The 72,089-nt window shown below is 32.7% G+C and overlaps 2 protein-coding genes across 3 annotated transcripts; both read left to right on the top strand.

The window, feature by feature from the left end:
* Positions 1 to 43,435: 43,435 nt before the first annotated feature.
* LOC114193429 (transcriptional corepressor SEUSS-like) lies at positions 43,436 to 53,970 on the top strand. 2 transcript variants are annotated; one of them, XM_028083227.1, is made up of 11 exons: positions 43,436 to 43,872; positions 44,252 to 45,467; positions 45,555 to 45,674; positions 45,942 to 45,990; positions 46,150 to 46,364; positions 46,594 to 46,662; positions 46,927 to 47,024; positions 48,694 to 48,787; positions 49,133 to 49,202; positions 52,742 to 52,879; positions 52,964 to 53,970. In XM_028083227.1, the coding sequence occupies exons 2-11, from the start codon at positions 44,427 to 44,429 to the stop codon at positions 53,698 to 53,700; spliced, it is 2,631 nt and encodes an 876-aa protein (XP_027939028.1). In that variant the 5' UTR covers positions 43,436 to 43,872; positions 44,252 to 44,426; the 3' UTR covers positions 53,701 to 53,970. The 2 variants fall into 2 exon arrangements, with proteins under 2 accessions (XP_027939028.1, XP_027939027.1); XM_028083226.1 differs by having other exon boundaries at positions 43,437 to 43,872; positions 52,742 to 53,970.
* A 10,969-nt stretch (positions 53,971 to 64,939) lies between these two features.
* LOC114193077 (stearoyl-[acyl-carrier-protein] 9-desaturase 6, chloroplastic) lies at positions 64,940 to 66,698 on the top strand. Its single transcript, XM_028082772.1, has 2 exons — positions 64,940 to 65,608; positions 65,729 to 66,698. The coding sequence occupies exons 1-2, from the start codon at positions 65,003 to 65,005 to the stop codon at positions 66,293 to 66,295; spliced, it is 1,173 nt and encodes a 390-aa protein (XP_027938573.1). The 5' UTR covers positions 64,940 to 65,002; the 3' UTR covers positions 66,296 to 66,698.
* Positions 66,699 to 72,089: the final 5,391 nt, after the last annotated feature.

The following is a 72,089-nucleotide window of genomic DNA, read 5'->3' as shown; positions in this document are numbered from 1 at the left end:
AAATTTATTTTTTATATAAATGTTATATTTAAAATTTTATTTTTATTAAAATTCACATTTATTTTAAATATTTCTTTCATTATTTTTATACCAAAACTAACTATATTTTTGGAGGGAAATTATTATATATGTTTGATTTTTGATACATGTAAAAAATAGGGTTAAAGTTAGTTTAAAATTAGAGGAAAAATTCTTCATTGTTTTTAAAATTAGTAGGAAAATTCTTCATTATGTTTTAAATGATTCAGTACAACATTTATATAAAAATTAAATTTGGTCAATTTGGAGAGGAGCAAAATTGGGACTGATTTGAACAAAATTAACGTAAATTGGGACTAAATTGAACAAAATTAACATAAATTGGGACCGAATTGAATATAAGCCATGAGATACTGCCATGTGTCACAATGCTGACTTGACACGTGGACAACATTTTTAAAATTAAAAACAATTTAAAAATAATTTAAAAAACATTTATAAAATAAAAAAAAACAGTTACTGTTCACCCTCTGTTAACGAATTAAACAGTCTGCAAAAAGGACTAAATTAACCACAAATTACAAAAATGAGGACCATTTAGAACATTTTGAAAAAATGAGGACCAAACGAAACAAACTCACGAAAATTGGGATCAAAAAGATATTTAAGCCATAATTTTATTACCTCTTACCTATTTAGTAAATAATAAATTTATCATTGCCTAATGGTACATAATAGACAAATTTATTACATACAAGAAATAAATATATTGTTTCAGAAAAAAAAAAAATGAACTTACATTTAAGAAGAAATTGATCGGTGCAAAAGTGCCTTAAGTCTTCAATTTCACCATAATACAATTTAATTTTAAAAGAAGATTGAAAGATAAAAAAATGGGGTGAAAAAGAGATGGGGTACGGAAAGAGAAAAATGAAAAATAAAAATAAAAATTGTTGGAGAAATTTTTTCTAAAATTAATGTAAATAATATATTAATATATAAATAAAACTTTAAAATACAAAAATAATATTATAATATGTATAAAAAAATTAAATTAAAAAACCTTGGGGAGTTGTTGCTCTCGTGGTCACAATGAAGGTCCATAATTGATCACTATTATTTTTTTAATAAATACCATTTTATGTATTCTTAAATTAAATTTTATTTCAATGTTATTACTTAATTTTATTAATTAGTTCCATAAAAATATATAAAATAAATTATAAGTTAACTAATTATTTAATGTCATTTTTCAACTCTCTTTTATGTTTACAATTTTAAAATTGAAATTTATCCATTATTAATCACTTTAACTTTTGTAGACAAATTTATAACATTAAATTGATAATCCTTTCAAATTAATTATCAACCTTTTATTTTTAATAAATTTCTTTCATGATTTAATTATTTTATCATTATTTAAATAGTTATGAAAGTTATTTAAATTTTAATTGTAATATTTATTATATTATTATTAAACAAAATATTAAATATATGTATATTTTAAGTGTAATATTTATTATATTATTATAATTATTTCAATTATTTTTTTAATAATTATTAAATTTATTTATATTTTATATTTTAATATTTATTTTATTATTATATTTGAAAATTTTGTTTTTAAATATTTTTTATATAATTCTTAAATTTATTTATATTTTATGTTATATTCACAGGGACATAAAAAAATTCAAAATCCACCTAGAAATCAATTTCTCGGAAATGAATTTCGGCTGGTTTCAGATTCTAGAAATTGAGATTCTCGGAATTTGTATCATTTCAGATTTCATCTTTGGAAATTCATCTTGGCGCATATTAGAGACCATATACAAACACGTGCTAAAAAGTGAATTTTATTTTAAAGACTGGAAAAGAACAAGGGTGCCTCTTGGGGAAAAAGTTATCATTATCATTTTTTTTTAGTTTTTCTATAATCAAACCGTAATTAAAATATTCAATATTTTAATTCGCCAGAAAATTGATTAATTAATTTTTAAAATAATTATTACATTTTATATATTTTATTTGTAATATGTATTATATTTAAATAAAAAAATTTCAATTATTTTTGAAACAATTATTGAATTTGATTATATTTTAATTTAATATTTAATATATTTCTTATACTGTAATAAATATATTTAATTTTCTAAGTGATTATTATATATATATATATATATATATATATATATATATTATATTAATGGAAAAAAATTCAGTCTGAAATTCGACTTTTGAAAAACTAAATTTTAACTAGTTTATGGTTTTACAAAGCCACTACCAGGACCAAAACACAATGTGCTATCACTGATAATAAAAAAAAGGAAACAATGCTAGGCGTGTGAAAATTTAGTTGAATGTAAGATAATTAATTATTTTTCAATTTAAAACAAGCTATTGATATTTTTATTAATTATTAATCAATTTATTAAGATTAAACAGTGACATAAATATAAATGGAGGAAACTATTTAAATATTTATGGAATATATAAAATTGAAATGGTATTTTCTTGATAAATTTAGTATTTTGGTCTTTTAATTTAATTATCTATTATTTATTGTTTCAATCGAATTATTCCCGTTAAAGAATTAACTTTACGTAGGTTTGACAAAAGGGAAAGAAGATAAATAAATTTGAGAATACATTAAAGTTTTCTCTCTTTTGATTTAAAAATAAAATCCAAAAGAGATTGAATTTTTGTGTGCCTAAAATGGGGATTTTGAAACTTAATTTATTGCATGTGATTTGGGTATATAATGTGTATTACATGTGTTTGATTATACCTCGGTCGGTCATGATATACTTATATTCGTCAAGTATCCGTTATGTGGATACCCACATAATTTTATAATATTCACGGATATCTACGGTTACTCACTGGTATTTATAAAAAATGTAAAAATAAATATTTAACAATATATTTTAATCATAAATTCAAATAAAAAACAATAAATAATATTTATAAATTTTAAAATAAGTCCAAATAACCCATTTAAACAGTATTGAATGACAGTGTACAAAGAAATGAATTTTTTTTTAAAACTAATTGATAAAAAAAATAACTTATTCAAAATCAATATGTTAATACTTTAATCATCTTTTCTTTAATTTAAATTAGAGTATAACGGATACGAGTATCCACGTGTACGGATACTATGATACCTATACCCGCCTCATTAACATATATTAAAAATACAAGTATCCGTTACATGTGGGTATCCATTTACAATATTCATTTCCTACTCGTTGCAGGTTTTATCCATGGATACCCGCGGGTATGGATTTTTTTAACATCCCTAGTCATGTGGTCATATGGTCATATGGACTTAGATGTATTCAGCCTACATGTAGACTTGAACAATATTATATCGGCAAAGTCAATATTTAGGCGGTTAGATTATTAGCAAGAGTCAATGATAATTAATTAAAGAAAATATTTAAAGCATCATTAGCATACTACTAAGTTAATTAAGGTAAATCTGGACCAAGACCCATCCAGTTGTGAGGGTCCATAATTTTACCTTGTATTTCCTCTCTCAGTGTTTATTGGCTGAACCTGTTTTAGCTCAATTGTGATTATTTTTCTTAAAATAGATTATTGTTCTAATGTTCATTTAAGGAAAAATTGTATTTGGGTCAATTAGTTATTTGGTAACATAAGATCTCCATAATGTACAATTGTTCTTTAGGCCTCCAGTATGAAATCTGGGTTGAATAGTCAAGTCCATTTTCACTTGGCAAACCAGCTTAGCCCGGTCCATTTTAAACGGGCTAGAATCGGGTCGAGTTTAAATGGGTTGAATTGGACAATTTTGACACCCCCTACTAGTTTAGGTAAATTAATTACATTCATTATTACAACATATATTATCATTTGACGCACTTGATTGACTTAAGTGTCAAAATGTTTTCTACAGTCACAACCATTGTTTCAGACTAGAGAGGACTTATGAGAGTTTGAAGGTAGAAGCACGAGAAGATAGAGGTATACGAAGATCTATGCAAAATATAGTTAGTTCTATAAACAAGAACATAATGTATTGATGATGTAACATCCTAAATTTCAACTTAATATCCTAAAAATTTTTAAAAAGTTTAAGTTCTTAGAATATTACAAAGTGGTAAACAAAATTCATAAATTATCTATAACAAGACCTAACTATAATTGCAGTCCTTTAAAATATAATGGATACATTTCTTCAAAACTCTGATATACATCATCACCTAAGGTTCTTACTACTCTAGGCTTTCAATCACCTTCTGCAATTCCTGTGCTACTACCACCATTTGTTTCTAAGTCAACTTACATATAATTATACGATCATTAACAAAAGAAAGAAAAACAAACACAGAGAAGAAAAAGACAAGGTAAGCTAATGCATTTAAAAAAAGAAACACAATATAAAAGCAATGATAACTTATTGTAAAGATTATCAAAACATATTTCTAAAATAAAATCAGTTCTTAGCTTACACATTCTTAGTTTTCCTTTACTACCATACGTGTAGAGCGTACAATCTTTATCAAAATTAGGCTCAATGTGTTCTTATTCCAATTCAACCATCACACTATAACCCTCAAGGCTTAAACAAACTCTAAGTTATTGCATTCAATGAACATTCTCAACAAAACCAGCCAAAAAGCATAAAATAGTTCACATTCATAAAAAAAAATAAACTATCCAACATTAGCTCACATAGCTTTATCCAAAATTTCAAGTACATTCATCCCAAATGACCCAAACAAAGAAATACATCTAGAAGTTGCTTCTGAAAGTATAGTTATGGAATGAACTCGTGAAACTATGCACCTGTCATGCTTGCTCAAAATTCCTCCACTAATGATTCAAGCATAGGTTTAATGTCCCCAAACCAAGCCATGATATGATTAATCCTATTAGCTCCCTAAGTATGATCCTTTTTCCTATCATATCATTTACTATGCGGAACATCCTTCGACTCACACCACCTAGATGTCCTACTCTATGTGAGTTCGACATTAGTTGAGTTAGGATAGTCTCACCCTCCCCCTTCCCAAAGTCCTCCTCAATAAACATTGACACACACTAAAATTGGCATTTCCCTGTGGAAATAGTTAACTTAACTCTCTATTATTTCATTATTTCACACAAAAACATATTTGTCATTCCAGAGATCTTACAATTTCCCAAATTAAGTTGCTTGAATTTAAAAAAGACCACAATTTCATTTTTATCCTTAATTTTCCCTAAACAAGCAATAAAACAACCATTCCATTTCCAAACCATACAAGGTATATTCTTCTTAGAAATAACTAATCCCCAACATTTTATCACATACAACTTTCTCAAGTATATGGAACAACAACTTAACAACATGTGTACAACTATTTTGAGATTTTTAAAAATAAAATTACGGCTTCAACAAAACTTTGAAAATTATGTTTTTACATTCAAATTAGAGATAATTGAATCAAGAATGCAATTCAAAAAGAATATTTATCCTAAACTATAGGAATCTTACGCAAAAAATTCTCTACCTATAGAATTGCAATAAAAAATCCCTAGGGTCAAACTAAATATTTACATCTGGATCGACCATCAAAATTTCAGCTTGATCTAATGATTAATAAAACAAGAACCATTATTTTCTCGAGATGACGTAGTTCTTCAAATTTTAATTAACTTCTAGAGTATTATTCATGCATGTGAAAATATCACATTTACATGCTCATATAAGTGTTTCTTTTTCAATATGACAACCACATCCATTAAAGATCATGTTCTAATCTAAAGCTTAAATAACTATTCAAATAATCATTACACAACAATCCTCATGTGACATTAACACATTAATCCTCTTTCTCAAATCCACACTGTCAACTTTCTTTTTAAAATTCACCAAAACAAAAAATCATTTTTGTTCACAATTATAGGCGATCATTCCAAACATTTGCATTCCAAATCAGTATTGCATCCAAATGCATGGTTCATGGTTCAATTAACATTATTACCATTTTCGTTTATCATTAACCCCTCCTCCATATTTGAACATAATTTTGTACAGCAACTCACATTGATATATATATATACATATATATATATATATGTATGTATGTATGTGTATATATATATATATATGTATGTGTATATATATATATATATGTATATGTATATATACACACACACTGTAAAACCCTAGAAAGTTTAATTTTCGAAGTGATAGTGATTTACAAATAATGAGACTCAATTATTTTAATATTAAAAGGTTTTGGTATAAATAGTTTTGTTATAAACGAGTTTCATTATTTTAAAACACACTATCTCTCTAGAAACCACTTTTCTAGAGTTCTTTGACTTCTCTCTTGGAGTTCTCATTCTTTGCTCGCTTGATTGAAAATATGAGATGGTAGGAATTATCCTCACAACAAGCTCTTCCATTTGGACCAATCAATTTTTATGTTCGTGTAAGTTAAGCTTTTGCCATTTTTCTTGGTCATCTTCTATTTTTCGTTGCATGGGAGGCTTTCTACGCTTGCATGTGTCTTTTCAGTCTTCTATGTAAGTCTCTACTGATCAGTGATCATAACGGTATGTCATGATCATTCCTGTGATATTTCTATCTATAGATAGGGTGTCCTGTGGAGTTAGAAGTGTTTTGGTGTTAAAGAGTTGTTTGGGTCTTATGAGCTGCTTGGTCAGGTAAAGGAAGTTAGTTGTTTTTTGTGTGCACGAGTTTGATAAATTTAGGGTTTTGCATGTATGTGATTGATTGTATTTTTGTGATAAAAATGAGTTGTATGGTGAATCTAATTGATATATATGATTGTTGTATTTTGGATTGTGTTTGATCAATTATGAAATGTTGTTGTTTGATTTTCTGGTAATTAGGAGAAATTTGAATTTTGAGCCATTGATCAAATTGGTACCAACTCCAATGCTTTAAAATTGTTTTGAACTCATACCCTGAGAGAAGGGTACCAATTTGAGTAGTGATACAGGTCAAAGTCACAAAAGTTCAACTGTTGTGATCTTGTGCATTGTTGAGTGGCACTAAAGTGTCGTTGAGCGCTAGTTGTATGTGGCAAATCTTGAGCAGTTTGGCCCAGGGTGCTAAGTGATGAAAGGTATCGTTGAGCACCACTTATTGTGAATGGCTAAGTGTTAAGCAACGTCAATGTGGCGCTAAGCGCCACTTATTGCGATAGGAATGATATTGAGCACCAATTTCCTCTAGTGTTTTTGTTTCCGTCCCCTGTTATCTTTGTTGATGCTTTCTATGGATTAAGTTATTTTGTTTACTATTTCATGAATAATAATTAGTGTGAGAATGATGTTATGAGCATGTGGAATAATGATGTTTAAAGAGTTTCAAGGAAAATTCTTTATGATGGTATTGTTATTATGCCTTGATATAGGAGATGTCAGGTAGGAGGTATTATGAACTCTAATAATCATTCACACTCAAATAGAGTATAATAAGTTATGTGGTAAGAGTTGTAGGAGATCCTAGTCTTTGGACTTGTTCTTTGGTCCAAGGTGCGAAGGGATTAACCTTGTGTGTGGTTGGGTGATAACTTCTTGAGGTTAGATTGTACAGAGTCTAGGAACCACCATAGGTGCACACCTCCTATGAATTCTATATCAAAGACATGTACCCGAATAATTTATTAGTGTCAACTATTTATGTATATATATGTATTATCATATGTTAACCGTGCTTAGTAGTAGTTAATATGATTTAATTGTGTAGGATAACTTTTTTGTACACTAGCTTACCCTTTTGTGTGTTTTATGTTTTCTTGTGTGGTTTGTCTTTTTCTTTTGCGTTGATAACCTATTCAATGGGAGCACATGAAGATGTAGATTTAGAGACACCTCTAGAAGAGGAGAAGCCATCAATTAGAGTAGTGGAGGGTCTCAGGGAGCTTTAGTAGTGGTTAGTCTTCATATAATGATAGTTTTGGTTTTGGTTTGTGTGTATAATGTTATATTTTTATAGTCTTATCTTTTGTAAAATTGTATTAGTATACTTTATACATTGGATTACTTGTTTTGAATATTATGATGAAGCGTCCTATTTTATTAGTTTTAAGTTGCTAAAATGGGATGTCACATAGATATTATCAACTAAATAAAAGCACATTTTTCGTTAAAACTCTTCAAAAAAAATTATATGTACTAACAAATTTTTAACTTTTTTTACCATGCAGCACCTCAAAAATTAAGATTCTTCTACACCTAAAATTTTAACATAGTGCATCTCAAAAATACACAGCAATTTCCGTTCTCTTACATTTTCCATGATTTACTATCAACATTAGTATAATACAACTAAAATGATTTGTTTCTCTTACCTCAAAGTGGGTTCCGAAAACCACCTTTTACATAACTTTTCCTCTTTGATTTGCATTTTCTACACACACAATAGGGCCTAAACAAAACCATAGTGTGATTCTAAGATTTCAAATGGGTAGAATACAATATAAAAGGTAGAAAACATAATGTAACCAAAAGAAAGCTAAATGCAAGGTGGAAAACATATTGATTCATAGAAAAAGGGTAGAAATTAAACTTAATGTATTTTAAAATCCAATCGGTCCATAATGCTACTTAGGTCCTCAATTTCACCATGTTGCAATTTGATTTTTGGAAATAGATGAAGGTTGAAATGAATTTGAGAATATAATGAAGAAGATGAAGGGCTTAAGAAAGAAAAAGTTGAAGGAAAAAAATGAGCACAGTGCAATCTTTTGTCTCTCTCTCTTAGATTGCTTATAATATTCATTTATTAAGTTTTACTTTTGGTAACTTTGTAGAATTAAAGAATGAGAAAGTGTGTATGGTTGGAAACGAGAATTACAATTCTTCCCAACCACAAAATTTTCGTCCACGAAAAAGTGGCTTACCAAGTAAATACTAAGATATAATTCTCTTATCCTTTTTCTCCATCTCTTAGGTGAAATAACCAAATGCAATATCCCACACTTATGAATGAGGTAGCTCTCAGAAAACATGTTCACCTACAAAATGATTATAAAAGATTTCCTCTTTGATCTGTACTAGAGTTCCACATATATAAAGACGTTTTCAGCACTCCCAAATCATCTTAACTTTCTAAAAATCCATAATTATACTTTATTAACAACTATTATCATATATAAATACTAATGAAGTAAAATTTCTCTTACCGCCTTCCAATTGATCCAATGAATAAGTTATAAGCCAACCTCTCAAAACTTACATAATTTCTCTTTTATTTCCCATTAATTTATGAATGTAAGTTATATTGAGTCATATTCCTTCATCGTAGAGGCAAGTAGTGGCTAAAGTCCATGAAAATATTATCTCACTTCCAAACCGGGATGTCTAGCTATATTAACATACTTTCTGGTTGATGATATTCAGCTTTTGGTTTCTAACAAACTAAATGAACAACTATAACCTTAACTATAGCTTCCTTCATTCCATGCCACTAATTACATCTTGGTTGTACTTGAATATGTGTTGTGCTTGCTTTTTTTAACTTCACATAACATTATCCATTTTAGATATGTTTCTAAACCTTAAGGTATCATCAATTTTCTTATAGATCTTTTACTATTTTTTTTATCAACACTAATAGGCACCAAAATATTTTTCAATCTCAACTCACTAATTATAACTATGATATTTACAATCAACATGATATGAAGATACAAAACCTCCAAATTCAAAGTTTTGAAACTTTTAGTCAGTTCTAACTTTATAATCTTACTTGTTAACACCAGTATCATCTCGTGGTTTTAAACATTTATACCAACTCTTATTTTCTTAAGAGGACCCATTAACTAACTCATAATCTTTTAATACGCCATTAATCACTCTCTAAGAGATTTGCATATTCATTATCACTCGATCTACTATATATCATCTGTATTGCTTTATATGCTTTAACTAGTGGTGACAAAAAGAAAATCGCTTACATAGTATCATTACTTCCATTTTTACCTAGTTATGTCCAACTGTTATAACATTTCTTTTTCAAGTTTATGATGCTCCAATACGACCTCTTAATATGTTAGATAAACAAATTTACACTAAACATCCCCCCTTATGCTGGACTACCTAAAGAACCTTTCTACGTAGGACATACTTGATCATATTTGATACGGAAAAAGTTTTCTTATAAATTCTATACAAAACCATTTTCTCTAACTTCTTACTTTCTGATATTAAACCACACCTTAAACCCTTGAGTCTTATTTGCTTTCATCATGAAATTCTTAGTCTATTAAGTATTTGACACTCTATTAACTTAAACTCTTGACAATTCCTTCTAACACTTGGACTATATTATTACTTGAGGTCTCATTAACAACACTTTCCTTTTCTAGATATTACGAAATGCTTGAAATTACAATCCTTTAAAACTTCATAAATCTATCATGTCTTATTTCTAGCCCCTACAAATCATATAGTTACTTAGACTATTACAATATTAACCCTTAAAACTAGCCCTATTAAGATAATGTCTTTGGGTCTTCAAAACAACAATTCTACCACCATTCTTATATTGTTAGTGAGTAATCTTTCTAATGAACTTATAACCTTCTTTAAAAGAAATCTATCATCATTAGGTAATCCTCATGCACTTCCTGTGTATTGGATATATAAACCTATCATCTATATAACCATGATAAAATTTCTTGGGGGTGTGGTCCATAATGTTCCTCTTTCTACACAATATCACCACACACTTGTAGTGGTCATATCTAAAGGTTGCCTTCTATGTTTCTTCGTTACTCATAGAGCTGTCAAAACGGGTAACCCAACCCGACCTGGCTCGACCCACCATGGGTTGATGATTTAGTGGGCCAACCCAACCCGGCTCACTTTTTAGCGAGCCAAAAAAATTTGAACCCAGCCCGGCCCACCACGGGTTGGCTCACGAGTTCACCTAATTAAAAAAAATTTATTTTTTATTTTTTTTCAGTCAAAACTAAATTGTAATTCTAATTAAAATCTAAATAAACTTTAATACAATCCAAATACAAACCAAAATAAAAAAAAAATACAAATTATTTATGTGTTGGCTAAAAAAACAACCTAACATGACCCAAATATAAAGCCCAACTTAATAAAAAAAATACTTGTGTGACCCTTTTATCTACGGGTTGGTGGCCCGAACCCATAGTGAGTCGAGTTGGCTCACGGGTTCCAACTCATTTTGACAGCTCTGCTGTTACATATGAACATGCTAGGAACGAGCTAGGTTCAACTTATTTTTTGTAATATTGTTTAGTTTTATAATTAATATATTTTATACTTTTTTAATATCATATCAATTTGTGAAACAACACAAATAGTTATATTTCTCCATTTAGACTTGCTTGTTTACATTGATAAACATAGTGGAAATAAAAATGTTGATCAATAACGTTGAAAATAATATTAGTATTCATTTAAGGGATAGATCAAACATACTGCCAGGTTTATATATATATATATATATATATATATATATATATATATATATATATATATATATATATATATATATATATATATATATTCCTATATAGAGATAAATGAACAATGTAACGTCCCAATTAAATAGATAAAATCAATTTAAATAAAACGCAACATATATATAAATATTCAGAGAGTGCAGAAATTTGGAATATGACGTACACAGTACCCCAACATATCCATAACAAAAGGAAGAGGCTTCATATGGCCTAAACGAAGTACAAAATCTCGCCAAGAGCGAGAGAAACTACTACTACTAAACTCCAAAAGTTGTGGCCCCCAAAGTGAGCCCGATAGTCGTCCAAGATTCATTAAACTGCAGCATCTCTATTATTATTACCACTGCCAGAGGTTCTCACATCTGCTCACATCAATTGGGTTGATGATCATCGCAAACAAGCAAAGGGTAAGCTAGTGAAAAATTCCTCATATCATACACTCAACATACAATCACATATTCAAGCATAAATATTGGGAAGCCACACATGATATACCAAACCATTTAAAACTCCAATACTAGACTATCTAGATATGCTTAATGAGGCACCACCACGAGATAGTGGAATTATGTCCTAGCAGTGAGGCGTCACCACGAGGCCTTCGCAGAATTACACCCTTACAAGAGGCACCACCACGTGGCCTTCGTGGAATTACGTCCTGGCCTTGAGGCACCACCATGTTACCCTCGTGGAATTACGTCCTGATCTTGAGGCACCACCGTGAACTCTCACCTCGAGGTTCATGGAATTACGTCCAATAGTTGAGGCACCACCGTGAACTCCCCCTAGAAGGGCCCACGGAATTATGTCCATATGATGAGGCACCACCACAAGCCCCGCTACAAGGGTCATGGGATTACGTCCTACACAAACCTTACTCATACATTATCAACCAATCATGAAGTTCCTATGCATACCAATAACATGTCATTTAGTATACATGACCAACCATCAATCATATCTCATACCAAGCTCATTATCAATTCATTAGTTCCCACCCATAACATACGTAGTACATGCATATACATCCCCCTTATATAATAAATCAATGAACCAGCCAATCAAACAACCAACAACATTCAGGAAACGAAGCATAGCAAAAACCCAAGCTAAGTCTCGCTCAAGCTGGGAGTCCTCGCTCAAGCGAGAGGAGTACTCTCGCTTAAGCTGCAGACTCTTGCTTAGGCGAGACTGCGATAGTGACTCTAGGAAAAATTCGTGGATTCTCGCTTAGGCGAGGCTGTCTCGCCTGAGCGAGATAGTCCGTCGTTCAAAATGCAGCCCCTCGCCTGGGTGAAGGTTCGAGTAGAAAAGTCTGGGCGAGCTTCTGCTATTCTCGCCTAGGCGAGACGAGCTCGCTTGGGCGAAAATATCAACTCTCGCCCTTGTTCACGCATACATTATAGCACACCCAACCAAAATACATCGTTCAAGCCATTTCCATGCGCACCCAAGCAACATACAAACATATACTCATGAAACAGTAGCAAACCAAGCAACAAAGTACTAAAAGAATAGAAAATGCTAGCTTCCCTTACCACGAGTGGGGTTAAAATTCTAGCATAGAGGTCCGCTGAGAAAAGGGAGGGTACGGCGACTCAAACTAGTGCAGTAAAGCTGGAAAAACAAACATACAACATTAAGCATAAGGTTTTAGATTCGATCCAAGACGGGGACCAAGGCAATGGAATGGAAAGAGAAGGGCAAAGTCTAAGTTCAACTTACCCGGAGGAGATTTAGAGTGAAACAGTGGTTGCTTCGATGATGCCCTAGCAGAGCTCTACGTTTTCAGCTGCAAGGGGGTAGGGGAACAGTTCTCTGAAAATTAGTAGAATTAGGGTGTTAGGGTTGGTTTAGGTGGTTTTGGGCACCTCCTGGGCTGGTCTTAGGCCCAACAGATTGGGGCAGTCCCTTAGTTATGAGGACAGAAAAATAAATGGGCTTTACAAACAACAAAACAAATAAAAAGTACAAGTAATTGAGATATGATCCTGTAGTAAATAAAAGGTTAAATTATACCTTTGGTCCCAATAGGAAAATATCAATTTGGTGCCTCGATTTTTTGTATCTCAATTTGGTCCCTATTTTCGAAAATTTGATGCAATCAAGTCCTTTCCGTTAGTGGTGTAGTAACGGCGTTAAATGGGGTGCCACGTGTCAGTTCCTGAATTTTTTGAATTTTTTTAACTTTTTTTTGAATTTTTTTTTAAAAATATTTTAAAAAATTAAAAATTTGTCACGTGACAAGCTGACATCGTGCCACGTGGCAGTAATAGTGCCACGTGTCACTATTATGCCAGGTGTCATTATTCTCAATTTGGTTCCAGTATTTTAATTTTTGTCTCAATTTAGTCTCATTTTTTGTAAAAGTTATGGATTTTTGTCCCTCTCCAAATTGAAACCAAATTTAATTTCTATACAAATGTGCACAAATATTTCTATCAAAATTGATATTTCAAGTAAATATTTTTAACAAGATTAAGTTTATTTTAATTTATATTTCACATTAAACTTTATTTAAAATTGTTTTAAAGTTGTTAATAGAAAATAATGCTAATAACAAAAAGAATTCATAAATTATATTGATATTTTATTACATCATACTTTAATATTGTTTTTTCTTTGAATTTATATTTTAAATAATTGCATATTTTTAAAATGTGTAAAATTCAATAATTTCTATACAAATATTTTAGTTGGTGTATAAATAAAAATTATATAATTTAAGAAAAATTAACTAGTTTATGTAACAATAAAAAACAAATAAATTAAAATTTGAAAACAATTTTAAGTAAAGTTGAATGTGAAACAAATTTAAATAAACTTAATTTTATTGAAAATATATAATAAAAATATCAATTTGAATAAAAAATCAAATTTAATAAAAATATTTGTATAACATTTATATAAAAATTAATTTTTGTTACAATTTGGAGGGGGACGAAATTGCACATTTTTTACAAAATTGATACTAAATTGAGACAAAAATTAAAATACATGGATCAAATTGAGAATGAGAAAATGACACATGGCATTATCATTGCCATGTGGCACGATGTCACCTTGATAGTGGCAAATTTTTAATTTTTTTAAAATTTAAAAAAGGTAAAAAAAATTCAAAAAATCCAAAAACTGACATGTGGCACTCCATTTAACATCGTTACTACACCACTAATGGAAAGGACTTGATTGCATCAAATTTTCCAAAATAGGTACCAAATTGAGATAAAAAAAATAGAGGGACCAAATTGATATTTTGCTACGAAAATAGAGACCAAAGGTATAATTTAACCTAAATAAAATTAAGATGAGTGTCTAACTATAATAATAATAATAATAATAATAATAATAATAATAATAATAATAATAATAATAATAATAATAATAATAATAATAATAATAACACTCTAATAATATAGAGTAGTAATAAAAATAAAAGTAATTATAATTATAATAATTGTAAAACAACTACATATATATAAAGAGATAATTTGGTGTCCTTTTTTGTTTTTTCAATTTTATCCTCTTAATTATTAATTTAAATAATTATCTATAATAAAAAAACATTTTTCAGTTTTATTATTTTACTAATTTTAGTAACTATTTTTTTGAATTGAAATAATTGTTTAAATATAAAGATAAATAAACAACAAAACAAATAAAAAGGACAAGTAATTGAAACATGATCCCTACATAGTAAGTAGGGATGGCAACGGGGCGAGCATAGGTATCATGATCTCATCCCCATAATAAAAATTCATCCACATCCTCATCCTCAAATCCAGCAGGTATACAACTTTTGACTCATCCTCATCCCCACATAGGGTAATGGGTATATTCTTATACCCACACCCATACCCATTTTTTTACTGTTCCAAATATCAATTGAATAATTTTTATAAAAAATTTTAAAAATCACACCAAAGGAATCATGATACTATCAAAATATTCAATATTAAAATAACATACTCTTTTTTCTTTTCATGATGTCAAATATTAAGAAAAATATTATAATAGTATAAATCTCAAATTAAAGTATCAAATATAAAAATTAAACAATTACTCATTACTAAACTTTTATAATAACCAAAATATTTATTAATTTTACAAACGATAAGTGGTTTCATTTGCATTTGATCCACCTACACATAGAAAAAAATGAAAAGTTAGATATGGTATAATAATTAAAATTGAAAATTTTAATTACTAGAATATAATGTACCTTCTTCATCGGATTCATTTTCACTCATGAGAACATTTTTTTCTTTTATTTTTTAACAACTACAAACACCAAATGTAGAATATTATACGAGAATTCATAAAAAAAAATACTAACAATAAATATTAATAAATTTGAGTACCTTACCTAGATGATTTAAGTTTCATATCCAACTTCTTGTACACATCAAAGCCTCTATAGTAATATGAAGTCGACTACGATGAGAAGTTAATATCTGACTACTAGTACTAAAAGCAGATTCAGACGCTACACTTGTTATTGGTAGCTAAAACATCCCTTGCAATTGCTTGAAGGGTTGGAAACTTTAACCCATTTATTTTTCGACATGATAGGATATCAAATACTTGTGTAACTAGCAAATTATCTTCTTCCAAGTAATTATCCAACTCTGTTTTCATAACTGTAGCTCTAGATTTTTTTTGCCATAAACTCTAAAAATTCATTCGCATCATTATCAATAACCATTTCCAACTCCAACGGTGTAGTTTTATAAGAAGAAGTTTCATTCATTTTATATTGATATTCCAAAACAAATCAAATATTTGACAAATCCTATTAAGTTTTAGATCAAAATCAATACCATAAAATTTACAAAAATAATATTCTAACATGTCCATTTTGTATCTTGGATCTAAAACTAAAGCAATTACCTCTCTCTCTCCCTCTCTCTCTGTGTGTATATATATATATATATATATATATATATATATATATATATATATATATATATATATATATATATATATATATATATATATATATATATATATATATATATATATATATGTGTGTGTGTGTGTGTGTGTGTGTGTGTGTGTATTAGATTATCTAATAATTTATAGATATTTTAGTAATTTAAACGGGAAAGGGTATTTTGGCGGGGATATGTATATCCCCATTTCCATCTCCATCCCCAATTGAAAACTTTGGGTATTACCCATACTCAATCAATGCGGGGATTCTCCGTCAAAACGGGGACGAGTTCGAGTGATACCCACAGGTACAAGTTTATTTACCATCTCTAATAGTAAGTAAAAGTAGAGTGTGTATCTAACCACAATAATAAAAACAATAATAACTATTATAATAATTATAGTTCTTATTAATAATATTAATAATAGTAATAATAATAATAGTAATAATAATAATATAATAATAATAGAAACAATTATAGTTAATAATAAGGATAATAATACTTATAGTTGATAGCTATGATGCACAGATACGATATGTGTATCAGATACGACACATATCCGATACATCGATACATTTATTTTAAAAATAATAGGACATGATACGTGATAGATACGTGATATATAAATATTAAAATTTTGATAAGTGCATAATAATTCTTAAAAACATAATAAATATATGATTGTTATTGTGTGAATCCAAATTAAAACTATATGTACTAAACTAATCAACATAAATTATTGTGATCATAAAAGTATCATTACAAGAAAACTCTTAAATAGTGACAATTTTTAGTAACCAAAAACATGTTAGATATGTTAGTGACCAATTTAAAGACCAATTTTCTAATTAAAAAATAGTTTAGAGACCAATTATTTTGGTAGCAACCTTGGTAGTTAATGTTAGTGACCAATTTAGAAACCAATTATTTTGGTAGTCAAAACCTGGGTAGTTAATGTTAGTGACCAATTTAAATATCAATTCATAATATAAACTATTTTAATTATCAATTTAGAGACATATTATAATTTTTTGGAACTATTTTAGTTTCCAATAATTTTTAGTTTTTAAATTGGTAACTTAATTGGTCATTATATAGTCACTAATTATTTTTTGTCACTAAAATTGATCATTATTCAAAGTTTTTTTTGTTGTGTACTATGACTTTATAAATTAAATATTTTATTCATAAGTATCGATAAAGTATTCTAAAGTATCAAACACGGATACGTGTCGGACACGGATACATGATTCAAGTTGAAGTGTCGGTGCATCACAGGTTGATAATATGATAATAATTATAGTTGATAATAATAATAATAATTATTATTATTATTATTATAATTATAGTTGGAGTTGATAATAATAATAACAATTATAGTTATAATTGATAATAATAATAATAATAAAATAATAATAACTATCATGAAAATTAGGTTATATTGTTGTAAAAATGTTATTATTAAAGTAATGAAGTAGTAAATTCAGTTTTAAATATAATAAACAAATAAAATTAATATCACAATATGGTGTAGTTAATTGATTTTACGAAATAATTATAATAACCTATGACTCGTGCGTGGTAAGAAGTGAACTTTAAGCCTAACTCAACCCCACAAAACTGGTTTTTAAGGCGAGGTTTGCACCCACATATATACTATGAATTGCCAAATTGCCTTATTCTAGTTGATTTGAGACTTCTAACACACCCCTCACATCGAGGTATATAGATGTCGTGCGTGGGTCTAGAAATAGGTGGCCATTTAACGGCTCGATAGCGGATGAAACAGAATGTCCAAAAAATATCGTTAGGATAGACTTTTTTAAACAAGGACTCTGATACCATGTAAGAAGTGAACTTTAAACCTCACCCAACCCATAAAACTAGTTTAAGGTGAGGTTTGACACACATTTTCTTTTTGTTTTATTTCAAATATTTTTAGAATAATAATATAATCGTTATTATATTTATTTAACCATTAAAAATACTAAAAATAATATTAATATAAATTAGAAATTGTAAAAGTGCAAGTAACTATTTTTAGTATCTATCTTTGTAATTCAAATAATTACACATATGTAGAGATAAAATGAACAACAACACAAATAAAAATGTAAGTAATTGAGATATGATCATGTAGTAAATAAAAGTAAAATGTGTGTCTTATAATAATAATAATAATAATAATAATAATAATAATAATAATAATAATAATAATAATAATAATAATATCACGTAGTGATAAAAATAATAATAATACAACTACATCTATAAAGAGATAAACATCTTTGTTGTCCTTTTTATTTTTTCAATTTTATCTTCTTAATTATTATATTTTAAAATTCAACAATTATTTATAATAAAAAATTATTTTTTAGTTTTATTATTTTACTAATTTTAGTAACTATTTTTTTTAATTAAAATAATTGTTCAAATATAAAGATAAATGAACAACAAAACAAACAAAAAGAATAAGTAATTGAAACATGATATGTACATAGTAAATAAAAGTAAAAAAGTGTATCAAACCATAATAATAAAACAATAAGCATAATAACTATTATAATAATATAGTTCTTATTATTATTATTATTATTAGCATACACACAGACATTGTCGCGCCTGTGTGTACGCATTTTTTAAATATACATGATATTATATTAGTAGGTGATGATAATGTAATGTTATTAAGTTAATATATAAAATAAAATTATATTTATTAAAAATAAAGTGGAATATATTAGAAAAGATGAGAGAGAATAATTATTTATAAATAGAGAAAAAGAGAAGAGATAGGCGATTTTATAAAAATGTTTGTAAAAGTAATGGTCAATTTTTAAAAATGTAATAAATAATCATATTTTAAAGGCTAAAATTGATATTATGAAATGTGGACACAAAAGAGGGAATCTTCTTTATATATTGTTATAGATTAATAATAATAATAATAATAATAATAATAATAATAATAATAATAATAGTAACAAAATAATAATAATAATAATAGTAATATAATAATAGAAATAATTATAATTGATAATAATAATGATAATAATAATTATAGTTAATAATAATAATTATTATTATTATAATTATAGTTAAAGTTGATAATAATAATAATAATTATTATAGTTATAATTGGTAATAATAATATAAAAGTAAAATAATTATAGTTTATACTAATGATAATAATAGTAACAATTATATTTATAATAATAATAACAACAACAATTATGGATAATAAAATAAAATTAATAGTAATTATAATTATGGTGGTTAATAATATAATATTTTTGGAATGCCAAATTTTTAAATTAGATAATAAATAATTATAATAATTATAATAATTATAATTAATTATAATTTTTAATAATGATAATAATAAAAATAATTACTATAAATAATACTGATAATAATAATAATAATATTTTGTCGCATCATTTTAAAATAGCGAAAAAATTAATTTTTATGACACGTGTAAATAAAAGATAATGGGTAATGTAGTAATTTTGATAATATCTTATTTTTTCAACATATAATAAAAGTTAAAAAATGTAATTTTAATGGATAAAAATTGTCATAAATAAAATATTTTGTGATTAAAATAATTATCAAAATTTGTGACAATAAAAGTGTAAACACCGACATTGTAGTTAGAAAATAAAATAATTTATTAACGATTAAAAACCGTTTTGAAATTTATTTTTATTGTATAAAGTTATTTTTATTTTATAATGTTTATTATTTTTATAATTAAAAACTGTAACAAAATTATATCATATATCAGTACTATTTAACACCTACTAAAAATTTTAAACTGTCGAAAATTGTTTAATATATACTAGCATACACACATGTTATCGCACATGTTATTGCGTCTGTGTATACAATTTTGTAAATATACGTGATATTATATTAGTAAGTAATGATACTGTATTGTTATTAAGTTAATATATAAAATAAAATTATATTTATCGAAAATAAAGTGAAATATATCAAAAAAATAAAAAAATAGCTGTTGATAAACAGAGAAAAAGAGAAAACCAGTGATAGACGATTTTATAACAAAATTTGTAAGAATAACAGTTAATTTTCAAAAATTTAATAAATAATTATATTTTAAAGGGTAAAATTGGTATTTTGAAATATGGACACAAAGGAAATCCTCTTTATATATTGTTATAGATACTCTTTCAATTTTCAAAATAAAAAAATATTTATTAATAATTTTTCATTAATTTTATAAACAATAATTTAATTATCTACTTTACTTAAAACTGTTTTAAAATATTATAATAATAATAATACTAATGATTTTATTATATTCAAAAAAATTAATAATCTAATCGCATTTATTTTAAAATAATCACTCTCATCCATCAAATATAATAATAATATAATAATTATAAATTATTTATTTGACTTCTTTTAAGTGATTAAATTAAATTATTTAGTCGAATATATTGTAAATCATTATTCACTATTCTCGATAAAATATCTCGAACAATAAAATTAGATTAATTTACTAAATCAAGAAATATTATAAAATATATATTAAATTAATTTACTAATTTCAAAAATATCATAAAATAATGTGAATTCAATTTACTAAATTTAAAAATATAACAATATATATATATATATATATATATATATATATATATATATATATATATATCAAATTAGTTAAATTAAGTCTTAAAAAATCACAACATATTTATTAAACTCCATAAAAATTATCTCATGATATACTAAGACTTTAGGCTCTCTTCATCCTATAAAATTAAAATGATATCATATTAATAATAACACACAAATAGATTATAGAAAAATAATGCCTATATATAATTACTTGAAGCAAAGAACCCTTAGGATTAACTACACCTTCCCTTCAAAGCAAACCATTTTAGAAAATAAAAACTTAAACTTTTGACACTCTTTTACATTAAAAAGGTGGCTTGATCAAAGGTTCAATGAATGTTGGACTGCAATTGATTTATGGACAGTGAAAATTTACTTTAAAGTATTATTTTTGGTAAATAGTCTATGGTAAAATTAATATATTTTATTTTTAGTATAATGAAAAAAATTACGGTACAATAATAATTTAATTTTTATTAGTTTTATTTAAATTTCAATGATTAATATAATTGAGTATATCTTTGATTTATGGTAATTATTATTATGTTTATTAAAGGAGAAATTGATATTAATAGTTAATTTATTTTAAAATAACATTACATATTTTAAATTTATAAAATAAAAAAAATAAGTAAAAGACTTCATTTAAAAATAATTGTATATTAATATTAATTTTTTATTTATTAACATATATTTAGTTATCTTGAACATTAAAAGAATTCAAACAAAATTAACAAAATTAGAATTTATACTGTAATTTAGTTAGTGTTCAAAATTTAAAAATTACATAATAATGATATTAGAATAAATGAAATGCATTTCTTAAAAAATATATTTTGTGTGTATAAAATTCTTTTATAGGTGTACACATATTTTAAAAATGCTAAATATATGAAATATATTAAAATTAAAAAAAAAATACTTATGTGTGTGTAGAAGGGTGAAGAAGACCCTCACATATCACGTTAACTTGATCATTTTTGTCGCATTATTTGTGAAAGAAAAAATGTTCAAGAGTTTCGAAATATATAGTCTTTACGCTCATGTTTTGATGATCAACCATGTATTAAGATGAATAATATTGTTTTCATGTTTGATTCTTCATGTTTCATGTATTAGATTAAATCTTATAAGAAGATTGTTTGAACTTAGTCGATGATTTTATTTTATTTTTCTTGAAAAAAAAATAGAGAGACATAACTATATAGCATGTAATCTCTATTATTATTATTTGTAGAATAGCATATAAGATAAAAATAAAATATAAGATAAAAGTGGGGCTAGAGCAATACCCACTTGATCTAAAAACAAGCTATATAATTAGGTAGGTACCACTTGTTCCTACAACAAAATCATATACAATAAATTTTGCTATATATTCCTATCATCATTATATTCATATCAAATATGGACGGTTATAATTTGTATTTATGTCATATTCAACTATCTAATTCTAAGTTTTCAAGTAACAAAGCTTTCATCAAATAAAACTTTGAAACACAATATAAAGCCACTCTTGATCAAGAACTTTCTCCAAGTGTCTTAAAAAGCAAATTCATAGCATATATATAGCACTTAACAACTCAACATGAAGATGTGAATGTAAAGTAAAAAATATTGAACAAGCTACTAAACATATTAACACCAAAAAATATGATTTCTAAGTTTGATGTATGAAATTCTAGTGTGGTTAAAGCAAATAGAATTGCAATTTAACCAAATGGCTATTAAATGGTTATCACATAACAAACAACTCCTTTCAAAAGATTTCCTCAAAGACATGCTGATTTTAAAATGGGAAGATTTTAAAAAATGGATAAATTGACTCTACATTCTTTTGCCTAAAATAGTGATGAATCTAGTCAAATTCAGAGTAAGAACACCATATTTAGAACTTTCTTAGCATTGCTCTTCCTTAGTAGAATTAATAGGAAAAATTATATGAAAAATTATATCTTTTATATTAATGTTATCCATTCTTAATAACATTGAGGTGGCACCACTTTCCATCCTTTATATTCTACAATTGTAGAAGTTAATTGACTATGCAAACTACAAGGAATATTCAAAATGTTCATAAGAGGTTTATCCAACCAAGCATCATTAGAAAAATGAACTAATTTGTTCTCACCAATCTCTTATCTCACATTAGCTAATGCATAAGGAAAACTAATTTTAATACTAGACCAAATGAAAGATCATAGTGATGTGATCTTGGAGGGAATCATTCATTTCAAGAAGATCCTTGAATAAAATTAATAATAAACGAAGATAAAGTTTAAGAGGAAGGCATTCTCAAAAGTTTAAGAGTTTAGAAATGATAGAAAATAATATATTTTTTTCAGGTAATAAACTCATATTTTGATATTTAAATAACTTAAGTACCTTATTGATAGTTTTTTTTTTCTATCTTGTTTCGATATAAAGGAGGGTAGAAGAGTATTTGACACTCTTTCACATACCTAAGTCTTTCTATATGTGGAAGACTTATGTACACATTGTAGATATCCTAGATTGAACGAAAAACAAGAGTTTTGCAAAGAGTGTGGTTCCTCTTCTTTTTTGAAGAGCCATTAATAAAAGACTTATTTGGTGAACCTACTTTCTTTGGCTTAAATTCATTTTTAGTGACTGATTGGTCGGCTTATCTCATTATGAAAGGCATTTTCCTCATTAATAAGCCATTATATTGTGTTTTCATTCTTTGAGTCTACTTGTTTCTCAAAAATAAATTTCTTTCCTTAGTCTTTTTCCCAATTTTTTTGGCCAGTCTACCTTGGTTTTTCCTTTATTCTTGAAACCTTACAAGATTTAAACTTTTTCAACCATTACATATAAAATAAAAAAGAAAAATCATACCTAGTCATGAATCATACCTCTGGGCTTAACACCATTTTCCAACCTCTCTAAAATTCAAACCAAGACATTACCAAGAACCCAAGCCAAATTTAGCAAAAAAAAGAAGTAATAATATAGCTCTCGACCTTTGGAACTTTCCACCCCTAAAAAATTTCTTTAATTCAAACCAAGAACACAATTAGGAGATAATAAAATGAAGTACACCCCCAACAATAAATAAGAACCTATTTTCAAAATAACCTATATTTGAGAAACTAAGCTTTTAGCATAGGCACATTGCTTGAAGTGAAATTAGTGCAAAATGTTAGGCAATTCAGCAAGGTGGCTTTCATGAGACAACTTGGAATTGAAACAGGACGTGAAATTGTGAACTTGGTGAAACTAGAAGCTGTAGAACTTGATTTGACTGCATAACCAAAAAACATTTGAGTATAATTAAGGTTAGTGGTGAATCTAAGACCTAAGTTTGTAAGGGAAATTTTATTCAAGTTAAGTGATGTATTTGTACATTCTCAACTACACAGAAGTCTATTACAGAGTAGCAGATGCCCACCATTGATTGAAGCTTCACCTATATTGTTCTGGAGTGCTATTTTTGATGACAATGAAATGTGTTTGTTGAGCGTTTTTTTTTTGTTGTCTTGCCTCTGTTCAAGCGTGGTTTCTTGGGCTGGACAATGTAATTTTGAGGGATATAACAACAAGGGTTAAGTTGTTGTTTATGCTACTTTGGTGTTGTTGTTGTTTGGATGATGTTTTACTATTGTTTTGGGGTTGTTATCTTAGTTGTTGTTAGTGCAGATTATGGAGTTTTAGTCACTTTTCTAGTTCATTTTCTGCAGTAGTTTTGTAGTTTTGGTTTTCCTCTATTCTTACCACTTGGAGTCATTTTTTTTCTTCCTAGCCTTGTTCGAGTCTTTTGTTTGTCATATTCCTTTGAGTTTGATTTCCTTGAATTCTTGTTTTGTGAGATATTGTATTGTGACCTGAATTTTTGGAAATATTGCTTATGGGAGATTGAATTTGTCATCACAATTTAGCTTAAGTACTTTATTTCATATTTTTAATAGTGATTCTAAATACATTGTTTAGATTACTCTTGTCTTTTTAAAGTGTTTTTCTTTTTGTCATATTCTTAGTTTTGTCACATTTTTACTCTCTTTGGTTTAGCCTATTTCTTGATTTTGGGCATTTTATCGACCTCCTGAATTGAGCTTGTATTCATTACATCTTTCACTTTGATATTAAATTATAGATGGGTTGATTGAGAGATCTTTTGAAGAATTGAAGAGGAATATGAGGGATATTGCACACCATTTGAAAGTGAAACATAAGTGATTTGAATGTAAATACTTATTGAATGGTGAGGTCCATCTCCTTTTTTTGGTTTATATTACTTGTGCTAACCATTTACTTTTTTTTGTGTCAATTCATTTTTTATAACTTTCACTGTAGGTATGAGTTTGGCTTGGGTGAAATATGTTAATGCAATGGTGGAAAGAATTATCAAGTTGAATGGCAAAATTTATGACCTTAGAAAGGATCACGAGCATGGAAAAAGATCATGTTCAAAGTACAAACCATGTAGTCTTAGATTCTCCGAATGTGAAGCTATGGGCATGACACTTATAGTGTCCTAATGGGAATTCAGGCGCCTGACTAAAGAAGACCTCAAGAGTTACATTGTATACTTGAAAGAGGTAGAAAGAAGGCATTGCAAAAACTAGAGGTGTTGGAAAAAGTAAGACAAGAGAAAACGTTCAAGAGAGAACAAGAGAAAAAATATTGAAGAGAGAACAAGAGAAGAAAACATTGAAGAGAGAACAAGAGCAGAAAACGTTGAAGAGAGAACAAGAGAGGAAAACATTGAAGAGAGAACTGTTAGTTCAAAAATGGTTGAAATGCCAAGAAGGCGGGGGGGGGGGGGTGAATTGGCTAGTTAAAAATTTAGGCTATCTCTAAAAGCTAAAAACCCTCTTTAATTGAATCAATTCGATCACCAAGTTAGGATGTAAAAACTACTAGACAATATACTTTCAATCGGTCAAAAACAGAGTTAGTCAATTGATTTTACTAAACAGATTTTGTACCGGTATAATCAACGATTGAAATAAAAAAGTAGTCGACTAAAATACTAGGAAAAATGCAGAAATACAGATTTGAGATTTTAAGCAGAAATAATGCACAAGAACAATCAAGACATGTTCTAATTGATTATGCAAACATGCTTAATGCTGCATATGCCATCAAAACACTCAAGAATATGAAAAAGATGATTTAAACTCAAGTTCTTTAAACTTTAAATGATTATGCAAGAGAGAAGGGTTAGAGAAAAGATTGGAGCACAAGACTTTTATACTGGTTCACTCAAACCTGAGCTACATCCAGTTTGTCAAGGCAACCTGAGCCTGATTTTGCACTATTTCAAAAGATTTACAAAGTTTACACTCTTACACTTTCAAAATAAGCAAAACAAACACCAAAGACTCTTGAATCACACAAGAATCACAACAACACAGCAAGAACCCTCTTGTAGACCTGGAAAACCACTAGGCACACACACAAAGCTTGAGAAAGATCAAACCTTAGTGGTAGCACAACCCTGCCTACCACAAACCACCTTCTCCAAGCTTCAAACACAAGCTAAAAGCTCCAAGAATTGATCCAAGATCAATCTTCAACAACTGCAGTCTGAATGATCATGAAAGAGAGAGATTTCCAAGGTTTCCATAATAGTTTCGTGATAAAAAGTGATCAAGTTACCTCTTTGTCGAAAATCACAACACTTATAGTCAAACTATTACGAAATTCAACAGGTTGATTTCCAAATCAACTGGTTGATTTCACTTAACTTAAGTAAAATCAGTCGATTAAAAAATAAATCAATTGATTGAATAAGTCACAGTTTAAGACTATTGCAACTAACCTTTTAACTTGTTGAAAAACTATTCAACGAATTAAAAGACACATTTTAACTTGTTGAAAAACATTTCAACATATTAAAAAACACAACAAAGACCAATTACATCAAATTAATGCTACAAGGTCTACAATGTGAATTACAAATATCAAATACACTTTCCTAAGGATTTATCCATGTGGAGAGCACACGTTCCAGACTTGATCAACATGAATCCCATCAAATCTCCTTATCTTCATCAATGTAGGCATTATTCCAAGGTAATGGCTCCAAGTAGTTGAACAAGGCTTCATCAAATCTTCATGAGACACACCACTCTGGCTTCACATGTCAACAAGAACAAGAGAAGAAACCGCTAACAGAAAAAGAGGAGAAGGAATTGAGAGAAAGAAAGGAGAAATACATGAGAGAAAGAGGAAAAAAAAGAGAAAAAGAGGAGAAAGAAAAGAAGAAAAAGAATAAAGAGAAAAATAGGAGAAGAAAGAAAGTTCAAAGAAGAAAAAGAAATGTTAGAAACTTCCAAACAATAGGATGAGTGCTAACACCCCCTTACATACATGGTTGAGACAGAACCCTTAGAGGGGGATTGCAATATTTTGAATTGTTGTTCCCATTTACCTCATGAATTTCACTAGTCATTGGAAAAACTTACTAACTCGTCTCATCTTGTTTTGTTACCTAAAGAACACTTGTTTATCAAGGAGCAATGACATAAACAATGGGGAGAATAATAGATGATAGAAAAATAAGAAACAAGATTGGACAACATGAACATGTTTATAATAATATGCTTGCTTTTTTTGTCATTTAATGAAAGTCCTATCGACATTCAAAGTCTATCTTTTCCTTTTGTGGTTTGTATGAGTGTTCTTCTTTTTGATTCCATTGTAAACAAAACATTTATGTTGAAACTCTTTGATATGTTTTACAGGTTGGTTTTTTATTCTAGAGGACGATCTCCACGCACTTTGATAATAAGATATTGGTCTCTCTTAGGATAAAAATCTTAATTTAGATGGCATTTTGTTTTTGGACTATTTTAGTTTTGTATGCTTTCAAAACTTATGTTTGTGTGCTTGTTTATAGGTAATAAAGTGCTAAAATTCAAGGTCGAATTTTCCCCAAGTCAAAGGCAATGATGGAAGCATGACTAGGACCTTCACCAGGATCATGAAGAAACTTTGGATGGTAGAATATAAATTTTTTTATTTTTGTGCTTTGGGCTTTATTGGGCCTTAGCCGTGTTTGACTTACGAGTGCAGAGGCTCATAGTATATAAACCATTTTGATAAACTCTTGTAAACAAATTTGGATAATATAAAATTAAGGTTTTCTATGAAAGTGAGAGTTCTCTCTTGGTTCTTCTTTAGAACTTTGATCCTTATATTTGAATTTTTCAATTCAAACTGGCAGATCTTCGTCACTTATCTTGGAACTTCCTCAAGTAGTGCGACTTCCATTCCCAAAATTCATCGAATCACATAAATCTTCATTCTACTTCAAATGTATTTTTCAAGCCCTGACACCTAAATCTGAAACGGATTCTCATCAGAGATCCAAACAGATTTACCTTTTAGAAAAGCATCAATAATCTTATCATTTAGAAAATGTAGTTGTAAAATATTATTTACATAGGTTTTTGAAACACCCTTTCTATATGAAATATTTGAATATGTGTTGCATATTTATACTGATTCACCCCAAACCTTGGGTCAGTTCTCCCTTAAACACACAACTTTCAAGATTCCACGAATCAAATAAAAAAGATTACAACGAGTACATAAATCTTTACAGGTTACACGAGTACACAAACTTCTCCAAGCTATACAAGTACACAAACATCTCTAGGTTATACGACACAGAAACCTCTCTAGGTTATACCTTATTAATCTTCCCTTGAGATTAAGAACTCTCGAGAAATAAAGGAAGTACTCTCATAAGGAACTCATTTTAAGCTCACACAACAAAAACTTCACAAAGTGAAAAGTTATATGATTTTCTCTCAATCCCTTTGTTTGAATCTCAATCCCATTGTTTGAATAAGTTAGACGATTGATCTCAACACATCAGACGACTAACATAAGACGTTATAACCATAAAATTTTGTATGTCTTTCTTTTTTATTTTATTCGTTGTTTTGTGTATCTCTCTTTTACTGTTGAATCTTCAACTTGAACTCTTTTTATATCTTTAGAAAAGATTACCTTTAAGGCTTTTAAAATGGAAACATTTGATTTTGCATAACTTTGTAGCAACATCTTCATATTGAACACTCAAAAGAGAAGATTTTGATAAGATCTTCAATGTAATATGTTTGATACTTAAAATAACATGATTGATCATGAATATATTTTTGTTCCTTATCTTTCAACTTTATATAAGAGAACATTTTACTTTAGAATAACATGATATTATTTTCTCTCACGTTTAAGAGTATCTATGGTAAAGGAAACAAATTATGCATAGGTGTGCAAATATAACAATTTAAATAAGAACAAATAAAATCGTATAAGATGATTTTGTTTCGTATATTAAATTAAAAGGCGTTCAATGATTTAATTCAAGGATAAACTTATTAAGATTAATTTTTACTTGGTCTTTCATTAGATTATCAATATGGCTTCAACTATTTTTATTTAGGTTAAAATACTTTTTTGTCCCAAGTTTTGTCAATTTTGCTAAATTAGTCCTAATTTTATTTTTGTGTTCAAATAGATCCCCATTTTTGTCAATTTTATTCAATTTGATCCTTTTTTGCTAATACGATTTAAATCATTAATGGTAATGAACTATGATTGCCACATGTTAAAAATATTTAATAAAAATGTGAATTAAATTGCTCAATTTCAAGATGGAGAAAATTGCTCAATTTTAAACAAAAATTGGAACTAAATTGAACAAAAATAACAAATATAAGGTCTAAATTGAATATAAAACATTGACTATGACACATGCAGTGGCAAATCTTGACCAACATTGTTAGGGGAGCCAAAATAATACATTCAAAATTTATACATTTAATTATTGTCATTAATACCATAAAAATAATGCATAACTTAGTTTAACGATAACCAAAAAAGAAATCACACATATATAAAAGATTGCCTTCCATTCCTTCATATCCCTGAACTCATCAATAATTGAATCATAAGTAAAATTTTCAGCTATTTCTTTTTCAATGTAAATAATCATATTGTCGGTAAGAAATTCATCTTCCATTTTATTCCACAATCTTGTTTTGATAATCTTCATTGCAGAAAATGATCTTTCGGTTGTAGTTGTAGAGACATGAAGAGTTAAAATAGATGAATTAAATGATCAATCAAGTTGAATTTGTTCTGTTTTCATCTTCACAGGTAGCTTCCCTTTTATCACTTTTAAAAAATGAATATATTCTTTTATTCTTCATCAATATACCTATTTAAAAAAAATAAGACTAAAAAATAATTTATCATAATCTTATAAAAAATTGAGAGACATAAATACCAAAAGAAAATTCGATGATAATCAAACCACACTTGAAATCCAATTATAAAAAACACATAGTACAATCCTTTTTCTTTTATGTTCATAAAATGAAAAGTTAATATACAAGAGACTCATTAAATAAATTATTAAACTAATATTTCACTATCAAGTGAGACAAAAGAGAATTACCTTCTTCTTTATTTCTCTGAGAATGGAAGAGAACGAGAGATGAGAGCAAAAATAATAGATCTTTTTCTCTTCAAACACAAAAAGAAAATAGGTGAGAATGGGAGATGAGAACAATTTGTGAGAAACTCAAGACATATACATATAATGGAACCATAATTAAAATTTGATTATAAAAACACATAGTACAATACTCTTTCTTCTATGTTCATAAAATAAAATAATAATATAAAAGATGCTCATTAAATAAATTATTAAACTAATATTTCACCATTAAGTGAGACGAAAGAATTACCTTCTTCTTTTCTTCCTCGAGAATGAAAGAGAACAAAGGAGAAATAAGAGAAAAAATAATAGATCTTTTTCTTTTTAGATAAAAAAAACATGTGAGAATGAAAGATGAAAACAATTTGTGAGAAACTCAAATTATAATGAAAAAAAAATAATAAAAAATATCTTGATAAATCTTTTTATTCTTTATTCTTTATTATGTTTGATTTTATATTTTATTATTTATTAGCATTAATTATTATGTTTATAAAAGAAATAAAATATTTGATTTAATATCTATAATAAAAAAATCAAAATACCTAATATCTATAATAACAAAAATTAAAATACCTATTATAAAAAAATTCAAAGTTTTTGGAGGGGCCATGGCCCCCCTACCACCATTATCCTCTGCCACTGACACATGACACGTTGTTGGGTTGACATGTGGACATTTTTAAAAAAGAAATAAAAATTTAAAAAATTTAAAAAATGAAAAAAACAACGAAGTAACACAAGGCAGTCATTGTTTATTACCGTTAATAATTTAAATGGTGTTAGCAAAAAAGGACCAAATTGAACAAAATTGATGAAAATTAGAACCTATTTGAACACAAAAATAAAATTATGAATAATGTGACAAAACTTGATGAAAATTGGGACTAAAAAAGAATTTTAACCTTTTATTTAACATAGAAAAGCACACATTAGACAATAGACGATGGACGAGGCCTTGTAGTCATCTAGTCCTTCAATACAACTTGATAAGAACATTTTCATCTCTAGGTCCCCCCTCTACACAACTACATATGTTAGATAAATAGTAACATTGAATTTAATCACTTAATTATGTTTGTTATCATCAAAATTACATAAAGGTCCTATTCAAATTGTCTAATGGGAGTATAATGTATCGCATAGTCCTAACAATCTCCACCTTTTTTATGATGACAAAAACTATAAAATACAAATATCGTTAGAATAAAATATAAAGAATGTCTATTAAACTAGAAAGTATATCACAATTGAGTAATTAAGAAAAAGATGTAGTGCATTATCAAGTTATCAAATATACAACGTATGAGAGCAAATACAATGAAATGAAATAGTAAACACATAGAGTATCAAATACAAGTAAATAGAAAATACACAAAAATGTTGAAATAAAACAAAAAAAATAATATATAGTTCTCCCTTGTTTTGTTAGCAACAAAAAGGTGGAAGGAAGATAAGAAAACATCATTACTGTGGTGGTTTCTTTATAGGATTTGAGGAAAGTTCTTTATAGTGGATAATAAGTGGAGAGTTGAGAGGGTGAGATTCTTCTAAAAGCAAATCATTTAAAGATTTTTCCATTAGGATGTCTCTAATGGGTAAGGAGGTAGGTTAGTCTCCTAATGGTTGTTTAAATGTTTATTGTTGATGGAGTCAGAAGAAAGAATGATGGTGGTGTTTGAGTAGTTGGTTGAGGAATCTGTGAGGTAGATGATGTGTCTACTAGTGTAGGACTATTTGTGTTGGTGGAGAGGAGGTCAATTAATAGTTTGTATATGACAAGGATGTGAAAGTTTAGGCATTACCAAATCTAAGGGAGGCACATAAAGAGGATTGTCTTACATATTCTCAGTAGTTGATTAACGCCTTCTTTTCTTCAAGGTAGAAAACACCATATCATTTGAAGCAGTTGAAGCTTCTTTAGCAAAGATGGTTGTCGTTCTTATTAGATGGTGATTTTCTATGGTGACTTGGTTGGGTATTTTTTAGGTGGGGGTTGAAGTTGGATCATTTTGATCCACAAGTTTGAGTTGTCCTCTTCCTCTTTGCAACTAGTTCCAAAGGTTTCTCGGTAACAATAGGAACTTCATCGTTTAAAATAGTACTAACATAATGCTTTGGTGAAGGAGAAAAGATATCAAATCTCTCATTTTTTTGGCATTTTTTGCTTATCTTTTGTTTTGAGCATCCGCTAGAATTCAAACTATCCTCCATAAAAGAAAAGCACTCAATAACTCCAACATAAGGTGTGGTGGATGTCCTTGATGGAGAAGTGGAAGGAAATCCATGGAAGACACCAAGAAGTAGATGAAGTGCAGTGGAAATGAAGATATGAACAAGAAGAGCTCTCAGTAATGGAGGTTTTTGGTGAAGATAAAGAGTAGAAGTGGTGCTATGGTGTGAAAGGTGGCTAGAGGAGATGAAGGAGAAGGACAACCATGTATGCTCTCAAATTAATAGAAGTGTGGAGTGATCTCAACACTAATATCTATTAGCAACTCAAGAGTAACCATTACAATAGTTGAATGGCTCTATTTATAGGCACATGGCCGACCAAATGAGAAGGAAATGCAACAAAGATGAAATGTAAATGTAGCTTGGAGGAGAAGCTTGATTGGAGACCATGTAATGTAGAAGATGAGCCTTGATGATGCCAAGTGGCATGTCACACTCTCCTTGCCCAAGTCACACGCTTCATGTTACCATCACATTCTGCTTGCTTTGCTTATGCTTTGCTTGCATCCAAATGTAGAGAAGCTAATGATCCTCAGCCAAGATAGCAAATTGGGCTCGACCCAATTGATCCAAAAGTGTTCTAGCTTTTTATTGAAAGCAAAGCCTAAACAATGGCCCAATTTAAATTTAATCTACGACCTTCCATGCATCAACTCATATTTTGTAGATTTATTTGGCCCATGTGAATAAAGTGAAAAGCCCATGATTGACTTGATCATCTTGTGAGATGCCCATATGGATCTTTTTCATCATGCTTCTAGTGATTGGGCCTCGAGGTGGGCTTGGGCTTGTTGATGCATTTGAGCTTAGGCTTATTGGGATCACATCAAGGTGGCTCTAAATTGTTTAAACGATGTTGTTTCAATTTGTTTAGGTTGAGCAATTGGACTACACCTTTCTCCAAGGATAATCCAAGTGCATGATCCTTAGATTATTCATGGTGAACATATGTTACTTCATAAGACATATAGCTTTATTGATCAACTCATCTCCAACATTCTTCTTAGTCTTAAAGAACTTTTGATACATCTCTGATACCATAGTAGGTGATTGACTAGTATAATGTATGGTACACTAATAATCTCATTACCCAACTTCTTTAGAGTCTTGATTAGGTTCATAAACAACAGATGAGGTAGATTGAAAGTATACTTGCCAACAAATGGTAACATATCTTCTATATTCAATGATGTGATCCTTTGAACCATCTTCTATATTTATGGCATGTCTCGTTATACTCCACTTTTTAGCCAACTAACTCTTTAGGGAAATTTTCTCTATAAAATAGCATCTCAATCACCCAAGTATTAGTGTATGCAAACTCTCATTTTGGGTAGAAATAACTTTTGACCTTGTTGCAACCAATAGCTTCAACGATCATAACTTGGTTCAACACGGCTTCGCAAGGCTCTATTCAACCACTCTTCTAGAGCCATTTTGCACCAATAAATACCTTCATGTTGAGAGTAACCTTTGCCTAATAATCTAGCCTTATTTCTCACAACTTTACCTTGCTCATCAAGCTTATTTATGTATACCCATTTTGCTCTAATGATGCTTTTACTTTGGGGAGGACTCACCAGTTTCTAGAAATCATTCTTTTCAAATTGGTCTAGCTCCTCCTTCATAGCTTGTATCCAATTTTCATCTTCTAAAGCTTCATCCACATTTCTAAGCTCAATTTGAGATATCATTGCTTCATAATTTTTTAGCTTTGATCTTATTGTGACTCCTTTCTTGGGATCACCTAGGATGTCACTAGTGGGATGGTATTTGATTATATGTGAAGAGGGTTCTTGCCTCAATTTGGTACCGCTCTCACGACCCGCACCAAAATAGTGTTTCACCCCTAGATGTCCACTCAACTATTGTGCTTCAACGCATTTCGATGCTTGATAATTGTCTAGTTTACTTAAATACATATCATTTAGACACTTATCCTGTTCAATTTTGATATAAACCCTAGCAAAACAACCCCTTTTAACTTAAAATACATAATAAGGAGTAAAAAAGTTATAAAATCTGGAAATTGATATGTTTGTGTTGTTTTTGAATGTAGAGTGAAGGAAATTAAGAAGTTGGCGTAAAGTCCCAAAGTTGATGCTAAGCCTTGTAAGGCGGTTTATGAACATTCAAATGCAAGTCCTACGATTGAGAAACGAAATTGGCGCTAAGCCACACATGAAGAAACATTCACTGCAAGGAAACCTCAAGCTCTAGATTGATAGCGGATCCTCAAAAGAAAACCCACTAGGAAGGAAAGCTCCATTGTTGTAACACTAAGTTAGAAGCCCAAACATGGAGGAAACCACTGAGGGAGGAAACCTCATGGCTAACCAACATTATGGGAGCTGAAGCAACACTTGAATTTTCTATAAAAATAGAGCATGCCTTTGTTATTAATATGTTGATTTTGTACATTGGTTTATAGAGAGACTTAGTATAGTTATTAGGCACATATTATAATATCTTTATAGATAGCCATACGAGGACGAAAACAACTCCATTTATTTGCATTAGAGATCATTATGAGTATCTAACTTCTTCCTAGTTGGGATTGGATGTAACTTCTCTAACTCTTTGTACTACACTTTATTCAATATATATTATGTTCTTACTTTATGTGTTGGTTATTTGATTTGCTTTTATTTATTTGATGACTTGATCAATCATCATACTTCATCAGCTTAAATGTAGTGGGAACTAATTTAGAGCTTAGATCCAATCAAATTTCCCAAAGCTTGGTAGATGTTAGGAATGAACCTATGATTTTAGTTGGTTAAAAGAGTCTTGTTCAATAATGCAAGGAGTTATTCAACTAGGGGAGAGGGATCACACTGGGTTTGATAACCTTAGGTTCTAATACTTCGGGAATTGGTTTAGAATTACATTGAAGAGTCTTCAAGGAACATTAATGTAAATAACATAATTTATAGAGAATCAAGGGTAATGCAATTAAGTGAAAGAAGCCAAGTTCAATCACAACATCTTAAGTAACACAATTATCTTTATTTTTATTCAAAATTATTTTCAAAATTGTCAAACCTTTATCATTGTTTATTACAAGTTTAAATAGATCATAGATTACTATTTTATCAAACCAAATCTTTGTGGATACAACCTTATTGTACTACAAACGAACCAGTGCACTTGCTGAATAAATGTTCCAATGAAAATTGAAGATTCCCTTCCATCATCCACTCTCACTGCTCCCCCTATCCTACCCTAAATCAATTTTAAGAACAATTAAAAAATTTTGCTCAAATTCAACTCCAAAACTAACTAGCAATATGTGTTACATGTTCTAACAAGAGGTTCAATTAAAACTTAAAGGAAGAGTGTTTATAAGCTCTTGGCCTGCACCTATAAACTAAAAAAAATTGTTTTGTACTTTTGCTAAAGTTCTAAATAGAAAAAGAAGAATTCAAACTAAGAAGAACAAGCAACATCACTATAAGAAAACCATTAAATAACAACCAATTTAAAGACAAAAGATAATTAGTCATTATATTAACTGAGTTAGAGAGATTGTTTTATAAACTAAAAATTATTGGCATCTAAATAGTCTCTAGATGCCAATAATTTTTAATTTGTAAAATGGTCTTTCTAACTTAGTCAATATAATGACTAATTATTAGTTTTCTCTAAATTAGTTGTTATCTTATGTTTTTCTTGTAGTTCATGCTCACGATTTTCATGCTCTCAACTTAAAAAAATATGCAAAATTTTTAAGATTACTTCTAATGAAATTATGGACATGTAAATGAACTAAACAAGACTCTAAAAAACAAGGCTAAGAGATCCCCTTAAATAGGTGAGCATGAGGAGTCTCTTTGCAAGGAAATGTTACAAAGGGCATCACTACAAATACTAAAGTCTAACTTATAGAAACTAGGTCAAAAATTAGGTTAAAATGAGACATATTTTGGTATAGAAATGAAAGTCTCTATGTTGATTTCGCCTCCCACATGCTTAGAGGGCCAAAGGTACATGTACCATGGTGGTATATGTTGCTTTATGCTTTTCTCTCTCCTCCACATCATATGTGCCACCTTGACCTTGTCATGTAGACATGCTCTAATTTACTTTAGTTAGTGTTCATCCTCTTCTAATTAAGCTCAATCTACAAAACAAACAAAGAACACAAGTCAACATGTCAATTGAAGTCAAGTCAAGTCTAGTCAACAAGTCAACCAAATCAACTTAGGTAAACTCAACATAATGAAATGGTAAACAAAGAAATAGTAGAAGGATTAGAAGTAGGGGCGAATGTTCTTGAGGGCAGGAACGCGCCATGCCCCCCTCCCTCAAATTTTGAATTTTTTTTAACTATATATATATATATATATATTATAAATATATTGAAAATTTATTAAATTTTTAAAACTGTAGGTAGTATATTTTAAAATTTGATGAAAACTAAATTGTGTATTTTTTTTATAAAGCACAACATTTAATGTTAATAATAATAAAGAATAAAAATATTTAGGTTTAATTTCTCTTTTGGTCTTTGTTTTTGTCAAAAAATTGACACTAGGATTATATTAATTATATTAACAAAGCAAACCATCCATATTATGAGTTTTAATTTTAATGAAATAATCATTGATCCGTTTCAAGAAATTTAAAAAAAAATATCGTAAAAGACCAAATTGCATTAGTTTTTAAAAAAAACAGGATCAAATTGAGACTAAAAAACTAGATCAACTTAACATTTTTAAAGGAAAACATGAATCAAAAGAGTAATTAAACCAAATATTTATTAAGATAACTTTATTTTCCTTCTTATTGTTTTTTTAGTTTTTTCACAAATTGTAATCATCTCGTACTCTCATTTATCCTCTTCCTTTCCTGTCTTTTGTCTCACTTGATAACGAAAACATTATTTTTTATCTCATTAGCTTTTTGTCTATTCATTTTTTTATGAATATAGAAAAAAAATATATCATGTGTTTTTTCATAACCGATTTTTAGTTGTGACTTAACTATAATATATTTTTCTTTTAATAATTACGTACCTCAATTTTTATTAAATTATGATAAATTATTTTTTAATATTATTTACAAAAAAGTATATTAATAAAGAATAAATTCATTGTTTAAAAGTGATAAAAAAAGAAACTATTGATGAAAACAATATATATTCTATTTCTTCACATATTTTGAAGTATTATACTAATGATCAAATTGTTTAGTAGAGAAACTATTTTTGAATCATTATACTAATGATCAAATCTAATGATCTCAAATTTATATTACTTTGGCCCCTCCAACATTTTTAGTCAAGATCCGCCATTGATTAGAAGTCTCCCCTCTTGTCATGCTTCTTGTAACTCTTCTAGGGAGGACCTCTATATCATCATGTGTGATGAAGGATCCATTAGAAGGTGATGAGGCTCCTCCGTCGCGGTACTCGTCGAAAAGCCTCTTCAATCGGCATTCTACCGATTGAAACTCGCAGAGTGCGAGGTGTAAGACCCGGGAAAATTAATTAAATAATTAATTAATTAATAAATGCGGGTAGAAGCCGCCTTTATGGCATTAATTGTTGTTTAATGTGATGTGGAAAAGTGCTAGCTTATGTGGTTGAGAGTACTTTGATTGTGTGAGAAGACTTAGGTTTGAGTCCTATGTATGCCAGTTATGTGTGATTGTTTTTGTTATTGATTTTTAAGGATATGTATGAGTATGTGATTAGTATTATAAGATATTGTTGATTTGTGAGTATCACCAAATGGGATTTGGCATAGTGGTTGTGTTATGGCCTTATGAGTGGGAGATCACGGGTTCAAACCTTGGTGGGCAAAGAAAAAGATTTATTTTTGCTAACTATTAGTTGTGATATGAATGTGAAAGGACAAAGAAAACCTAGCAGAAGGGTAATCATTGGGTGTTGAAAAAATATTAAGGGGCTTGAATAGCCATTAAGCCCACACTTAAGCAAAACTCGTTTTATTTTAATACCCACCTTAAAGGCACCTATAAAAGCCAAAAATTAGGTAAAGGGAAGGGGTTCTGTCTTCACAATTGTTGAGCACTCAATCCAGGTTAGGGGAGTTGTACTTTGCGTATGTCAATAATTTGTTTTGTGGTATGACTTTGAGTTTCCAATTGGGTCATGTTTGATTGGGAAAAATTCGTACCTGATGTATTGTGGTTGGGAATTGGGGTATTTGAGTTTGGATGCATGATCATGTGTGGGTAATGTGTTGCGGGAGAAGGGTTTTGACCTTTCAGGTTGTTGGTGATTGTATGTTCGAATGTGGTTGCCAATTTTGTGTGGAAAGTATGGTTTTGGGTGCTAATTGCCATTACAATAACATTGGTATCGATTGCATGTTTTGTGGTATGTTTTTGGGTATGGTTTGACACTGTTTTGGGTAAAATCCGTGTGTGACAGTGAGGGAACTCTGCAAGTCTCGCCCAAGCGAGTCTATCTCGTCTAGGCGAGAGTTGCAGAACCTCACGTCTGATGTGGGGTCGCGCTGCTCGCCCAGGCGACCTTGGTTTGATGTTGAGCGACTCAGTCTTGCTCAGGCGAGGAACAGCCCGCCTAAGCGAGGTCGCGAGGAAACTTGAGTGCTTTTGAGCGCGATATCTCGCCCAGGCGAGAAGTATTGGTGTTTTGAGCGACTCTGTCTCGCTCAGGCGAGAGACATTCGCTTGAGCGAGGTCGCGATGTGAAATGACATGGTTAAGTGGTTCCTCGTCTAGGCGAGGGGAGGGTGTTGCTTTGAGCGATGGTACAACTCGCCCAAGCGAGGAAATCTCGCCTAAGCGAGATAACGTGAAATTGTGGTTGATCAGAGCTCGCCCAGGCGAGGCGAACTAACCTAAGCGAAGCAGTGGGCTTAGCTTGGGCGAGAGGTCCCCAGCCTAAGCGAGTTTATGTGAATTATTGTGTTTTCATGTGCTTGTGAGTGGGTTTTGGATGTTTATACCAAGGTAGGTATGTATATGCATGTGTGTGGTGTGTTGGCTTGAAGGATTAAGTCCATTAGGGGTTTGGGACGTGCTCGGTGGTTGGACACATGATGGGCATGGAACTGGTTGAGTTCCCGTCGGCTACTAATGGGCGAGGTGTCCTTAGTATGGTGATTGCATGTGTCGGGCGCACGATGGGCAAGGAACTGTGATGTTCCCGTCGGCTACTATTGGGCGAGGAGTCCATAGTATGGTGATTGCGTGCGTGCCAGGGTCCAAGTGTGAGACTTGGATGTTTTTACTACAGACGAGGAGTTTGTAGGGCAGGACTATGAGCGAGGTATGCTCATAGGGTTGGACCACGAATGAGTCAGTTTCGTGGGAGCACAGGGAAGTCCCAAGACCTAGTTCATGCATATGACTCATGACGGACTATGAGGTCATGGTTGGGTGATTATGAAATATGAAATTAGTTATGTTATTTTGGGTTGGGAAACATATTTATACTCATGTTTCTTTATATATATATGTTGTGCATAGCTCACCCTTTCTCTGTGTGTGTGGCGATGATCGGGTAACTTGTTATCCGGAGCAGATGATGTGACAGGTGGGCCAGGAGATGCTTAGACTCAGAGCGAGGGCTAGCATGGGATATTATGTAGATACATATGTATTTTGTTTATTATTTTATCCTTGTGAAGATTATGTAAACTTGGCAGGAGCCATTAACTTCTATTTCAGGTTTATGAATTTTGGACTCCTGGTTTTATATAACTCGTATATTTAAAGTTTTAAATTTCTCATGTTTTTTTTTGGGAAATACTTCATATTCAATGTGGAATTTAATGAAATTTCGAATATTATTTATTTTATATCAGTAATATTCTTTAGGGATGTTACACGAGGGAAACGCAACAGAAGACTTGGATTTGGAGTTTAACACTCATATTGCTCTCGTATCTCACCGGTCTAGTAACCCTGGGAGGAGAAATCCTCATCTAAAGGGAAATGGGAGCTAAGATCAACGGTGGGAGTGATCTCAACCGAATTTAACATTCATTAAAGTTGGGTGTTTACAAATAATGGCTTGCCCTTTATAGAAGAGAGGCAACCGGAGAATGGAAAGAAAGAAGAAAACGCTATCTAACATCCTAACAGCGCACCAGAGGGAAAACAGTTCGGTCATCAATCCCTAAAATCTAAGGAACGACGTGTTTGACGGAAGAAGAACACGCTGGCAAAGGATTGATGGTTCATGCGATGCTGGTGACTGAAACCCTAACAAGGAGGCGCGTTTCAGGGGAAGAGAGGGCTTTCTCTCATGAACCCTAGCGGAGTGTTTGGAGAGAGAATGGGCTGCACGTGTTTCCCTTTTGTGTTATTGGTCATGCAGAGGCTTTGAAGAATTGGGCTCGGCCTAATAAAAGCAGGATGTTGGCTGCAACAAAATTGGGGTTACACATGAAGAGGTGCAGACTGTCACTTGCAGGAGTGTGAAGGTGGAGCGTGAAGATGTTGCCACACAAAAGTGAATTTGGGTTGGCAGAGGCTGAAGGAAAATTGGGCCGTGACAGTTCCAACATTCTGGCCTAACAAAGCAGGCTTATCACACACCAATATCCATGATGCGCTGATGCAGAAATTTGGACTGCACTTGAAATTAACCAAATTAGACAAACATTTATTTAATAAAAGAAATAAAGAATTTAAAACAAATGGCCTAGACATTGGCCAAATGCTATAAGCCTTATTGGGGTCACATCAGAAGGTCACACCATCTTTAGTGTGAAATGAAAGAATAACCTCTATAAGATTGATCTGTTAAGTCTTTGTAGGCAGAAGCTCACTTACTTGCTTTTCCAAAGAGGATGAAAAATATTCATGACATAAAAATATGAGACATTTAAATTTAAAATATATTTGGAAGCTTTCAAAACCAAATAAACTATTGATGTTTTTACCAAAAAATAAATATCTTTTGAAAGTTATTAATGATCCTTTAAGCATTATAAAATGAGTTTTGCATGTTAATAAGAAAATAACTTTACACTAACTATGAACACAAACTAAATAATATTGGGTTAAATGTGCTTTTAGTCTCTAAACTTTGACATGAAATTGTAATTCTTTTCTGTCCCAAACTTTGATATTGTTTGATCCCCAAACTTTAAAAATTAATGAATATAGTTCTTTTAACCTATTAATGTTAATTTTTTTGGACTTAAATAGTGTTCCAAGATGACATTGGAGTTGGAACGTGTCAAACATATAAACATCTCAAACGTCATCCTGAAATTATTTGACACGTCAAAAAATTTAATGCAATTGGATCAAAATGACTATATATATTTATTTTTAAAGTTTGAGAACTAAACTATATCAAAATTTAAAACATGGATCTCATTAAAATTTAGGGACTAAAAATATATTTAACCCATTAATATTCTATCTCCAAATGACATTATAGTACTTTGATTATTAAAAATAGGTTAAAATACCCTTTTGGTCCCAATTTTTGTCAATTTTGTTCAATTGGGTCCTTTCTTGCTAACACCGTTTAAATCATTAACGGCCATGAACAGTGACTGTCACGTGTCACTTTATATTTTTTTTTTGATTTTTTTTTAATTTTTTTTAAATGCCCACCTGTCAATCCAATAGCGTGTCATGTGTCAAAGTCAATGTTTTATATTCAATTTGGTCCCTATATTTTTTATTTTTGTTCAATTTAGTCCCAATTTTGTTTAAAATTTGACCAATTTTGTCCCTATCGAAGATGTGACCAAATTTAATTTTTATATCAGAGTTATAATGATGTGAATTTTAATATATTATATAAAAATATTTAATAAAAAATGTGAATTTTAATATAAAAATTAAATTTGGTTTCAATTTGGAGAGAGACCAAATTGGTTCATGTTAACAAAAATTTGGACTAAATTAAAGAAAAATAACAAATATAGGGACCAAATTGAATATAGAACATTGACTTTGACACGTGACACGCTGCTGGATTGACACGTGGACATTTAAAAAAATAAAAAAATTCAAAAAAATTCAAAAAAACCACAAAGTGACACGTGATAGTTACTGTTCATGGTTGTTAATAATTTAAATAGTGTTAGCAAAAAAGGACTTAATTGAACAAAATTGACAAAAATTGGGACCTATTTGAACAAGAAATCAAAATTAGGACTTATTTTACAAAAATTAACAAAAATTGAAAAAAAAAAAGTATTTTAACCTTAAAAATATAAAAAGATAATAAGTATATAAGTATAATAAACAAATGTATAACATGAAGCATTAAATGCAGCGAAGATTAGTCCATTAAAGGGTTAATATATAAGCTTTTAAAACTTCCCTTTTAAAATTATGGTGAGAGTGTTAATATATATAGGTTTTTAGATCTTTTACATTTAGAGTTAAACATACGAATATGAATAATATATTAAAGATATAAATGATTCTTTAGTTTAACATCTATTTATGTAAATGCTTTTGAAAATCTGTATTCAATTAGATTCTAAAAACAAACTATTTTAAACTATGAGATAAAAGATGACTTTTAAATTTATGGTAAAATAAAACTTAAGCTAACTTTGAAGAGATAATAAAAGGATGTTCACTCAAACTTTTATTTTTCATAATATTTTTTATCTATATAATATTTTTATAGTATAATATATAAAGCGAAAAATATATGGTGATGAAGAGCGAGATGATGGTTGGGATGGACGGCAAAGCATGGTTCATGTAGAAAACAGAGAAAGAGAGAGGGCAAATGGAAGAATAAGATTTGACTTGAGTGTGCTCGAACTAAATATTATAAAGAAGAAAGAAACAGAAAACGAAAGAAAGGAAGAAAAAGGAAAGAGAGAGAAGAAAAATTCAATCAGATCGAATACACTCTTGACGTCCGCAGCAACACACCAATCTCTCTCTACTTTCTCTCTCTAGAAAGGACCTAAGCGTGAGAACACAGTAGGGCCCTTCACTGAGCAACAACGAGAAGAGGAAGGAGAAACCCTAGAAACAAAGGACCAACTCAACTCAACTCAGCTCTACTCGGCTATACTCAGCTTAACTCAACTCAACTCTCCATATTTATCGGCACAATTCAAATTCTTTTTCCATTCCGTTCTCATTTTTTTCCTCTCAGAACTGTTTTCTCTTCGGTTTCAACTCGGTAGGTTCTTCTGAGTTCAACTCGCCTCCTTTCTTCTGAGTTGTGGATCGTTGATTCGCTCCACCTAGGGCTCGACCGACCCCTTTTTATTTCGTTGCTGTTTTCTTTTCTTTTATTTTTTTTTTCTTTTAAATTCAACCGCGCATTTTAGTTTGATTAAATTAAGTGAAGTTTCTTTTTATGTGTTGATATAATTCTTTTTCAATTACGACTTGGTTGAGGGAGAAGCTCTAATTTGTTATTTTGTTTGAAGATTTCGGTATTTAGTGTGATTTACTGTATTACTTTGTTTGTTTATTTATTTATGCTAATTGTTACCGGGTGGTGTTTTGTTGACTGTTGTTTATGATTTGGATCTGAAAATTGGTGTGTTGTGCAGACTCATGCGGAAGGTGTTTGGAGAGTGCACATTTCAATGTTTGAGTTTGTTTCGGAAGCGCAGCAAGGGCTTGGACTTTGGGTTGAAATGAAACGTTGTGTGGTTTGAGTGTGAGAGGGTTTTATTGTGGTAATTATTGGGCTTAGGTTTTGAAAGGGCAGTGACAGTGAAGAGAATGGTTCCTCCTGGGCCCCCTACGCCTCTTGGTGCCCAGTCTGTGCCGTCACTTTTGAGATCGAATTCCGGAATGTTGGGGGGTCAAGGCGGCCCTGTGCCTTCACAAACTTCGTTCCCTTCGCTGGTTGCGCAGCGAAACCAGTTTAACAACATGAACATGATAGGTAATATGTCTAATGTAACTTCCTTACTGAATCAGTCTTTTCCGAATGGAATTCCGAATTCTGGACTAGCTGGCCATGGGAGTAGCCAGCGCGGTGGAGGTGTTGATGCTGGGGCGGAATCAGATCCGCTGTCTGGTGTTGGCAGTGGAATCAATTTTGGTAATACTTTGCAATCGAATTTGGGTAACCCGGGTTCATCCGGTCAGGGTCAGGGTCAACAATTTTCAAATGCTTCTGGTAACCAGATGATGTCAGATCAACAGCATTCCCAGCAACTCGAACTTCAGAGTTTTCAGCATAGTCAACAATCAATGCAACAGTTCTCTGCTCCTCTGAACGCTCAGCAGCAACAGCATTTTCAGTCAATTCGTGGTGGAATGGGTGGTGTTGGCTCGGTTAAGTTGGAGCCACAGGTAAACAACGATCAGTTTGGGCAGCAGCAGCAGCAATTGCCCTCAAGGAATCTTGCTCAGGTGAAGTTGGAACCACAGCAGCTTCAAACAATGAGAAACATGGCAGCAGTAAAAATGGAGCCTCAACATACTGATCAGCAGTTTTTGCATCAGCAGCAACAACAACAGCAGCAACAGCAGCAGCAACAACAACTTCTCCACATGTCAAGGCAATCCTCTCAGGCTGCTGCTGCTCAGATGAATCATCTTTTGCAACAGCAGAGACTTTTGCAATATCAACAACATCAGCAGCAGCAACAGCAACAACAGCAACTCTTGAAGGCAATGCCTCAACAACGACCCCATCTACCGCAGCAGTTTCAACAGCAGAATTTGCGGTCTCCTGTGAAGCCACCTTATGAACCTGGAATGTGTGCTAGGCGGCTGACCCATTACATGTATCAGCAACAGCATAGACCTGAAGTGAGAATTATTCTTGATATTGTGTTTTCTCTAAATATCTATATCTTCTGTCTCATTAATGATGCATCTGCACTTAATTTTATGCAGGATAATAACATTGAATTCTGGAGGAAGTTTGTTGCTGAGTATTTTGCTCCGAATGCCAAAAAGAAGTGGTGTGTTTCCATGTATGGAAGTGGCAGACAAACTACTGGAGTTTTCCCTCAGGTCTGCTGCAAGAGAAAACCTTATAAACTATTTCTGATGCCTGGATAACTTCATCTAAGTTAGTCTCTTGATTATTCAATAATGTCTGTAGTCCATTCTCCATTCTACTATTTTCCTTTATTTGCATCTTGATTTTATAGTTATGATTGCCATATTATTATGTGTCAAGCTACTATTGTCTTGAACACGAGAATCAAGGTGCAGCCATGTTAAGTTCATGAAGCTAAGCGTTAGTTTTAGCTAACATTGATTTTTAAATTTTTTCAGGATGTATGGCACTGTGAAATATGTAATCGCAAACCTGGCCGTGGATTTGGTAAGTTTTTATTTTAATTTTTCAGTTTAACTCAGTCCTATTATGTTTTGGTCGGCTACTATCTTACCGTTAGTGATTTTGAATTTTTGAGCATTTCAAATGTTTACAAATATGATTATGCTGCATTATCCCCTTTCTGAAGTTTTTATGTGTTTTCAGAAGCAACTGCCGAGGTTCTTCCCAGGCTTTTCAAAATAAAGTATGAAAGTGGTACTCTGGAAGAGCTCCTTTATGTTGACATGCCTCGAGAATACCATAATTCCTCTGGACAGATTGTCTTAGATTATGCAAAGGCAATACAAGAAAGTGTTTTTGAGCAACTTCGTGTTGTTCGTGATGGTCAGCTTCGAATAGTTTTTTCTCCAGACCTGAAGGTTGTGAATAAGAAGAATTGCCTTTAGATTTTAACTACTAGTCATTACACATTATTATTGATATTTTCTTAGAATTACCTTTAGCTTTGAACTAAAAGTAAGTAAACATTATTATTGATATTTTCTTAGAATTACCTTTAGCTTTTAACTAAAATTCAGCATACATTATTACTGATATTTTCTGTATTTCCAAAAATAGTTGACATTTTGTTTGTTATTTCCTTTTCAGATATGCTCTTGGGAATTTTGTGCTCGGCGACATGAAGAGCTCATTCCTAGACGACTGTTAATACCTCAGGTTTGTGATAAAAAATTAATTGTAGAGAGACTTTATTTCCTGATGATGTATCAATATATGAATACAAGACGTTTGTTATGATGGTCAACTGATATTTTAGGCTTAGAATTTAGAGACTTTTTATGTTTGTGATATGTATTGTTCAGATTAAGGAGAATTCAGTTAAGCAGACTTATATATTTTGATTATTGGTTTCGAAGACAGTGACAAAGTGTTGTACACGATGGTTATTTATTCTTATATGTATTCTATTTTTGTATGCAGATTAGTCAGCTTGGAGCAGTTGCTCAAAAATACCAGGCAATTACTCAAAATGCGACACCCAATTTATCGGTTCCAGAGTTACAAAGTAATTGCAATATGTGAGTCCGCTTTTCCTTTTTGTTCTTTCTGCTTAGGTCTGAGCTGCAGTCTTTTATTAATGATCTAATCGTGAAGTTGTTATATATACTTGCTAAATTGTTCCTGCTCTTAAAACTTGTAATAATTTGTTTCTTAAGTGGTAAGTTTCTGCATCTTGATTTCCTGAATTGTTACTAGATCTTTTATGTGAATCTCATACTGAATGTGTTCATAGTGGCTTCTAATAAAGTCTTACTTTTTATTTTATGGTATAATAAGAGAACAAATGTCCTGGCTTATTTACCTATCCTTGATTCATACATATATTTAATGGAAGAAGGGGCAAACATTTGTGTTTTCAATGTCCATAGCAAATATCTCTCCTTAAAGTTTTTCATATGTTGTTCCTGCCAGTGCATTTGTCTTAGACTACAAGAACTTAGGCATTGCTACACCAATGTTACTGAAATTGTGTTTTACATCGTGAAGTCATCCAATTCTACAGTCTTGTATAGTACTTTTGATTCAAATTGCATCTGATCTAGTACAGTAAAATCACGGGGATTGTTGAGCAAATCGTGGAATTGTTCAGATCTGAGCTTTTTCGGTGTCTCTTATGCCATACTTCAAGCTTGTTCAACTTTTCAGGTCAATGAGTTTTCGATTAAAACTCAAACCCAATTGAAATATAAGGACACAATGTTTTTCTACATAAAGTTTCTTAAGAAATTCAGAAACCACTCACACTCATGGACTCATTACAGTGGTATGGTTTTTCTTCCACATCTCCTTGTTCGCTCACTTCCAAAAGCATGTTCAACTTCTTGGGTCAATGAGTTTCCGATTAAAACCCAAACCCAATTGAAATATAAGGACACAATGTTTTTCTACAGAAGTTTCTTCTCCTTAAGAAATTCAGAAACCGCTCACACTCGTGGACTCATGCCACCAGTATGGTTTTTCTTCCACATCTCCTTTTTTGTTGGAAAGCAACTGTAGTTACAAGTCATGCCACTGGCACGATTTTGATTTTGCATCTTATTGGTCACCAAAAAGCAATCACAGTTAACGACAAATGGCACTCACGGTTTTTCTGGTTTTTCTTCACAAAGGAGATAGAACTAATGAAGATCCCTTGATTTTGTTTTAATTTGAGTCATTTATATAAGATGAAGTTAAGCTTGCAGAAGTAATGACAGAGTGATCACTTTTGTTTTAATTATTTGTGTTATTTGCATATGTGTGTGTGTGTGTGTATATATATATGTATGTATGTATATGTATATGTGTGTGTGTGTGTGTCAAATTTTTGTAGAATGTAAAATCTACTATTCTTGTTATGATCCCACAATTTAGGATTTTGAGTCCTTCACAATCTTTACCGTAATCTCGATTTTAACTATCTACCTTGTGCTACACAAACATTTTTTTTTTTTCATTTTGAAAGAAAATTTTGTTCCTAGGTTTTTGTGACTTCTAAACTCTGGTGTTGGTATTAAGAAATTTGCATGTGTAAGTAAGCTCTCATCATATTTAGGCTTTTAGGGATGTGTCGGATATGCCTACTTCTTATATTTGCTTATACAACTTTTCCTTGATCCACTTGTGGTCTAACAAAAGCAAGTTCACTTGATTTGATAATCTCTTTTCGTTTTCCTTAATTTATGAACTGCTCGAATGCTTTACCAGGTTTGTTGCATCAGCCCGTCAGTTGGCAAAAGCTTTGGAAGTTCCATTGGTCAATGATTTAGGATATACTAAGAGATATGTGCGGTGCCTTCAGGTAATGTTCTACTTGTTGAGATGTGTCCTTTAATATTGAAAGTTGAATCCTATTGTGATTTAAACTGCTGTATATGAAAAGATTGATAACTGTAGATTTTTATTTCTTATGTCTAATATTTTCTTGGCAATTCTCAGGAGTGGTTATGAAATTGTCTCTTTAATTACTTAAATTTTACCTAAAGACAGTTTTATTTTTAGACTTTCCATGGATAAGTAAATAAAAAAGTTATTGGGAAAATTATTGAATCTTGAGCTTATGGAAATATGTTCTCAAGTGATTTGTTTTGAGTAATTAGGGTCTCCCGAGTTAACTTGACAAACCTTCCTTTCTATCATGTTGCAGATATCAGAAGTGGTAAATAGTATGAAAGACTTGATAGATTATAGCAGAGAAACGCGAACTGGACCCATGGGTAAGTTAATGATCTTTTTACTGGTTTGAAATACATTTGTGAGCATGGATGTTAGTATGATTATGAAATAGTGTCATGTTTTATAAAAAGCCCCAGCTGTCTTATCCACATATTTGTTGCAACGTTCCATTTTCAAATTGAAAAATGGGCTTCATATAGATGCGGAAATCCTCATTGCTTACACCTTTATAGTTTATGTTGGGCTAAATTATTTATTTAGTTCCTATTGTCTCTGGCTAAAGAAATTCAGGTTAGTCTCAACTTACAAAAGTACAGGTTTCTACAATTATCCAGACTATGCAAAATGATCCTAACTGTCAGATGTCATCATGTCTCTATGATAACCGCGTTAATCCAAATTAAAAATACAAAGTATACTGGCAAACTGTTAGGATCCAATTCAAAGGTACGGGCTCATATTGGACAAGGCTTTGGGCCTCCAACTAGATAACCTAGTTTTTTTGGTGTGACTCTCCCAAGGTTCTTATCCCTTGGTATAAAACCTTCTTGCATGTGTCTTAGCGGCAAAAGAGAGGAGCCAGTGGTGACTCCAGCATTGCAGTGTTCACCCCCAAAAGGCTAGTGCATAGCCAACCTGTGCTGAGATGGGAGACTGCTAAGAGTGTTGGGATATCAAGTCCAAATTGTTGGATGAGACATGAAATCCACATTGGTAGTATGTGATTGTAATGTGGGGTTTGCAAGGTTTGGGGCTCTCTATCTGCAACCACTAGCTTTTCTGGTGTGGCTCTCCTAAGGTTCTTATCGTTTTTTAGGTCTCTGTTAGTAATAGTTATCTAGTAATTTTAATGAGTTAGTCAATTAGACCTGTGAGCTAGTTGGTTGAAGAAATAAAGGGAGGGAAAAGAGAGACCATCTTGTAATTTGCAAGAGAATTGAAGCCTTTGGCATTGGGGAGATTAAAAACCTTCAAATTTCTGCAAATTATGCACTGTTATGGACCATGCCTCTAGCACTGAAGTTTATTATCACCAAACACCCAGATGTGTTTTACTCATGTGTCAAAACCAACAAAGTGAGTCAAAGGAATGGACCTTAGTGATGAAGGAAGAAAAAACAGAAGGTTCTTTTTCTAAGTTCACGGACCAAGAAGAAGGATGACTCTGAAAAGGGATGGAAGTGATTTTCTATGATTTGTGTGTTTGACCCATATTTGTATTCATCGTAGGAACATTTGAAAAAGAATTTTTGGCAACAATTTTGATGACTTGTTGATTATGCTTTAACCAACCTGAATACTGATATGGACTTTTAGCAGCAGCTGACATCGCTCTGTCTGTTAGTGTTATTATGTCTTAGCATTTTTTTAGTTTTTGTTAATGAGTTTTTAGTTATGGTAGCTGGTAAAAGAAATAAGGCATGTTAGAGAAGGGGGGGGGGGGGGGGGGGAGTGATCACCTTGTCAAAAGGCTCCAAATCTCGCAAATGACAGGCATGACATACATTTTCTGAAAACACAGAAGTGTTGCTTGCCAGTCCATGTGAGCCAATTATGATCATTATTTGGATTTTTTGTTTGTTTATTCATGTCAGTGTGAATTATTGATGTTGACTTTATTTGATGTCATCGTGTTATAGTATGATTTGATTAAGAATATAAAGCACTAACCTTATTTATACCAATAGTCAATAAGGAAACAAATAATGAAATATACGGAATATAGAATCAAATAATATAATATGTATTGTGTAAGCCAGTCATCTCATCTGTGCTATCGTACTATTGGACCCTCAACAATTGTCAATTACTGTTGTACAGTTTGCAGAAGAACTAATATACAAACTGGCCTGTTCTCAGATCGCAACAAGAATCGTTATCAATTGCAAAAAATATGTTCAGATTCTATCAATGCGGTCTCTCTTTTAAACTTCCAAATTCTTTTAGTCATTGAGTCAAATGGAAGGTTTGTAGTATAAATCCTAGCCAATTTATCTCTATACAAAGCATTGTGAACAAAATGGAAGGATTGATGCTGCTAAAGAACATCCTGACAAACATGTTTGGATGGAGATGAGGCTAGTGTCTAAGGTTAATCACATTTATTAGGGTAGATTGCGTTTGTGAAAAAATTGGGGTCAAATTGCATTTTGGAACAAAAACCTTGCAGGTGCCAGGCTGCACCTGGGATTGAGCTTGATGCAAGCCAGTGTCTAAGGTCAGTCATGTTTGGAAGGGCAGGTTGCATTTGTGAAAAATTGGGGCCAAAGTGCATTTTGTAACTAAAACTGGCAAGTGACCAGGCTGCACCTGGGATTGAGTTTGTTGCTAGATCATATTTATCAATTCTGTATATTATAAATTGCTGTAGTAGGTTGAGCTATTGTGAAATTTTATATGCGAGTTAAACAATTCATAATTTCAATGTGCACGTATACACAAGCTCATAAATAAAACCCTGGAAATTATAGACATTCATATGTTAGTTACGGAGAACAGAGAAATCATGAAAGGTCTGTGAGAATGAGCATGTACTGTAACATAATGACAAGGTGGAACAATAAGTAAAAGAAAATATGAGAAGTTAGACAGTGAACTGAATAGAACCAACACAGCAAAGCATTTCAGAGAACAGAGCAAGATCAGAAAGTACTGGAAAACGATAGAAATTTACCCTACATGGCATCTGAGAGTAGAGGCTCATGTTTCAGAATGACAAGGGATAACATAATATCCGAGATGGTGGCAGAGAACGGTGTCAGATTAATTAGATGTATTATGCATGAGCAAGGTCGAATCACATAACAGAGACTAGGGCTCAAAGAAGTGACGAGACGAGGTTAGGAATGAACAAAGCAGGTCAGTCTATAAGGGTTGGAAAGTACAAATTCCCCCCACCTACCCACACCAGAACCAATGAAGTGACACTGAATTTCAGGGGTGTCTTTGACCTGAGAAAGATGTGTCGTTGACTTGTGAATATAGTAGCACACTGACAATGGACACAATTTTCGCCATGGAAAGCACTCCACTTTGGTTATGTTGGTCCAACACAACACAACATGGGAATAGTGCTGCTATCACGAGCTATTATGTATTATGGGCCAGATCACATGGGACAACTGTGGTCCAATCACATCTGACTAAGAGCATCAGGCTTAGACAATGTAGATTTATTTATAAAAGATGAGTGGTTTTAAGAAACTGAGCTGCAGAGTATTCTAGGTCTCTGAAGATGATACTGCAATTATACCATATTGAAGAACCAAACCACTGGCCCTTATTTGTGTACTAGATCATCATGCTAAATAAAGAAACAAGTAATTTTATAGTAGGAAATATGAAAACAATCTGACAAGATAGTCTAAGATACTCTAAATTATTCTAAAGATATAATGAAGATACTATTGTAATTTTCCATATATCCTAACATCATATGGCGTAATTCTTTTTTCTCATTCTGGGAATATGCTTGGGTATTTAATTGAAATTGTCGGGAAGTTTTTTTAATGCATAATTGCCAGTTGTTTGACTGTAATAATACTGATTTTAGAATCGTATTTTTGTTGCATTTTATCAGACAGCTTAGCAAAATTCCCTCGGAGAACAAGTGGTTCATCTGGACTTCATAGTCAGGCACAACAGTCTGAAGATCATATGCAGCAGCAGTCACAGCCTCAGCAGCCACTCCCGCATATGGTTCCCCATACTTCAAATGGTGATCAAAATTCTGTGCAAACTGCTGCGATGCAGATTACTTCTACCAATGGTGTGACAAATGTAAATAATTCTGTGAATGCAGCATCTGCATCAACCACCACAAGCACCATTGTTGGACTTCTCCACCAGAATTCTGTGAATTCTAGACAAAATTCAATGAACAATGCAAGCAGCCCTTATGGGGGTAGTTCTGTTCAAATTCCATCCCCAGGTTCGTCTGGTAATGTTCCACAAGCGCAGCCAAATGCATCCCCTTTTCAATCACCCACACCATCCTCATCTAACAATCCACAAACATCTCATCAAGCATTAACTTCTGCAAACCACATGGGTACGGCAAATTCACCAGCCAATATTCCCTTGCAACAACAACAGACTTCTCTCCCTGCTGAAGCTGACACAACGGATGCCCAGAGCTCAGTCCAGAAAATCATTCATGAGATGATGATGTCCTCCCAGATGAACGGCCCAGGTGGAATGGCCGGTGCTGGTTCTCTTGGAAACGACATGAAAAATGTAAATGGGATTCTACCAGGGAGTAACAATAACGGTGGGCTTGTGGGTAATGGGGCTGTGAACAGTAATTCAGGTGTTGGGGTTGGTGGTTATGGCACAATGGGTCTTGGTCCATCTGGTATGAGCAATGGAATGAGACCTGTAATGGGACATAATTCCATGATGAATGGAAGGGGAGGACTGGCATCTCTTGCACGGGAGCAAGTTATGAATCAGCAGGACTTATCAACCCAACTACTTAGTGGGCTAGGAGCAGTAAATGGCTTTAATAATCTTCAATTTGATTGGAAACCATCTCCATGAGAGCCTTTGTAATCTTGTGGATGTTGCGATTCTTGGGCGGCTGCTTGTGCAGCATCACAAATGCTAGAATTGCCTTCGCCCCCCTCGCCCTCCAGATGGCACAACACAATGGGGTCGTCATAGGGTCCTTGTACTAATCTGTTGTTTTTATATATATAAAAGTGAAAATTTGTTGCCTGGTTGTTTGGCTCATGGGGCTCATTTTTCTTTTGAATTCAATTGTAACTTTTTTTCTTTTGTATTTTTTAAATATCTTGATGGCATTCACAACTTTTCCATTGCATACGCAAGAAAGTTGATGCTTCGGGCCGCAAACTGTAAGTGATTAGGAGCATGTAATTATGTTCGCCGGCAGTGGACAAGTCCGGCACCATGCGACGGAGGTACTGCTCAGCTCGAAAAGCCATGAAGATTGGAGTTTTCCTTTTACTCCTAAACTTGGAGTAATTGTGCCAAATTAAAGCATGGCGTGAGAAATCATTTGTTCGGTGATCGAATTTGGGACTAAAGATTCTCCTCCGTCCAGAAATTATACAATGTAATCTTTACAAAATGTTGAAACGGATATGGATACTAAGTACTTTTGGTGTGATGAAAACCATGAAATGAAAATGAATGATGGTCCATAATTTATGGTGGATTTCCTTATTATAAAATTTGTTTGGCAAAGTCTTCCTACACCTATACATTCTCATTTATTCTATTCGAATTGAGTAATTCAAAAGTAACCAATCAATACTTTTTAGATTATACATTTAAAAATATTTTCAGATTATATAATCTGAAATTTAAATGACTTCAAAATATTTTAAGATATTTTTGAATTATATAATTCAAAAGTTATTTATTTTAAAAAAGTGTTTTTAAATTATATAATTCAAAAGAAAATTCCATTCCTCCTAACCCTCGAGGGAAGTTTACTTGTTGGCTTCTGTGTAAACTTTTCCTTATCATTCTTGTTAAGATTATATATAATTCTGTTATGGTTAGTTACTGTAGTTTGTTATACATCTTCTGTTGCGCTAGTATAGTTAGTTCTAGGCTTGCCTATATTAAGACTTTCTCTCTCTGTATCAACACAATTCAATATCATGCAACGTTTTGTTTCTTTCTCTCTCTCATAATCATAACATGGTATCCAGAGCTTATTTTTTTTTCACCATGACTTCCGCAAACACTACCCAATCTGATATTGCCTTTGTGCCTTCTTCTTCGTCCTCCCTCCATTTTTTTTCCCTCCACCCTTAGCATCAAGTTAGATGATGAAAATTTTCTGGTCTGGGAGCATCAAATCCTGGCAACCATTTACGGTTTGCATTTCTTCCATTTTCTTGATGGCACTCCAGCTCCACCCAAGTTCTTGACGCAAAGTGCAGCAGAATCCTCCATCATCAATCCTGCATATGTTCACCATCAACAGCAAGATAACCTCATTGTAGCGTGGCTATTGGGCTCAATGTCTTCTCCTATGTTAACAAAAATGGTAGGTCTTCGTACGTCGGCCGCTATTTGGAAAAAATTAACAATATACTTCGCAAGTCAATCCAGAGCGCGTGTGAAAAAGCTGAAGCTTCAACTAAAAGTGTCCAAGAAAGATCGTTCCATATCTACGTACATTCTTGATATCAAGAAGACCGTAGATTCATTAGCCGCCATCGGATCTCCTCTTTCTGACGCTGATCATATTGAAGCCATCCTTGATGGATTGCCGGATGATTACGATGGGTTCGTTACATCCATCCTCTCCCGCACAGAACCATACACTGTTGAAGAAATAGAAGCATTGCTTCTTGCGCATGAAGAACGCTTAGAGAAACACAAACAAGCTGATAATGTCTTTCAGGTCCATGCCACCACATCTTCTTGGCATTCTTCCACTCGTGGCAGGTTTCAAGATCGTGCTGGTCGACAACGATCACGTCCACCATCTTCTGTACGTGGAGGCCGAAGCTTCAAGAACAACTCCTCCCAATCCACACCTTCTTCATCACATCAAAATTCAAATACGCGTCTGCAATGTCAACTCTGCATGAAATATGGGCACACCGTAGCTTCGTGTTGGCATCGCTTTGATCAAGATTTTCAACCGCCAATTCAATTACATAACTCTCAGGTTTCTCCTTCCAATATTGATAACTGTGATCAATTGTCTTCTATCTCTACTATGCCTGAAACTCTTTGGTACCCCGATAGTGGGGCTTCACATCACATAACAAGTGACTCTTCAAACTTCACATCTAAAACCAACTACAATGGATCTGAACATGTTAAACTTGGCAATGGATCAGGTTTGGCTATTACTCATGTTGGATCTGCAAATCTTTCTTCTCTGTCAAATTCATCTAGTTTTGCCTTGCATAATCTTTTATGTGTTCCAAACATCACAAGAAATCTTTTGAGTGTTTCTCAATTTGCCAAAGATAATTGTGTTTATTTTGAATTTTTTCCTTCTCATTGTAATGTAAAACACCAGGTCACAAAACAGATTCTACTTCAAGGACAACTTAAAGATGGCATATATGTTTTTCCTACGCTGAAATGCTCACACAAGCCTCAAGTTCATCAAGTCTCGACTGCTTCTTCATCGGTTTTGGACCTATGGCATGCACGCATGGGCCATGCTACTCTTCAAACTGTAAAGAGAATTCTACAAAGTTGTAACATTTCTTTTAACACTGACTCTGTTTTCTGCAACTCTTGTGCTATATCCAAGATACATTAGCTACCTTTTACTACATCTCACACAGTCTACACACACCCACTAGAATTAATCTTTGTTGACATTTGGGGTCCAGCACAAGTTTGCTCTGTTAACGGTGATATGTATTACATTTCCTTTGTTGATGCTTTTTCCAGATTCACGTGGGTTTACATGCTTCATTCAAAATCTCAATCTTTTGACATCTTTATTAATTTCAAAACAATGATTGAAAAACAATTAGGTCTTTCTAAAAAGCCATTCAAACCGATAATGCTCGTGAATTTATACATTTTGATAAGTTCTTAGCTAAGTTTGGCATCATTCATCGTTATACTTGTCCTTACTCTCATCCTCAAAATGGGACTGTTGAGAGGAAGCACATACACATTGTTGAAACTGGTTTGAGTTTCCTTGCACATGCATCTATGCCCTTAAAATACTGGGATTTTGCCTTCAAAGCTGCAACTTTGGTTATAAATAATTTACCCACATCTGTTCTTCAATATAAAACTCCTCATGAAATCCTTTATCATCATCCACCAAAATATGAATTGTTTCGTGTTTTTGGTTGCACTTGCTTTCCTCTTTTACGTCCATACAATAAACATAAATTTAATTTTAAATCCCATGCATGTTTGTTTCTTGGATATTCCGTAAACAAAAAAGGCTACTTATGTCTTCATCCAAATTGTAAGTTGTATACATCCAGGGATGTTATTTTTAACGAAAATGAATTTCCTTATAAATGTGTTCCAAATATGTTTGCACCTCAATCTTTCGCTCCTGTGTTGGGTGGTGATGCTCCTTCATCAACATTGCTTCTTCTTCCCACAACCCCACATCAACCACATACACCTGTTGCTCCATCAGACTCCTTTGTACCATGCATGCCCTCTCCTTCATCTTCTTCGGAACATCCTTCAGTCTCAGAAGATGCAGTATCTCAGACTCAAGACTCTCCTCACTCTATTGCATCCTTGAATTCTGGCGCATCCCAGGCTCCAACATCGACTGATTCTGTGGCTTCCTCCTCAGCAGACACTCTTGTTAACGTGCATCCAATGCAAACTAGAGCTAAGTCTGGTATCTTTAAACCAAAAGCTTGGGTTTCTACTACCACTGTTCCTCTATGTGCACAGGATGCGCTTATTGACCCTGCATGGAAACAAGCCATGCAAGTTGAATTTGATGCACTCCTAAAAAACAAGACTTGGACATTGGTTCAACCTCCCCGCGGTGCTCACATCATCACGTCAAAATGGATTTTCAAAAACAAATATAACCCCGATGGTACCTTGAACGACGCAAAGCACGCTTAGTTGCACGTGGATTCAATCAAATTGAGGGTCTTGACTATTTCGAGACTTTCAGCCTTGTTGTGAAACCAACCACGATTCGTTTAGTGTTATCTCTTGCTCTCTCGGCTGGTTGGACTGTTCGTCAACTTGACATTAACAACGCTTTTCTCAACGGTGATCTTGACGAACTTGTGTACATGGAACAACCACACGGTTTTTGTTCTCAACCCGGATACGTTTGCAAATTAAACAAACCTATCTATGGTTTAAAGCAGGCTCCAAGAGCCTGGTATCAAAAGCTAAGTACAACTCTTATTCACCTTGGCTTTATATCTAATATTTCTGATCCTTCGTTATTTGTCCAACAATCATCTTCTTCCACCATACTTATACTTATTTATGTTGATGACATCCTTGTTACAGGAACGTCTTCTTCTGCCATTCAAAAGCTCATTACCACTCTCAACAACACCTTTTCACTCAAAGACCTTGGCAAACTTCATTTCTTCCTTGGTATTGAAGCTCATTGGCAACCAAGTGGCTCTCTTCTCCTTACTCAAACAAAATATGCAAATCAGATTCTCCGTAAGGCAAACATGACTTCCGCAAAACCTCAACCAACACCAATGGCAACCTCTCTTAAGCTCACACCTGATGGCTCTGAAGCTTTTTCGGATCCCACGTTATATCGACAAACTGTTGGGGCTCTTCAGTACCTTACTTTCACACGTCCGGATCTCACGTATGCAGTTAACAAGGTTTCTCAGTTTATGCACCAACCACAACTTCATCATTGACAAGTGGTCAAACGAATTTTAAGATATGTTGCTGGCACTACTCATTTTGGCATCCGTTTCATATCAAACACGGATTTTACTCTTTGTTGTTTTGCAGATGCTGACTGGGGTTCAAATCCAAGTGATCGAAAGTCGACTTCGGGTTTCTGTATATATCTTGGATCGAATCTTGTCACTTGGTCGTCGAAAAAGCAAGAAGTTGTTTCTCGCAGCACCACTGAAGCAGAATTTCACAGCATTGCTTCTGCAACAACTGAACTCTCTTGGATAGCTTCTCTTCTCAAAGAGCTTTCCCTTTCTCCTCCTGCACCCACTATATATTCTGATAATCTTGGTGAAGTTTTACTCACAGCCTATCCCATCTTTCATTCCAAAACCAAGCACTTCGCCCTTGATGTTCACTATGTCCGTGATCATGTTCGAAAACAGCATCTTTGTGTTCAACATATTCCAGCCTAGCTTCAAGTTGCAGATGCTCTTACGAAACCTGTCTCGAGGGATAGTTTTCAAAACTTTCGTGATAAACTTAGGGTTCATAGCTTACAACCTCCACCCTAAGTTTATGGGGGGCGTGTTAAGAGTATATATAATTCTGTTATGGTTAGTTACTGTAGTTTGTTATACATCTTTTGTTACGCTAGTATAGTTAGTTCTAGGCTTGCCTATATTAAGACTTTCTCTCTCTGTATCAACATAATTCCATATCATGCAACGTTCTATTTCTTTCTCTCTCTCATAATCATAACAATTCTGCATTTTGATTTTCATCTGCTAGCAAACCTTCACTACACATTCCAAACTGTGGAATCTCAATGATGGGCATAGTCTCAAATGGCAACATCCTTAACGCCACTCTCTGAACGCAGTTTTTTTCTTTTAAATTGATTGAATAGTTTAGTGTTTGAAAACTCTGAATAATTTAACAGTAAAGTGATTGTGAGAGAGAGATTTTGGAAGGAATATTGTGTCTCATTGAATGAAAGCATCAGGCTATTAAATAGCCATACACAAGCAAAGCAAAACAGGAAAATACGATCAACAAGGACTTACTGCTACTAGACTTCTAACTAAAATGACTTCTTCAGGAAAGTCCCTAATAAAAACGGGACTTTATTAGACTAATTCCTAAAAGTTGTTGTTTAGTGCAAAGCTGCAGTTTTTTTAAGGCTATTTCCTCCTGCACCCCATAATTACTTCCCGTTATATCTTTATAATCCCAAATATACAATAAGAACATGTGATGAATAATTAGGGTTTTGAATAGATGCTATTTATTGTCGTGAGTCCATTTGTGGTGGTAGTTCCATGTGGTTACTAATTTTGGATAGGTTTAATTACTTGTAAGGTACCCAGTTTGGGTCAAGGGTGTCAAATTGGTACCCCGCGAAAAAAAAAGGTGCCAATTTGATACCCAAATAAGTTTAAGTGCATCAATCAGGTGCATCCCGTTAAATTGTCAAAAACGACGTTAAATTTATGGTGATGTGGCAATGCATAATGGATATGTGTCATTGAAAGAAGATGTGTAAAAAAACAATTGTACAGTGTTACATGCACAAATTATTTAATGAATGGTGAAGTTTGAATTTTTCCTAAGTCATTTGTGGTCATTATCTTCTTCTTCCTCTCCATTTGCTTGCTGGTTCAAACCTAATGAGGTGGTTTCGTGGTGTGTGGTTCGTAGTTGTAGAGGTGCTTTCCGATCAATTTTGCAATAGGGTTATGCGTGTTCTTCGTGGACATAAAAAAAATAGTGTATCCTCTAAACTTAACCCTCTTCCTAGTTCCAAATATACCTTCTTGATTTTCCCAATAAAAACAATGCTTCCAAGAAAACCCTAATCCCGAGTTCCTTTCCCCCTCCTCCCAATCAATATCCCCCAGCGTAGAAACTTCAGAACCTTAAAATCCCAAACCTAAAAAGAAACATAAAAAATTCAGAATATTTAGAAATTGGCATTGGAATTGAAATTACCCTATTGTAGCAACAAATGTCGTTGTGCAGTTCAAAGAATAAAAGCAACAGAAAAATGAAAGAGGAAAAAACTAGAAGCTTGGTCTAACGTAACTGTGTCATGAATCGGAAAGGAGAGGAAATGGGAATTTAGGACTCAGATTCGACGTCGATGGTGAAAACCAGAAGATGAAAATCGGTGGAAATGGGAGCTCAATCACACCTTCTCAAAACGATTTCACATGCGCTTTGCAGAAACCCCTAAATCGCATGAACCTCGATCATCTTCTCACTTCTCACTATGCTTTTATGCTTTTCTTGATCTAGGGCCACTTTGAACATTACAATTTTTTTTAATTCATTTCAAAAATTCCTATTTTTTATTTAAATTACCACGTCACAAATAATTGGTATTCAACGTGTCAAATTTTTGTGTCAACGAACTCTTTTAATTGGTCAACGTTAATCACTTTAACGACGTTAATGAAAATGGACTTGATTGATGCACTTAAACTTATTTGGATACCAAATTGACACCTTTTTTTTCACGGGGTACCAATTTGACACCCTTGACCCAAACTGGATACCTTACGAGTAATTAAACCTTTTGGATAATATTTGGTAGTCATTGGGATGCGTCGTGGTGGCTGGCATGCGAAAATTCACTGTTGTCATACATTTTTTGAGTTACATTTCATTTACATTATAATACTGGATTGTGTAATTTGTGAATGTTACGGATTACACAATTCGCAAGAAATAAATCATAATTTTGCACATGCCAAATTACATATTTCGAAAAGTGAACTTGTATTATGAATTATAAAATCTGCAATATATTTTCACTTATCGGATTGAACAATTCGTGGTGTATATTTACATGGCGAATTTACATGTGTATTATGCCTGTTTGTGATGTTGAGTGAAATTTATTGGATTATTTGAACAAACTTTACACAAATATTATTGGAGTAATATATCGGATGAGGTAGATCAATTGTCTGAGATGGAAGAGTCCAATATAATAGGGTATTGGGAAAATAAAGATGAATTGGTTGTAAGGGATTGCTTGTCGTTTACAATTAATGAGGCTAGTTGAAATGACGCTTGGTCTACTCCTTGTGCACATATCGTTTCAATTGGCCAGTCCTGATAAGCTCTTCTATCTTATCGCATAAAGTGTGGCATTGCTCGGTAGTGTGGCCAATATTGCGGTGGTACAGGCAATGCTTGCTTCCATCGAAGTTAGGCGATGGAGGCATCTTTCTTGGGGGAGGTAAGGAATCGACACTGAATGCCTCCTTTAAGATCTTCACCCTCAAGACATTGAGGGGAGTGTAACTGCTAAACTTAGGGCCCTTGGGCTGCTCGAGTGCGTTCCCAGTCGGGTGTTTGCTAGCCGATTTAGGGTTATTCTTCTCAACTACCGATGGTTCGGGTTGTGCTTGCTTTTGGAAGTTTCACATACCTTTTTCCATTTGCATAAACTATGTCGCTCGCTTTTGCATCCCCATGGTTTTGGGAGGCTTCCTACTGATCTTGTCAGCAAGCACCACTAGCTACAGGCTAGTAAAGAAGTGATGTCTGACTATTTCATCACTAAGATCCTTAATTTTGACCAACATCCTATTGAAGCGATCAATGAAGCTCCTCACAGATTGATCCTTCCCCAGCTAAACATTGACGAGTGTCACAAGTGTCAAGGCCACCGGTCAGAGGGGATCAAACTTGGTACTGAACCACGCCTTTAAAGTGGCAAAGCAGTCAATGTTGTTGGGAGGTTGTTCGGATAACCACTCCAAGGCTTCTCCTGTTAATGAGGATGAAAAGACTCTACACTAGATGGGGTCATTAACTGCATGGAACATCATCTGGTTCAAAAATGTTGGCAAATGATTATCAGGATTGATGGTTCCATCTTACTTCTCGAAGGTCGTCATCTTACATCGTTCGGGCAAAGGGGTTTCTAGGGGTGAAGGGAAACTTTACCTCCGTATTGACTGTCATCCTAGATGGGTGACCTCCTTGGTAGCCCCTAAACTTTCCACTATAGTGTGAGTGGGTTTGTCTTTCGTCTGTTTAGTCCTTCCTGCGCACGACGGATGAGTTTGTTCCTCTTACCCGACCGGCTCCATTCAGTTCTGTCATGGGGGATTGGGGATAGTTAGGGTAGAATGCACAAGATTTGCCTTCTCCCTCACTTATTATCTCATGGACGAATTCTCTTCCCTTAGAATTCAAATTTGCACCTTGTAGTTCTGTTGAATCTCATCCATGCGTTGCTACATCATCCTCAATATTTCCCTTGTGTCAACTTGGTCTTCAGAAGGGTCTTGTACTTCAACTTTGCTCGTCATGTTTCTCATGGTCATCATAAGGATTTATGTTCAATCAATGCTCGACCCTATGATGGGCGCCAAAGTGTTTCGGGTGTAGGGGCCTAACGTTCATTTAACACTTTTGTCTTATCTTCAACTCCTCACGTCGTTTGTCTGTTTGTCTCCTTCGCTACTCGTCTGGTGAAATACATCGATCAATCTACTTGTTAAAGAGGCTCTGATGCTTAAGTCAGTAATGGTTCAATCGATAATAATAATTAATGCTGTAAAAATGCGAGAGAAAATTCCCAACATCCTGACATTTGACTTCTATTTATAGTTTTCTACGTGGGCCTTTGATTAGGGTTGGCCTAATCAAGGCCCAATTGCTTTTAAAACATGATTATTGACTTGTTTAATCTTAACCACTAGAGGTTCCTATTTATCCTTACTGTCGTTCGGCGTTACTTGCCAAACGTCGTTGTCTGACGCATATCTTCATATGATCAACAATTGGACCCTGAATGATCAGTGAAACGCTCCTACGGCTTTACCTGTCGAACATCATTGTTTGACACATATGTTCATATGATCAACAATTGGACCCTGAACGACTGGCGAATGATTCGTGCAGCGCCACTAAGGCGACTAGCCACTCGTTGACACATAAATCTTCATGATCCCCACAATGATTGCCACGTCCAGGGGAGATTGGTTTTTATGTAAAGAACATGATCTGTTATGTAGGTTTGTACCTCTATTGCTTAATTGTGTGATAGGGTGGTTGCTGATCGACACCACTTGTTTGTGTGCTTGGATGTAGACGTGAGCTAATTATGCAAATTACTTTGGGTACCCCTCGATGTTTAGTTTGCCAACGGGCCCATACGGTACAATTGTATTTCATAGTAGATAAAAAAAAATTATTTATTAAGAAAGTGAAATTATTTTAATAAGTGACATACATTACTAGAAATTTTAATATTTTATGGGATTTTTCTTGCAAATTTGTTAAAAATGTTTGCAAGAAAATATTTTTTTTGTCATTTTTCTAAGAATTTTAATTAGTAGATACTTTCTCCGTGAGTAATTATTTCTTATAAAATTATAAAATTCGCAAAAATTTCCTACAAAATTTTATATAAAAGTGTTTTATACAAATATTTTTGCAAAAAAAAAAAGGTAGTAATTTCTTGTTAATTTTCTTTAGTAATGATATTTATTGTGCAAATAGAGTTAACATGTAAAATATTAAATTGTACAAGATATTTTCCATACTATAAATTATAGTTTTTAACTTAATAATAACTAAAATTAGTAATATTAAGTAAATGATTTATTTTCATATTTTGTTTTCATCCTGATAAAATAGAAGTTATTATCCTGTTTTTTTTCCTTGTAAGATCCAAAATCTTCTTCATATATTTATTATTGTTTTAAAACTATTATAATAAATAACAATAACATAAATATAGAAAATTATACCCCAAATAAATACTGTATAGATTGTTTTGTTTATATATTTATCTGCTTTATGTTTTAATTTGCAATTTAAAAGCTTGTCTAAATTTAAAAATCCTTATATCATTATAAACGTACTAAAAAAAGACATTAAAATTTGTAATTAATATACATACAACAAGTCATTACAAACAAAAGATACTAATGAAATAGTTCATTCTGTCATACTTTTTGTGTAATAAATACTTGAATAAAAAAAAAATTCATTTGTTAATTAATCTCTACTGGTTTTATTTGTTAACTAACTGTTAACCATTAAATAAAAAAAATATTAAGAAAAAAAATGAGCTGGCGTATTTAAAGACGCCCACAAAGATGTAAAAGATCCACAGAAATCATGATTGACCAGTCTCTGTTATTCCACCAAAACCACAGCACCCCCAGTTTTACACAAATCCATATTTATTTAATATGCACACCCTGGAACTTTTGTATTTCATGCCCCGGTAACATTTCACAAATGACTATCCTACCCTTAACAAATGATCATTATTTTCTTACCCAAAACAACAACTTCTCAATGTAGAGAGTCAAATTTCCACAAAAGAATTTCATAAATTTCAAAACAACTTATATGGCACTTTTGAAATTATCAAGAAAAACAAGGACTTATCACAAATCACACCGTTTACAAATATCTCACTCCCCAAAGCAGCACACACAGTTTCACTCAAACAACGATAGTCTAAGCCCAACAACACATAACCAACACCATGCAGATACGACCCTGCAACTCCATCACCACTCAAACACTTGTTCCACGCGCATATACAACAAGCTCATGCCACCGCCACCTCTTGCCACCGCCCAAAGTCGCCGTCTCCGCCGTCTCCGCCGTCTCCACGGCGCCGCTGAAGGCTCGGAGGACCCACTCAATGCCTCCGGAGAAAATGGAGGTTTTCAAGTCGTTGGAGGGGTGGGCGTCGGAGTGGGTCCTACCACTGCTGAAGCCCGTGGAACGATGCTGGCAGCCGCAGAACTTGGTCCCTGACTCGTCACTGCCGTTCGAAGAGTTCAGCGAGGAGGTGAAAGCCCTTCGCGAACGCACCAAGGAGCTTCCCGACGAGTACTTCGTGGTGTTGGTGGGTGACATGGTCACCGAAGACGCGCTTCCCACTTACCAGACCATGATCAACAACCTCGACGGCGTGAAAGACGACTGCGGAACCAGTCCAAGCCCGTGGGCCGTGTGGACCCGGGCCTGGACCGCAGAAGAAAACCGCCACGGAGATCTGCTCAGAACTTATTTATACCTCTCCGGTCGCGTCGACATGGCTAAGGTTGAGAAAACTGTGCATTACCTCATCGGAGCCGGCATGGTAAGAAATGTTTGTTTTTTATTCGAATTCCTTAAAAAAAAAAATTAGGGATCTGTTTGGCATTGCAAGGAATCAGTGAAAAATTCATTATTTTTTATGGTTTGTTTTTGATTAATGTAGGACCCTGGAACAGAGAACAATCCTTATTTAGGGTTTGTGTACACTTCCTTCCAAGAGCGAGCAACTTTCGTGGCGCATGGGAACACTGCTCGGCTTGCGAAGGAAGGGGGTGATCCAGTGCTTGCGCGCATATGTGGAACCATTGCTGCGGATGAGAAGCGGCATGAGAATGCATATTCTAGAATCGTGGAGAAGCTTCTAGAAGTGGACCCCACTGGGGCGATGGTTGCAATAGGAAACATGATGGAGAAGAAGATCACAATGCCGGCGCATCTTATGTACGATGGGCACGACCCTAAGCTATTCGAGCATTTCTCTGCAGTGGCCCAGCGAATGGGCGTGTACACGGCCAATGATTATGCAGATATCTTGGAGTTTCTGGTTGGACGGTGGAGATTGGAGAAGCTTGAAGGTTTGTCGGGGGAAGGAAAGCGGGCACAGGATTACGTGTGTGGGTTAGCGCCTAGGATTAGGAGGTTGCAAGAACGCGCTGATGAGCGAGCGCGTAAGATGAAGCCGCAGAGTGTGAAGTTCAGTTGGGTGTTCAATAGGGAACTGCTTTTGTGAAATTTGAGTTGAGAGTTGGGTAATGGTTAATTAAATTAATTAAATATAAGAAACCCGTTTTGCACGTGGAAGATGTGTTGTCTAGTGGGGGTGATTAAGTGATTAAGTGATGTTAGTACAAGTTTAGGGTAGTAATTATTATTAATATTATAGAGTTTTTTTGTTTTGGGTTGTGCTTATAATTAATAAGTTGGAAGGAACTATATTAAGATGGATTTGCGTGTAGTGGATCCATTGGTGGTTGTTTTGGTGGATACAAGACTAGTAGGACTTTTGGTATGTAACGTTTGGTTAAAAATCTTATAGTTCTAATAGGATTTTATCATGATTCATATAAGAAAGTCGAAAACAAAGAATTGTATTTTTACTTTCGAATATAATATTAAAAACAATCAGATCTCAATTGATGTCCATGTATACTAAAATTAAAAAAATGCAGAACTAAAATGGTATTGATAGGAATAAGAATTTTGTTGAGTTCTACTTTTAGGTATATTGTTTTGCATGTGAACTTGTAGACTTGTCACCCATTGTTTCACCAATATGCACATTCATTTGTTGGAATATGTATGCATTTACCTGTTTTGTAATGTTATTTGACCGTTACATTTTCACTTTGAGGTGTTTATTTGCATTTTAACCGCATATATACAACACCGAAAGAATCATATTTCTTAATAATCCTATTTGCTACCTTCTCATAATACGAATGAACAAGTTTTTCTTTCTTGCGTTACTTTAGTGATGGTGAAAATAACAATACAAACAATATATTAAAGTAATGGTGAAAACAATAACGCAAACAATATACCAAAGAAGTAAAGGATGTAATTTTTCTTAACTTGCAAGAATTTATAAAAAGCAACTATCAAAGAACAACCATAATAAATCACCACAATCACAAATAAAGATACCAAAATTTTTAATGTGGAAAACCCTTCAAATCAAGGATAAAAATCACAAGTCGTCCAAACTAAAGAAATAGATTCACTATGACTAACAAGAGTACAAATGAGTCTCAATCAAGTGCACAAATTAGTGCCAACACCGAACCAAATAGCAAAGTAACAAAGCTTTCAAATAGAGAAGAACAAAGAGAAAAAAAACCTATAAAATCACTGCTGCAGTGCGAAATTAATTTCTACCAACTCAGACTTTGTATCGACAATCTGATTGGTTAGAATGAAGAAGAATGTATTGTGAAACTGCTGTAAAATTTTCAGTACAATCCAACGGTGAACGAATCTGCAATGTTGTTTTTACGGTGGCAGCTCAGTGAAAAATATGAACGGATTTTTCCCTCTACCTCTCTCTCAATGTGCTTGAGTTTTCGATGGATTGTAACTCTATTGTTCTATCTCTCTTCTTATTTTCCAGCCCCCTCTCCACTAGGTTAAGTGGGACATGGACTTCTCAAGTTTTGGGAGCTCAATACCCAACAAATCTCTCCCTTACAACTATGCAGAGATAAACGCAAAACCGGCGATCTCACAACAAACTTCAAACTTCCCTTTTGGCAATGCTTTAGTCATCATATCAGCACTATTATCATTTGTATGAATTTTTTCCAACGCCAACAACTTAGCATCCAAAGCATCACGTATCCAATGATACCTCACATCAATATGTTTGAATCTAGAAAGGGAAGTTGGATTCTTACCAAGATGGATAGCACTCTGACTATTAACAAATAATAGATAGTTATCTTGCACAAAACCAAGCTCCTACAAGAATTTCTTCAACCATAGCAATTCCTTCTATGCTTCAGTAATGGCAATGAACTTAACAAATAATAGACTAGTAGGTTGTTTCTATTTATTAGACCTCTTGAGTTGGACTTGAGGTGGTTCAGGTATATCATCAAGATCATCATCATGTTCCTTTTGAGCATCATCAATTGGAACCTCTACTCCACCTCCAATCTGTTGATCCTAAATATCACCATGTTGCTCATCATCTTGAGCTTCAGTTTCAACATTATCCAGATTATGAGCGGGCAATTTCATCGGATTACCATCAGTGAGATTACTATCTTTTTCGGCTGTGGTCTTCTCCACCTTATCAATGTCCTCAATGGTTTGGTCTTCCATGAATTGTACATCACAGCTTCGAACAAGATTATTCTCAACAAGATCATCCTCACCATATCCAATAAAGATGCATTGCCTTGTCTTCACATCCAACTTGGATATTTCATCCCTTGGAATATGAACAAATTCCTTGCAACCAAAGACATGCAAATGATCATAGCTTACATTCTTGCTCAACCAAATTTTATTTCGCATTTCATTGTCTAAAATCACAGTAGGAGTGAGATTGATAACGTGCACCACCGTGTATAGTGCCTTACCCCAAAAATGCTTGGGTAATTTATCATGTAAAAGCATATATCTCACATTCTCAAGTAATGTCATGTTAATCCTCTCAACTAAACCATTCAACCAAGGAGTTTTAGGAGGAGTCTTCTCATATGCAATACCATGTTGTTTGCATTAAGCATCAAAGGGTCCACGATACTCACCACCATTGTCAGAACGTATATATTTTAGGTTCTTCCCTCATTGCCTCTCAACCAAGGCATGAAATTCATTGAACTTATCAAGTACTTGATTATTTCGCTAAAGTGCACAATGTAACATCCTGGCCAGATATTACTAATTTAAAATAAATAAAATAAAAGTAATAATAAATTGACAATTAATAAAACTTTTTTCCCAAAAATGCAGAAAATTTAAAACGTTAATAAATGTGCTGGAATCAAAATCCATAAAATCCAGCTCCACTAGTACAAAATCCAAGGTCCAATTATAAATAAAAACTGATTACAATTCATAAAAAGTTCTTTATAACATTTCCCATGCTCGCCCCTCTCCGGCTCTATGCATCACCAACGCCACCTGAAACATCATTTGCTCCCATGTAACAAGTTACACGATCATCGCCAAACACACACAAAAAGGGTCTGCTTAATATATTTAAACATGCATAAAGAACTATAAACCCTCACCCAATGCATAATAATTTATTCCAAAACCCTTTTGAGAACCTTTCCTTATGCAATAGAAATCATGGTCTTCCACCATGTTCATCCAACTTCTACGCACTTTGATAATGACCTTAAGATGACACATGCTGCCACGAGCCCCCACTCGTGATCCAACCTCTACAAGCCGCCACTCGTAGACCAACACGTGTGGAACTATTACGTTACAAACCACCATTCGTAACAACCAAATGGAGCTAACCAATACGAACTACCATTTATATTTTCACATGAGATTCTCAACATCACCGGCCACAACTCGTGAGTGACAATCAAGTGGAGCTATCCAATACGATCAACTACTCGTATGATCCCTTAGGATTTCCAACATCACAGGACACTACCCGTGAACGCCATGTGTTCACAATACATTACGAGCCATCACTTGTAAATGGGTCTCAACACATCTCAATCCAAAATCATCACCCAAAGTAGTGTTCACCATGTGAAATATCCAAATAACAGTCGATGCCCCCTACACTATCTTGTGGCATAGCCTAAGCGTCGCCAAGAGAAATATCACTACAGACCGCATGACGAGCCCTACACGCTACCAGGCACAACGCACTTTAGGGGTCACCTTTTTGACAATTAATACCTAGCAGAACCTTCCTCACCGACAAACGTCGCACGTTCCAGTGACCACTACCTACACAATTATTGCCTGGTGGAATCATACTCACCACCAAGCACTACGTGCTTCAGGACCTCCCTGATTTGTAGCTCTTGCTTGGCGGTTCAATTCCCACCGCCAAGCGCTACACCAGTAAACAACTTTTACTGGTTTATCCCATGCAGAACAGATTCCAGTACCCATAATCACCACAAACATACTACACAGTACCATGTGACATACAAATAATCCATTATAAAGTGAGTCTAAACCCCATATGCCTTATAAAAAATTTATAACCCAGTATATTCCCCCACTTAAATATGCCAACACTTAGAATGAATTAAGAATAACCCATGATCATTGGACTCTTACAATAGTTGCCCACTCCTTCCTCTTTTCATTCATAATCCCAAACAATACTCTCAATTGCATTGAATCCATACCACATGCTGAACTAAATTGTAGTATTCCTACACTAGGAATAAAACACCATGCTTATGACCAAAACATCCACCAACTACTGCACATTTTATAATCCAGGCCACACCTTACTCTAATTTCTTTAACCATTGTCTCATTCCACCTCTAGTTGCTCCAATCTCCCAATCATATTTATTACTTCCAATATTTATAAATTACTAATTATCTAATTTTCTCCTATTTTTAGGTAACCATTTCCACTTGAATTTCCAACAAGTTTTTCCCCTTGTTTCTCACACAACAATAGCCATCAGCACTGCAAATTTCTACGTGTCGCTTGGTGGCAAGGACGTGCCGCCAGGTGGTGCATCATGTTCTATTAGTTCTAGAATTCCCTGCACTTTCGTGAGACCCAAAATTACCCAATCTTTATCCCATTCATGCAATCTCACCCAATTCACATTCTAAAATGATTCCAACATTTATAGATATCCAATTTAAGTTCAGTTTCACAACATATCACAATTTTAAATCAACATTCACTTATTCCCAATCCCAATAGGAACCCTCCTATGAACTCATACATTTTTTTCCATCAATTAAAGCCCCACATAAACAATTTAGGGTAAATATGTTTTTGGTCCCTCAAGTTTCAGTGAATTTTGGAATTAGTCACTCATCAAAACTTTATACCAATTTAGTCCTTCATCTTTCAAAATGCGTGAATTTAGTTCTTTTAACCAAATTTTGTTAAGTTTATCTGACGTTTCAAGCACATTTCATGATAGTATTTAAGTTAATATTGAAGCAAAAATATGTCAAATAGTGTAAATAATTTAAATACTATCATGAAAGCGCTTGAAACGTGAGATAAACTTGACAAAATTTGTTTAAAAGGACTAAATTCATGCATTTTGAAACATGAAGGATTAAATTGGTCAAAAGTTTTGATGAGGGACTAATTCCAAATTTCGCTGAAAGTTGAGGGATCAAAAACTTATTTAACCCAACAATTTATAACATAATCATGCCCAGAAACATTCATTAATACTACTAGAACCCAGATTGATCACAAAGTTCCACAGAATCCAATCAACCAGAGAAAAACAAACCAAGTTCTCTCGTATTTCCTGGCGAACCTTCAAGGCCGCTATACGATTTATGGAAAAATCCAAAAACTTGCCTAGCATTATATAAGTCGCCTAACAGGCTATGAACACCGCTAGGCGATTTTTGGAAAAACACTCAAAACATGCGAAAAACAATGGAATTACAACAGAAAAGAGACACCAAGCATATACACACTAGTGTAGTAAGAACTTTTGGCCCCATTTTTTTTTCCTATTATGCTTCAGTGCTAGAACTGAGACATATTAAGGTGAGACCAAAGAGTGATGACTTTTAACCTTGGGTGTGAATTGAAGCAAAAACACACTTTTCTATTTTGGGTCTCTAGTGGAGCGAAGTCATAGATCTACTTTTTTACCTCGATTTTATATTGAACCGAAACCATATAGTTACATATTTTAAAATTAATTTTAAAATTTGAAGACCTTTTGGCCTCAGTTGTTCACAACCGAAGCCATGTAGATTGATATTTTTAGCCTAACTTACAGACCCATTACGTGCTAAATTTACTACTCATCGCTCAAGTAAGTGGATGAGTCCCTGAACTCCTTATCAAAGTTCAAACATAAATTTAATTTAAATGATTG

Source organism: Vigna unguiculata, chromosome 8 (assembly GCF_004118075.2).
Source record: "Vigna unguiculata cultivar IT97K-499-35 chromosome 8, ASM411807v1, whole genome shotgun sequence".
Classification (NCBI taxonomy): Eukaryota; Viridiplantae; Streptophyta; class Magnoliopsida; order Fabales; family Fabaceae; genus Vigna; species Vigna unguiculata.
The sequence above is the reverse complement of the archived record's forward strand: the minus strand, read 5'-3'. Positions and strand labels throughout refer to the sequence as shown.

Coding starts and splice junctions, on each gene's coding strand:
- LOC114193429 (XM_028083226.1), top strand. CDS start 44,427: ATGGTTCCTCCTGGGCCCCCTACGCCTCTTGGTGCCCAGTCTGTGCCG. Junction 48,788..49,132: donor GATATGTGCGGTGCCTTCAG/GTAATGTTCTAC, acceptor ATCATGTTGCAG/ATATCAGAAGTGGTAAATAG. Junction 49,203..52,741: donor AACGCGAACTGGACCCATGG/GTAAGTTAATGA, acceptor GCATTTTATCAG/ACAGCTTAGCAAAATTCCCT.
- LOC114193077 (XM_028082772.1), top strand. CDS start 65,003: ATGCAGATACGACCCTGCAACTCCATCACCACTCAAACACTTGTTCCA. Junction 65,609..65,728: donor ACCTCATCGGAGCCGGCATG/GTAAGAAATGTT, acceptor TGATTAATGTAG/GACCCTGGAACAGAGAACAA.